Source organism: Seriola dumerili, unplaced genomic scaffold (genome assembly GCF_002260705.1).
Source record: "Seriola dumerili isolate Sdu_G_001 unplaced genomic scaffold, Sdu_1.0 BDQW01000068.1, whole genome shotgun sequence".
NCBI classification, from domain to species: Eukaryota; Metazoa; Chordata; class Actinopteri; order Carangiformes; family Carangidae; genus Seriola; species Seriola dumerili.
This window is the reverse complement of record NW_019174323.1, coordinates 7,104,163-7,175,275: the sequence shown is the minus strand read 5'-3', so window position 1 is coordinate 7,175,275 and position 71,113 is coordinate 7,104,163. Positions and strand designations below refer to the sequence as shown.

The 71,113-nt window shown below is 41.6% G+C and overlaps 5 protein-coding genes across 6 annotated transcripts in view; 2 read left to right on the top strand and 3 right to left on the bottom strand.

Moving 5' to 3' along the window:
• Positions 1-10,609: 10,609 nt before the first annotated feature.
• On the bottom strand, positions 10,610-18,641 carry oat (ornithine aminotransferase). Its single transcript, XM_022743473.1, has 10 exons — positions 18,534-18,641; positions 16,565-16,796; positions 16,209-16,433; positions 16,021-16,116; positions 15,467-15,594; positions 14,559-14,681; positions 13,360-13,488; positions 13,076-13,189; positions 12,643-12,787; positions 10,610-11,950 (listed from the first exon to the last, which is right to left on the bottom strand). Exons 2-10 carry the CDS (start codon positions 16,776-16,778, stop codon positions 11,790-11,792), a joined length of 1,335 nt encoding a protein of 444 aa, XP_022599194.1. The 5' UTR covers positions 16,779-16,796; positions 18,534-18,641; the 3' UTR covers positions 10,610-11,789.
• A 914-nt stretch (positions 18,642-19,555) lies between these two features.
• Positions 19,556-41,473, top strand: lhpp (phospholysine phosphohistidine inorganic pyrophosphate phosphatase). Its single transcript, XM_022742959.1, has 7 exons — positions 19,556-19,693; positions 19,970-20,157; positions 20,853-21,006; positions 21,098-21,161; positions 21,275-21,367; positions 23,840-23,931; positions 39,746-41,473. Exons 1-7 carry the CDS (start codon positions 19,563-19,565, stop codon positions 39,840-39,842), a joined length of 819 nt encoding a protein of 272 aa, XP_022598680.1. The 5' UTR covers positions 19,556-19,562; the 3' UTR covers positions 39,843-41,473.
• Positions 41,474-46,062: 4,589 nt separating this feature from the next.
• Positions 46,063-62,206, bottom strand: LOC111220461 (protein FAM53B-like). The gene is made up of 5 exons (XM_022743558.1): positions 62,026-62,206; positions 55,020-55,251; positions 54,099-54,153; positions 51,361-52,124; positions 46,063-47,500 (listed from the first exon to the last, which is right to left on the bottom strand). Exons 2-5 carry the CDS (start codon positions 55,107-55,109, stop codon positions 47,138-47,140), a joined length of 1,272 nt encoding a protein of 423 aa, XP_022599279.1. The 5' UTR covers positions 55,110-55,251; positions 62,026-62,206; the 3' UTR covers positions 46,063-47,137.
• A 3,514-nt stretch (positions 62,207-65,720) lies between these two features.
• hpdl (4-hydroxyphenylpyruvate dioxygenase like) lies at positions 65,721-68,407 on the bottom strand. Its single transcript, XM_022743195.1, has 5 exons — positions 67,713-68,407; positions 67,457-67,623; positions 67,208-67,359; positions 66,640-66,767; positions 65,721-66,131 (listed from the first exon to the last, which is right to left on the bottom strand). Exons 1-5 carry the CDS (start codon positions 68,405-68,407, stop codon positions 65,921-65,923), a joined length of 1,353 nt encoding a protein of 450 aa, XP_022598916.1. The 3' UTR covers positions 65,721-65,920.
• Positions 68,408-69,284: 877 nt separating this feature from the next.
• Positions 69,285-71,113, top strand: part of zranb1 (zinc finger RANBP2-type containing 1) — a 14,659-nt gene continuing 12,830 nt past the window's right edge. The window contains exons 1-2 of one of the 2 annotated variants that reach the window (XM_022742421.1): positions 69,285-69,548; positions 70,047-70,902. In XM_022742421.1, coding sequence (XP_022598142.1) covers positions 70,071-70,902 — 832 coding nt within the window. In that variant the 5' untranslated portion in view covers positions 69,285-69,548; positions 70,047-70,070. The remainder of the gene's footprint in view (positions 69,549-70,046; positions 70,903-71,113) is intronic. The other variant, XM_022742422.1, reaches the window with a different exon arrangement.

The following is a 71,113-nucleotide window of genomic DNA, read 5'->3' as shown; positions in this document are numbered from 1 at the left end:
ATACAAAGCCATGTCAGCAGTTGGCAGTTGTCACTATCACTAATTGCAGCATCTGTCATGGTGGAGGGGAGAGACAGCTGTTCCAGGTACAGCTATCCAAATGCCAAACCTGATTTTATCACAGTCTGTCAGATTACAGCAAGGCTCCACACCGGCAGCCCACCTGCTTTTCCAAACTCGCTGTCAGGGAACTAGATTTAAAATCCAAACTGCGCATATTTTTATCGGAAAATCTCTGCCCATCTTTTGATCTCAACCTGTGCTCCAATTTTGTGTTGGGCTTCCCACAAATCAGATCGCATTTGCATCCGCAAACAAGCTGTCCGAACGAGTACTCCCCGGCTTTGACTGATGTGCGCTTTGACCATCAGTTATCTCAAAACAGTAAACGCTACAAAGCCAATCTAAGTTTGCTGGAGAGAACCAGCACATTTCATTCCACCCTCTGTCACATAAAATTCTCCATCCGACACCATGCAATGAGCGGAAGAGAGGCAGAGAGAGCGAGCTCCAGCTTCTGTCACCAAGCCACACCAGGGGCATACTAATATCAGCTCAGTCCAGCTGCTCTCCACGCTTGGATGGATAAGCTTGATTATGAAACATTACAGAGCCTCCCTGTCTGCCGGGACAAACCACTGAGCTGTGTGTCAGAAAGGTGACTGGCCACAATGCGGGGAGGTGACTGGCCAATATGCAACAGTGTAGGATTCTGTCTCGTAGGTGTCTGATTGCATATTACTCTGCCAAGGTCTGAAAGTTGGCTTAAAGTACCTTTTTAGAGTGAAATTGCGCCATGGTTTATTTGGGCAAATTTGACTGCCAGACACCACAAAGAGCCAAGTGAAGTTTGTGTAGAGTAGTGCATTTGTTTAGTGTGTTAGAGGATGTGTTCGTTTCTTGTCTCTGTACACTCTGAACTTGAGTAAAGTAGCGTCAGCATAACAACACTTTTTTTTCCCCCAAAATGAAACACTTTCAATTTGCATGGACGTCTGATTGCGTACACTTCCATCTTTCCACCAACTTTGCAAACCACCACTAGAATTCCCTTGTGTTCCAAGTCCTGATGCTTATCACTGTAAACAAAATGGGTCATTTTACAGTATCCTCCAAAACAGCCCATTTGATTTACATATATTTAAAAAAACAAAAACAAATTATATCTCCGTTTTCTGATCGGGTTCAGAAGGTTCAGGTCTTGGTCAAACTAAATCAATATTTGTAGGTGACAGAATGCAAACCATGGTCTCCTATGTAAAAGTCACATGCTTTGTTGACCCAACCAGAGTCGTCGAGCTAAAAGGCTCTGCTTAGGGCGACTGCAGAGTCCTTTGACATGAGATGTAGACATTCAATCAATTTTTAATATAGAAACCATTGATTTATGGAGGTGTCGTTCTCCTGGTGGGGGCAGTCGCCTAACACCATCGTTTCTGGCTATGTCTGCTTCAGGAATACTACTAAAAACATACAGGCACACATCTGCCCTTGTACTGACAAGGTTTTATGTTTTTGGAGTGACATTTTCATTGAAACTTATGTAAGGCTAACGCACATGGAAAGAACCAATCCGAGTCAATACCTCGGCGTGACATCACCTGCTGAAATAACTAGAACCTACTGTGTGTTTTCCTTTGGTCAGCAGGTCAAAGTGTTGCCAAGCAAACCTTTCACGACTCTCATTACGGGCACCGGACAGCCCAATCATAAATACACAGAATTTATGGATTTCATAAAGTGGGGTGCGAAAATGTCAAGGGTGTGCTTGTTTGGTGTTTCGCTGGTAAGCAAGCAGGCATTGTGAGGAGCCTGCTGAAAGGACGGGTTATTGCAATGTCAACACTTTTAGGAAGATGGATGTATACTTTGAAAACAGAGCAAAGTAGACCAAATCACCCCATTAAATTGCAGTTAACAAAAAGGTCAGTGATTTCAAGCTAGACGTGTTCTAACCAGTTCCAGAGGAGAAGTATTAAGTCCGAGAGAGAGAGAGAGAGAGAGAGAGAGAGAGAGGCTGAATTTGATAAAGTGGTGAATATTTTTTGAATCTCTGCAAATAACCAATTTTTAACAGCATTTCGACTGTATACCAGTTGTGGTTAGGATCTGCTTCACACTTCAAGTTATTTAAATGTTTATGTGACCCAGACGTCTAAAATGATTTCATTCTCTATTAATTTAGCTCAGTTTCGTCTTTTGAGTAAATCAGTTCTTTCTGGGACCCTGTGAATTCCAACACAGAGGCTAATTTCTAATGAAAATGGAAGGATTTTTGAGAAGCCAGAAGAGTCGGCACGCTGCATAGAGGGTAATCCCTCCCCGGGCTGCTGCAAAAACAAGGGGATATTGTGTTGTCGTCCTGCAGCATCACCAGGTCTGGTGCTGGGCTGTCAGAACCGGTGTGCTGATAGCCCCCGGGCATGGAGCTGTGGCACGGAGAAGTACGCAGCGAAGTGGCTGCTTTAAATTTTCCCAGTGGAGGACTAGAGTGCTGCTAACATACCATGAGGTCTGAATGTGCAGCATCAGCAGGATTGTGGAGGACACTTAAGGATCAAAGCTCTGCAGAACGTCTTTGAATTCTGGAGGTGCATGAGCCAGAAATGAAAGTTTAAAAGTCGGCAAAAGCTGTAATGACAGAATTTTGCAAGCGGCTGTGATTGTATTCATCAGCGTGTCACCCTGTGAGGGATTTGATTTGAGACCCACACATTCACTCACATGTATAAGGAATGTCGCACGTTTTGTCATGTTTTGACAAGCTGAGGAGGAGACTCAGCTGTCATTTGCATGTCAAACGCTCTTGTAATCATTTTTCGGTGTGTGTGTGTTCCTTCCTACCTACTATGTGTCAAAAGGGATTGCTTTTAAGAAAATAGCATTGAGATTTTAATTAGCAAGCATCACTGTGATTGTGCTTCTGCCTGCTGCAGATGTCACTGCTCATTTTATGTCCTGCACAGCTAGACAGCTCGGCTGGTGCGAACCTTACAACAGCATTGCACCTAATTATAACAGATATGTAGAATCATCAATAATTCTTTATTAAACTGGTGCAGGAATACATGGTGAAAATGATCCACTCCTGTAAGAAATGATGATACAGTACACTACAGAAAAACAAAAAATGCTGTACAGTAGATTCCCTGACTGAAATCCACTGAAAGTGTTGTGGTTGTGGAAAATAAACGACCAACCAGCCTCAGTTCATTTACTGTCTCTGACCCAAACACCAGACAATCCACAGTCATTAATTTAACCACAGTTAAATGACTGGGTTTATAAAAATGAAATTTGACATCCCTCATTAGTAATTAATTAGCTCAGACATCGAACAGGAACAACAATGCTGATTCATTACACCTCAGCCTGATGATGAGAGGAGAGCCCTTTCGCCCTTGAGCTAAGGGCTTTTTTTTTTTTTTTTACACGGTGTTGCACCATGCCAGTATTAACAACACAGGTGCTGAGCATTATTGCACCACTTAAATGCACCTTTGATGGCTTCCATCGTGAAAGACGCTGACAAAAACTGCTGAAGTTAAAAAGTGACATTTCATGTTTGCCAAGCTCCAGTGTTCGCAGAGAAGTCGTGCTGCATCAGACGGGGAGTGCCACGGCGATGCTTAGCGCCATGATTTATCCTTTATGACACTGAGAGCTTCTGTGGCAGCTTGCCCAACCCAACTGTGATACTTCAGGTTGCCAGTCTTCCTGGGAGGACTCCTCCTACCTCTGCTCTGCTACACACAGGCACAGTTTTCTTCTAATTCACCACCTTGAATCTGAGGTACACACAGCTCGGTACACCCCATCCCACTGTTGAAGAAACGAGCACCATATGTACAGGGCCAGTTTAGCCTTCACCTCTGCCCACCTCCCTTTTCTTTCTCTCCGTCCCCCAGGTGTCATACAGCTTCTCCTTTGTTACGTAAACTGTCTGAATCCTCTCCTAGGATGCGCAAGATGACCGCTCCACATTTTTAAGCCTGAGACTTGAATTCCTGTGGGCACCGTTATGGTCCCGTTTCCCCTGGTCATTTTTTTCCCTCTAGCAGTGGAAGCTGAGACCTACATCTCTCCCCAGTGCCCTCCTCCTCCTTCCTGCTGCCTCCTCCTCTTCCCTAGCCTCAGCCATGAACTCTGTAAACACTGAGGCTTTGTCTGCAGCTGTTGTGGCGAGTCTGCAGTGTAAAGCCAAGTCCTTACGGAGCATCAGTTTGTGTATGGCCTCGACAGAGTTAGCCGACTGCCACTTCGGTTGACCTGAAGAGAGAAGAGGGCGGCGAAAAGGCGAAGCCATGGTGACTGGTGCTGTCTGCGGCTTATGTAGCCTCCAACTACCCGGAGGCGTATTTTATAGCCACAAGTAGCGGCATGTGCTCATTTTATTGTGGTCTCAGTGTCGTGGCTGCCACATGTGAGACTTATACCTCCTACTGGAATAGTAGCTGCACCCGAAAATGACTGAAATCAGTGGAAATTTCAACCCCACGTCACTCCAGTTATAAGTTGCACCACTTGGTACTGATATACACAAAGATTAGGATAAATCATAGTTGACCTAAAATCAGATTAAAGTGATTACATCACATTTAAAGTTGCGATTACTGATGTTGTTTTCCTTTTTTTGGGCCACTTGGGGGCAGTAGAACTCCTTCACAAGCTGATACACACTGACAAACGGCCAGAGATAGGACGACCCACTCCAACAGTTACATTTGAATAAAGGAAGGACATAATGTGTGTTTAACTTGTATGTTGTACAACTGGCGCTGTAACTGGAAGACACACATAACAATGTTAAACGAGGATGGAAGAAACACATGGCTCCAACTAGCATTTTTTTTTAACTCCCACATTTAACAGCACTTCCAGATTTTCTCTTAAACTCTAAAACAGACTCTGCAGAACCTGCAGCGACGTAATTTTGAATCATGATAAAACTCAAATGGACCAAAACTTTACTTTCTCTTGTTTTCTGCAGGGAACTCAGACATTTTGCTGTATCCATCACAGAAACGCAGCCACATATAAGTCAAGTCATGAGACTTTTCATTTGAGTTTCAAACTTTGGTGAAACGGGACTCATTTAAAATCGAAGTTTGTGGGCTGAAGAGTATACAGCCATGATGCTAGCATCTCTGTGAGGCTGATCGCGGGTACAGCATGCTGATGTAAGCACTGCGCTAAAAGCTCACAGTGACAATGCTAACATGTTTCGAATAGCAGGTATAATGTTTATGATGTTCACCATCTTTGTTTAGTGTGTTACCATGCTAATATTTGATAATGAGCGCTAAAAAAAAAGCAACGGATCATTTAAAATGTTAACTTCACTTCACTGCTAGGTAAAAGGGATCACTAAAGGTTATCACAAATCATAGATATGAAAATTTGTACCAAATTTTGAGCCAATTCATCCAGGAGATGTTTAGATAGAGACCAACCAGCTATCACGAGAGCCACACAGCTAGCATGGCTAAAAATCCAGGTTAATCCAGGTTTCAAATTAATGCTGGTTGCTGAACATGAACATAGTCAAGATACTGATGCGCTGACATTGGGAGTGTATCTATGTTCCCAGGGTCCTAGGTTTCCCATCCAGTATTCTGTTAAAACACATTAACTATTGTCCAATTGTGTTCAGGTCAAATTTGGCAAGTTAAAATATTTCATAAATAATATCCAATTTATTTTTTTTTTAATTTAAATTGGAACAACAACCCAAATCGTAAACCCTGATAACTTGATAAGTTCCCTCTAATGTAGGCCTGTTATATTGAGAGCCATACGCCCATGCAGGGGAACAGAAAACCCCTTTGACGAGTTCCTACAATAGCCCATGTCATGTTAAGCAAATACAAAACTGAAATTAGGATTAGGGTTTTTTCAGGTTCCCATTATGTGCTATATAAATCTGGGAAAAATAGGACCATGGGAACATAGGACCCTAGGATAGCACATACATAGAAATGGAAAACATAAAACCCTTTATCATGTTCCCATTATGACCATATAAATCTGGTGAACATAAGACCGTGGGAACATGGGAGTGGCTCTGCTGAAATTCACTCATTTCAAGGATCTCTCTTGTTATAGTTAGTTAGATGCACATATTCATTCATTATTATTCATTCGTTTTTTGAAATGCTGATAGCGCTGGCTCACATGAATTTGAAAGTCAGTTGAATGAATCACACTCTCTGGCAACAGACTCTCACTGCCCAGGGTCTTGGTTTTTTAACCGTCGCTTACCTCTGCTGTGAACCTTTCCTCATTCATTACACTGAAGCGAAGCTCAACCGGTGGTAGTCCATTGAGTCTAATTATGACTTACCAGTCAAAAACACGAACGGCTATGTTCCCAGCTGCGGATAATACAATTAAACAAATTTGTAATTGAGTTTATTTTCTAATGGAAAGTGAGGCGAGGATGTTCAGAGACATGAACAGCAGATGGATGAGTCACCCCCCTCTTGCATGTAGTAGAGTTACAGCCAGACATTTTACATTCAGTGCTGCAGGGGCCAGAGATGCACACAGAGATGTAATGCGTCACTCTTTACTGTGATTTATACAATTTCCTGTATGATCAATGCAGTGTGATGGCATTAATTTATATCTGAAAAACTGATTTCCTATAATAAGGGGTTCTTATATATGCCAACATAACATTTGTGTGTTGTTTTGCATTGGTATTCTACATAAATACTTAATATGGACAAATTGTTGTAATTTATTTATTTTTTTGCATAATTTCCTGGTCATGTGACCCATGTTTTCGTGTGTGGCACCTGTGTTGTGTCGTTTGCGTGTGAAAACTTGTATGTCGTGTAAAGATCGTGAAAATGTGGTGAGACTTCTGCAACCGTGACCGTGTCATATTTGCCTTTGTAAAGATTCGTAAGGACTGCGCACGTGTCTGCAACCCAGAAATAAATCAGGTGAGGGCGTGACAACTTAAGCAATTGGTCTGAGAGTCACATTTGCCAAGTGTGCCTCAGATCTGCAGGGAGGAACACGTCCTTCTGAGGACCTTGCTGTACTTGATCAATATATATATCCCCTCTGGTGCGAACTGAAAGAGCCACGTGGAGGAAGAGAAAAACGGTCAGCGCACATTACTCTTTAAGGATTATGTGTCATTTGCCCTTTAAGATGCACATGTATTTTATCAGTGCACTCAGATGTCATAAACTTAATGCAAAAGGCCCGTTAATATGAGCACTGGCAGGCGAGCCCAACGTTTCTCTGATTTATCTGTGGTGGTACAGGAAAAAATTAATAGCTTATCCCACTCCAGCACTGCATCAGTCATAATTCTCAAGCTGGCGCCTTATTCTCCTCACATTTAATGGCTACAGAGCTTTATAATTTATCCTCTTCTTAACTGCAACTTTACCTGAATTAAATTTCAGGCACAGTACTTTGATTACATCCATGCTAAGTACCACAATCTGATTTCTCTATTATGTAAGGGATGAATACAAATGGGCTGGCTGAGAGAGGGACAAAGGGGCAGGAAGAGAGGGAGGACACAGGGAGAGATAACAAATTAAAAAAAAAAAGAAAAAAGAGTGAGACTGAGAGACAGAGAAAAGAGGAAAGACAAAGAGGAGGAGAGGAACAAAGAGCTGAAAGAGTGGGACGAGAGCAGCTATCCAGTCTGGATGAGCCCCTCTTGACCTTCTGGGTCCGAGGAATTGTGGTGGAACACACACCAGTCTTTGAAGCCAGCCTTGCACCACATGCTTGAATAGACCAGGCTCTGACTGTTGGCACCGAGTGTGTGGCGCTGAAAATCAAGTAGCTTTACAGGAGCGTCTTTAGGTTTGGCTGAGGCTGTCGAAGCCCTGCTGGAGCCTGGACCTCGGTGTTCCCAGATCCTCACAGAGCCTGTGGCCTGTCACTCCCCTGCCAAAACTGGAGCTCATTTGTGGAATACGGTGCGCTTTCCTGTCGTGGCAGAGTGGGATGCAGGTCTCTGCAGAGTGCAGGATCAAAGCCTGCACAGGACACAAGCACATTGCTCTGTGTCACCCATTGATAACCCTCATTTCTCCTGCCAGACTGGATTCCACTCATATTTCACAAGCAAACTCTGGGCCTCGCTCATCTCTCTGCTTCACTTCATATGAAATAATGACCTGTCCTACATTGTAGGCTGTGTGCACTTTCGCCCTGAACTACAAGCCCTGTTTTGACAGCACGAATGATAAAACAAAAATCTGATCATTAGGCCTGAATGGCCTGAAGGTTAGAGAAGGTTAGAGCTTGTGGAAAGTAACATGTTATGCTACTTTATTATAAAATCTTACTGTTTTGCTCCACTACGGATTTATTTGACAACAGTAATTACTAGTTAAACCTGCAATAACTGATTGTTTTGGGCAGTTTTATGCTGTGGAAACGGGTTGTGAACACATAACTCACCTTTGAAGTTGATACTTGCAAACTTGTCAGTTCATGGTTGTGTATTTACACATGCACCATCTCCGTAGCAAAATTATTATTCATTTGGAGTCGCATTTCTGGCCAGCTGGTGAAGATAAGTCCAATATTCATTTTTTATCTCTGCCAACTACTGAGGGAAACATCTGACCCTTTAGCTGCTAAATGCTCCACTGTGTTTATTGGCTAATCATTATATGTATCTCTGAGCAAGTAGATTAACGTAATAAGTATGAGCGACCTCTTTCACATTCACATTTTCATTTAATACATTTTTATTATTAAAATAAAATTCATTATTGCAGCTTTAAGGATTTACACACAAAACATGCAACAAAACATATGATTAGTTCAGGAGCTGTTATTGTATACTGCATCCACTGAACAAGACCATGATATGTGGCTGAAAGCTCAGGGAAAAGCTGGTAAGTGTACATTGAGTTAAGATTTTTTTTCTCAAACAAAGGTTTCATCCCTGGTTTGGCAACATAAATTGCAGTCTCTTCTCATCTGTGGTTCCCCGATGGTGGAACAAGTTACTGAATTCTATCAGAGCAGCAGAGCTCTTAAAAACTCATCTCTTCTGAAAGCGCCTCCTCTCCTAAACACCCTAACATGCCTGACTAGCACTTACCCTGCACTTTTGGTGCACTTCTTTATTTTGATCTCCTTGCACTTATTAAATAGATGTAGTACTTAGTACTTACACCAAGGTTTCCTACTGCACTGCAGCTTTAGTGATGTCCCTCACTTGTAAGTGGCTTCGGATAAAAACGTCTGCCAAATGAGTAAATGTAAATAAATCTGACACAGCTGTTCAGTGACCAGTAGATAAGATTGTGGGAGTGCTGGGTCAGTGTCCAGTCAAGAATGCGTGCGGCTGTACTGTATGTCAAGCAATGCATTCCTACAAAATACCATCCAAGCCTCCCCTGGATAAATCGTATGTGCCAAAAATGCACTCAATACAAAGTCTTTAAAGAGCAGTTGGCCAGGCATATGCCATTAAAAGTGCAAAGCACTAAAATAATTAGAGTGGATTTTATTGATTCTTAACAGTATGCAATATGTCTTCTTGTGCACCTGCTTCAGAATGAAACCTGATGTCTGTTGCACAACTTTTGCTAAACAACTTTGCTGCTTTTAAATGAGCCGAGTGAGAAAATGGGAGACCATGTGGTTTGTTAATTACTGCTAACTAATGAGAACCTGTCAGGCTCTGTTGATCTCACAGTTTGAGTTTGTTCTCCCACAATGATTCAATGAGGGTTTGCCAGCGAGTCCTTATTTCACATCAAATTTCTACATGTAAAATGTGTTTCTTTGTTTATCTCCTTGTTTCTCTTAATTCACTTTACAGCAGTGGTGACACGTTAACTCATACCATGTTTCAGACCTGTATTTCAGTATTAATTCTGTTACTGCCGCTGTTTATATTGTTGCTGTGTGAGAAATTATATGTGGACACACTGTGTGGTTGTTTTTCCAAGATGCGGTTTGTCTCTTGGGTATGATGAGTGTCAAATATGTCAAATCTCTGTCAGTGTCCCAGTGTACTCTTGGCGTGAAGGATTGTGACACAGACTGATGGATGGATCATCCAGGTTGTGGCTCCTAACATATAATAAGCAGGGACTTTATACCATGATTTGTCTTGAAATGTATCTTCAGTGCAGCTTCAGTATCTGATCCACACATTTCTTCCTTTAAGCTTTAACGCCTCCCCGCTAAGTGTTTGTATGGGCTACTTCATTTAACTACCCCAGATGCTCAGTCGCAGTTCTGTGAGAGCACAGCGCCATCTAGTGTTACATCTACAATCATGGCAAAAATAATGGATGAGGTGCACAAACAGTATTTGACAATGTGGCACTGAAAATTGTCTGTACGCTTTTCCTTGGGGTATGTAATGATGTCAAAGCAGAACACAGGCATTTTTTTATCTCCTTCAAATATGGAGCATAGTCAGGTGTAGAGTGACCTGTTTTATATTTTACTCAGTAACTATAAAACCTGGTGTTTCAAGACACAGCAAAAGGTTGTTGGTTCCTAATCCAGAAAGTCTTTTACATCATCAAGCTCCAGATTTGAATCAGCAGTTACCTGCTTCCTGACATTTGTTTGGTTTGGACAAATAGCAAAGAGACAAGAGTGAAGACTGCAAAAAAATTTATTTGATGAACAATGGGTTATGTAACAACTTCAAGGTGATATAGCCCTTGAAATTACATTGTTTTACAACAGTTAAAACATTCACCAGAAAGTTCAACAACTTAACTTACTGTAGATACTGTAAATACTTGAAACTAAACCAGCCTTAGCTAGCAGCATAATCCTCACACAGCATGTCCCTTTTAGAAATAAAATAAACCAAATAATACAACAAAGAGGAAAAAAACGTATCTGTTCGGTTTCAGCATTTAAGTTCAAGGACTACAGTTCCCATAAAGCATTTCTTCCACAGTAACAGTCATTTATTTTAAATTAAAATGAAACAGGTTCATATAATATGTTTATAATTTGTACGGGACATTAATTCTACTTAAACTTCTAGCATTGTCAGAGTTTTAGTGCAATTATGAAGTTTTTTATGAAATCTGATGACCTGTAATCTGAGAACTTCCTATACATGTCAAGGGCTTTTTAAAGATGCACGTGAACCCCAGCAGACAGGGGCAGCTGAGTAGACTGTAACTGAGCTGTAACTGTAAACTCATCTATATTACTCTAGTAAACTATGGTACATTGAGTACTGTAGACACAATTTCACTTCAGCAAGCTGTCTTTCCCTCTTATGTTTTTCAGCTTGTAACTTGTCCCATACAAAAGTCTGTCAGATGTATCTGTGTGCCTCTGTTGAGAAAAAAAAAAAAAAAAGTGAAATAAAGTGATCTTTTTTTAAAATTAAAAAGGTTTCATTCAAGACACAATGGTCATTATTTACATCACCCATTACCAGCAAAACCCTGAATTAACCATTTCAAAATTCATCTATTTGTTGAATTCATTTTAAGATGGGGAACATTTAAAACAAACCACAGATGTTTTCCACCTGTGTAGCAGTCTTTCCTCAGGCAGTCTAATGGAACCCTTTTCTTTACAGCAGTTTTTCTGTACAAAAGTGTCAGTGTATCCTCATAGAAGCACACTCCATACACAGTCTATGTATACTGTATTTCTACAGTAATTGCCCTTCAAAGAGATCCTATCTTAAAAACACATAGAAATGAACACAAGTAATAAATGTTTCGGCGACTTTGACAGGCCATAGCTTCAGCTAATGCAGATTATCAATTTAAAGAATGTCTGTGTATTACTACAATAGCAGCTGCTTAGAAGGACATGATGGTTCTCTGGATGATATCGACACATTCGTGCAGCTCGTGCTCTTTAATGATGAGGGGAGGGGCCAGGCGGATGATGTCACCATGGGTGGGCTTGGCCAGCAGTCCATTGTCACGAAGACGTAAGCACACTTTCCAGGCATCGTAGTCTGGGGGGAGATCGTTTTATTTAATAAAGCAAGATGCAAATAAATTCTGACAAAGATCCAGTCCAATAAACTATTACTTTGCATTCTTCAATTTCCCTCTTAACTTAACTTAACTTGTCCTTAAGCTCTATAGCACAAACAAGGATATTTTTTTGTTCCAGTCAACTTAAAAACATAAACCAATTCTGTCTTGATGCTCTGACTTCCAGTACATAGACACATTTGTAGATACTGAATTAAACGTGTTTGATTTATTTAGTAGCCTGAGGAATGCGCTCAAAAAAATGTATATTAGCTTACATTTTTCCAGCCGCAACAGTGTGTTTTGTTTTCACCTTGTCCTGTAGACACTTACTGTAGCAGAAACTACCACAGAGGCGCCTTTGAATGCTTTGGTAGGTGTTTATATGCCTGCAATAGTGCCACAACCTTGCAAGAGACAGTCATGAAACTTTATAAGCGTGTAACTGAGATCAAAATAAAGGCTGAGGTTGAAGATGGGTGTGGTCCTACTCATGAGTACTAATTACTCGTGTGATAGTGCAGTAATAACTACCGACTACTCATGGGTCAGAGTGTCAACATGCTGTCGCGGCTGGTGTGATCCCGTAGCAAGATGGTCTCTAATTAGATTAATTACCTAATAATCTTTGCTATCAGGGGGCCGTTGCGGGAGTTTTACATTACAGTACCTCTGGTCTCTTTGATGACGACTGCATTGAGGAGGCCTTTTCCTCTGACTGCTGTCACAATGTCTTTGGGAAGCTTTCTCAACTCAGACCGCAGCAGCTCTCCCATCCTTTGAGCATTCTCTGCGAGCTTCTCTTCCTCCATCACCTGCAAATAAGAGCAATTAAAAGAGAGTAGAGTTAAGAGTTTTTAAAACAATTGACAAACGAGAGAACTTATTGCTGACATGCGTATTTTTCTTTTAATGTCATATTGTCTTTGATGGTGTAGAATGCTTTAAAATTATTTCAACTTTCTGGTTTGTTGCATACTACGCTACACTTTCTCTCCATTTTATCAGTTTAAAACAAAGGGGAAAAAAATTAGAATAAGTGATGATTTGTTAAAGGGAAAATAAACAAGAAAAAGATAGATAAAGTGCACCCAAACACTGACCTGAAGTGCAGCGATAGCAACCTGACAGGCCACAGGGTTACCTCCATACGTGGACCCGTGTTCCCCAGGCTTGATGGTCAGCATTATTTCATCATCACACAGAACAGCAGAAACCTGAAACAAAGATCAGTTAATGCAAAGGTCAGTTACATCACATTAAATGATCTATACTCCTGTCCAGCAAAACAGGACTCCAAAAGTCCCAAAGTTTAAGTCTGTGACTATAGCAAAAATAAATCTATAACATGATATGAAGTGCTACTGAACAACAACAAAATACTTACAGGGTAAACTCCTCCAGAAAGAGCTTTGCCCAGAATTACCACATCTGGACGGACTTCCTCGTGGTCCACAGCCAGCCGCCGGCCGGTACGTGCCAGGCCTGTCTGCACCTCATCAGCAATCCACAACACCTGAACAAAACACACAGGACTTCATGTGGGATTGCAATTGTACTGCTCTCTGTGAACATAACCTGGGAAAGTAAAAGGTTGAAAAAATGTAATGACCTGAACAAGACTTGGCCACATTTTAGATCAAATGACTTCCAGTTAAGATATACTGCTCCAAGTTCTCACATGCTCCTTTATAAGAACTGTTAGCCCTAGAGTGAATGATGTGCAAACGTTAGCTGAACAGACTGGACCCGTCTGTCCGCTATGGAGCAATTTAACATCACTGCTCTTCTTTTGACATAACTGACTGAAACCCTTTCTGTCCTTGTGAAGCAGAGGTCATCTGCAGTGCTTTTCTACTCCTCATACCAGATAGGAAAACGTATATATAAATTATTAAAAACATACTTTGCCCTCAATTAATTTGGCAGTCAGAAGGAGACAGTCTGTAAGAGCTGGCTGATGTGTGTTTGTGTGTAATGGTTTTTTTGCACTACTTCTACTATTAAGGCCAAAGAATCATGCATATGGGAAATATACAATGTGCACTTGTACTCCAAGCAGCATGATGAAAACTACAAAATGTTGTCTCTAGATTGGTGTAATGCACACCCATATACCAGAATGCACCTTGAGGATTTTTAAACTGTAGTAGTGTTACCAAAACACACATTGGTATTAAGAGGTGGCAGTTTTAAGTTGAGTACTAGAGTGTAGTCTCTCTCTCCACCCTCTACCCCTCTGCTAAAGAACCTATTATTTGTCGTGTGCTCAGCCTTCAGAATTAAACCTGGATGCCTGCTAGCTGTTTGACGTCAACATCACACTGTTAACACTCATAAAACACTATGGAACAAGCTTCAGGCATAATAAGTGGTCGGTTAGAGAAGAAAATGCCATCATGGTGTGTTTTTATTACTGAAAAAACAGACAGTAGTTCAGGCCAAAGCCACTAGAGACTCAATATCTGAACTGAGGGTCAAATAATAGAGGATGTTGTTTGTTGTAGATTGATAGATTGTAAAACCCCTGGAAGCAAAATTGTGAGCGTGATATTTGGTTTTATAAATTGAACCATTTTGACTTACGTTGTATTTGGTGCAAAGTTCTCTGACTTTGGTCAGGTAGCCCTGGTCGGGCACCACCACCCCAGCCTCGCCCTGGATGGGCTCCACCATGAAAGCTGCCACATTTGGGTCTTGAAAGGCTTTCTGGAGAAAAAAGTGTTTTAAAAAAAAAAAAAAAAAAAAAAAGAGACTAGTCATATTTTTTTATCTTTGTCCAAGATAACCATGTCAATAAATACATGCTGCATCAGTCAATCATTAGGTTCTTATGTTTACACAGAAAAGTAGCAGTTGCTAAGATAACCCTATCAGCATTGACACGAAACTTGAGTCAGTCATTTGGTCCTCATGTTTACATCGACAAAGAATGTTTCAAGTCAGCTAGTTTTAGAGGATCTTATGAAATAAACATGATTTTTGAACATAGGGACATGATAATGTTGTTAAAATAAGATACATCAACTACAAGGCAGGATAAAACAAACCCTTCCTTCATTGAACAAAGAAAAAAAAATATTTCCAAAACAGCAGCCTCCATAACAACTGTTTGTTCTCCAAGGAAAGAAAACCACTGAAATGGAATTTAGCAGCAGACTTTGAGGTCCTGCATGTTGGATTTATCTACCAAGCACATTACGACAGAAAGTATGATGAAACTTTTGCTGCCTTTGAATCATGCATAACTATGTATTTTGCAAATGAGATGGTGTTATATAAAAGATGTCTGGTGTGCAGTGACTGAGAAAACTTTACTCTTTAATTTTGGTATTTACGAGGCACTTTGGCGACTGGGTTGAAAGCGGTAGCGAAACTTTTCTATACAGCTCAGAAATGTCAGAACACTGTACCGCCTCTCTGTGATGCAAACAAATGTAAACATTCAGGGTAGCTATCTAGATTGTGTGTCTTGACAGGGTCAAAACCTGTACCTCCAGTGCAGGAATGTCATTGTATGGAACAAGCTCAAATCCTGGCATGAAGGGACCGAAACCTTCATAACTACTGGGGTCAGTGGAGCTGGAGATGGCTGCCATGGTGCGGCCCCAGAAGTTTCCATCTAATCAACAAGAGAAAATGAGATAGCATGTTTAACTTACTGTTCTCAGTTTACAGCTTTACATAATACAGATAATTAGAAACCTGTGCTTTTTTTAGTCTAAGATTAAAAAGACTTGTTTGGATTTGGCCCAATAGTCACCTTACCCTGTAGCAGCTGGAAGAAGTTCTGTAATACTTGAAATGTTAGCTCACAGTAGATTTAAGCAAATGTTAGTTCTCTTTTCCAGTTTCCAGTGTAAACAAAATCAGTTATTGAAATGTAGTGTTACAGAGAAGAAATTTTGAGCTTTGAGCTTTTGAACTGATCCAATTAAGATATACATGACATTGGTGCAAATTTTCTTATGATTCTCTGGGCAGGTGACAAGTGGGGCAAACTTCTAAACTGTGATGCAGTCTTCTAAAACTTAAGGTGGTTACGTACCTGCAAAGATGATTTTGGCCTTGTTTTTGGGAACCCCCTTCACACTGTAGGCCCACTTGCGGGCAAGCTTGCAGGCAGTCTCACCACCTTCAACACCTAATTTGTTGCAAAACAAATGTCAACAATTGCACTCATCAAAATGTCTGAAGATGTTCCCTCCTATGACTACTATCTGGTGCTTTGCTTACCTGTATTCATGGGTAAAACTTTGTCATAGCCAAACATGTTTGTGATGTATTCCTCATAGGCTCCCAGCACATTGTTGTAGAAAGCTCTGGAGGTCAGGGAGAGTTTGGAGGCCTGGGCGCTGAGCGCAGCTATGATCTTTGGGTGGCAGTGTCCCTGGTTTACTGCGCTGTAGGCACTCAGGAAGTCATAATACCGGTTGCCCTCCACATCCCACACATAGATGCCTTAAGTAGAGAAAAGAATAAAACAAAATAACCAGAGGTTACAGGAGAAAAAGCACTGTGCAATGCTCGTCTGTTAACCATGCATTAATTCGACCATTATTTTTTGTAGTCATATGATACTCTGAACTCACCTTCCCCTCTCTCTAAGGCCACAGGCAGGGGATGGTAGTTGTGCGCTCCGTACTTGTCCTCGCGGACATAGATTTCCTCTGAGGTAAGTGGGCGTTCAACCCTCAGTTTGGTGGCAGCAGTGGAGGCGGGACGTGTGCCAGAGTGGATGGTGCGATGGAGAACAGGGGCAGCACGGCTTAGACTGCGGCTGAACCGGAGAATCATTCCGTTCATGGTTGTATGCAGCTCTGACTATATGATTAGGCACAGAAAAAAGATAACTCAGTTGGTATTTATGATAGAAAGTAGCAAAGTGATGATTTACACAACTGTCACAAGTGGTTAATAAGTTCTAAAGACAGAATCTAACAAGGACCATAATGTTTGTAAGCTGTTAGCTTTATTGTGTTTTATCCTTGATAATATTAATTGTATGTCAATAAGTAATCAAAGTAATTTTAACACTGAATTAGGACAGTAATACAGTAACAAGAAAACAGGATTCACATGTGTTTAGAGCAACTGTCAAAAAACAGTTAAGTACATAGGAAATTAGTCTGGTCATTAATATGCAGTGATTAAATATCAAAAGATAAAACACATCAGACAAGTTAGAGCAAACAACAGATCAAAGACATGCTGCCACAACAACAGCAGTGACACTAACACACTAACTGGACAGTAAGTAATAGCTCAGGATTTCACCTAAACACTTGGTTTGAGTGGGTTTTAACTCTCTTCCTGGTTCTTTTCTCCAAAACCGAAGAAATTTGAAAACCATTCATCTGAAACCTGTTCCTATGTTTTGGCAGTGATGCTGTCACCAACATACAAAAGCATAAAACAAAGCTTCACAGTAGCTACAAAGATCAAGCCCAATAAGCTAATACACTGCTATGTGAGATTCCACAGAACACATAGGCTTTACAGGTCTGCTGAACAACGCTTCTCTTTCACATTCTACACAATACAGGAACAGACTTTTGCTTGGTGAGGGTTAACAATAGATAATCCCACAGCGGCGTAGCAAGTCAACTGTGATGTTCCAGACTTTTCTATTCGGTCGCAATCAAAGGAGACTTATTTCAAACCTGCCCTTCACTTTAATCATCTACTACTGTAAAACCTATTGCTTTTCTTATTTTTAATCAGTTAGATAATCCATGGCTGCTTTCCAAATGTTTAAATATTTAAGACTGAGGACGTGGCTTTCATAATGTCCTGGCACTGAATGGTTTTAGAGTGACCCACTTTATCTCACCAGTTTGGTACTTAAGTTACACATAAAGGTGTCTGGATGAGCATGTAACTATTGTTTCTCAACTGTCTGATTATAACGCAACGCTTCTGGGTTTGCAAAAAAACTTGAAGAGAAGTGCAGCAGTTTTGAAATATGCCAGGCTTACTGATTGGAAAAAAAACAAACATGGACATCAGATATCCACTACTTGGCTAGGGATAATCAATAACCGTGTACGGTGAATGAACACACACAGCAAACAGACAGCACCTGGAATTTCATCAAGGACAGTGAACCTTTTTTTCCACCTGATATGACACCCAGTCCCCATTTAACCTGCTCTTTAACAGGATAGGCTGGTGGGGAGCTGCCTCCACACACACCCACCAACATTACAGCGAGGGGCTAAATAAGAACCATAAGAGTTTCTGATTAGATGGTATTTGCAAGCTGAGCAGCTCTTCCAAAATCAATTCGTATGTAAAATTACACCATGGCACATAGCTTTAAGCTCGTTCTAGATGTCATTGAAAGATTGAATTAAACATGACATAAAAAAAGCCGGTTTCTTCTCGGCCAAAGAGTATTAACGCTCTTAAGATCAATGCTAACCACACACGAGAGCTTCGCTTCCTTCAGGCAGCACCAGCTAACGAGCTAACCGTCGCACATCCAGACTGTCACTAATCTAAACAGAAAGCGTTTTTAAAAACAGGACAAAGTAAACACGGAGAAAAGTCAAACAGTACCAAAAAGAAGTGAAGCGGAGTTCAAAGCCCTCTTGAAGCCCTCTTGAACGTTTCCTGTCCGGTCTGCTATTTGAAGCTGATTATATGACCGTGTGGCTCTCGCGCAGCGTGGCGGGATGATGCGTGGTTGCGTCAGAGGGCACGCCTCTGTATGATGCAAAACTAAACCATCTCCCCAGAGCCACGCATATCCCGAGAAACCATCTTCACTTATAAATAACCACTGTTATCATTGATTTCACATCCGCCAGGTGTCACTCACTCTTTTTTTTTGTTCTGTAATAAGGGAAATGTGTGTATTTAAATATAGAATCAGAAAAATATACTTAAAAATATCACAAGCGGAAGTAGTCAATGCAGAGAAATGGTATGCAGTGTATCTAACAATATATTTTGTAATTAATAGTATATCATTAGATTATTATCACTCCTGTATTAACGTTTAAGCAGCATTTTTCTCTCTTGTGTGTTATTTTCATTATGGATTCATTTGTTGAATATTTTCTCGATTAATCCATTCATAGTTTGCATAGCTTGGAAAACGTAAGAAACGCTTGAGAAATTCCCATTACAGTGACCCAGAGGTCAAGGTGACACCTTCAATTCTCTTTTTTTTCCGACCAACAGTCCAAACCTCACAATGATTCTATTTACTGTAATTTAAGAGGATTAAAAGCAGCTAATTTCACATCTCAAAAGCTGAAACCATTAATGGGTTGTATTTTTGCATGAAAAATTACTTTTCATGATAATTAATCAGTTTAAAACAATCGCTGATTTTTTTTTTTACTTAATTGACTGAAAAACTAACTAGTGGCTTAGTCATATGTTTTGTATGTAAAATATTTATTTATAAAGTACAGCTGACAGATAAATGTGGTAAAGTTATAAGTATGAAATGTAATGAAATTGAAATACTCAAGTACAGATACCTATGTATGGTTAAAAAAAAAAAAAAAGTAAATGTGTTACGAGAGTTTGACTGCTGGCTCCCATTACGCGCATGCGCTCTGAGACTCCGACTTCGTCATGGCTGACACGGGCTGGCCAGGCTGTGCGAAGAGTTTGAAAGGCGTTGTATTGGACATGTGTGGCGTTTTGTATGACAGCGGCGAGGGCGACGGAGTTGCTATTCCTGGCTCCATTGAAGCTGTGGAAAAGTGAGTGAATAATTAGCGAGTCGTTTCAGACATAGTTACAGATTTCAGCTGCTTGCATGTTGAGCCTGTGGAGCAAAGTGCACGCACTCGGTTATTCCCCATGCGGATAACCAATGGGAAGCATGTAAGGCTCCTAAAAGGTCTGCGTGCACGTATGACTGAGGTAGTTGCCTTATATTTTCAACAATATCATAACAGTCAATATCTCAGTATCACTGTATTGACATAAGTTGTGTGCCCCATCCTTAACCTGACCTCCTGACTCCCTGTTTGAAGGCTCAAGGCGTCTGACCTGCAGCTGCGCTTCTGCACCAATGAGACCCAGGCCACCAGAGAGAAGTTCGTAGCCAAGCTGCAGAGGCTGGGCTTTGACATCTCTGTGTCTGAGGTCTTCTCTCCTGCTCCTGCAGCAGTAGCGGTCCTCAAGGAGAAGGGTTTACGGCCTCACCTGTTGGTGTATGATGGTAATGCTTTTCATTTGTCAATACTCATGAGACTATGACAATATAGTCATAGTGCAAAATACACCTAGAGTGATTGTCTATTAAGGGTAAATTTAAATGATTACGAATCTGTTCAGACATGTCTACAAATCTTTTTAAAATTTAGCATTTGAGTCACGTTTTAATCTCAATATAAATATAAAGGATAAAACTGGCAATATTTTTTTTTGTTATTGTCCACAAATCCCATGAAAAGACCAAAATAAGCAATATGTTGAAGCCTGTCTCTTCAAAAACATCACAAAATATACATCTTTTTTAATCCATATATTTTCTTAAAGCAGCAGGGCTCTGTAGCTTTTTTTTTTTTTTTTTGCTTTTGCTGAAAGACTATTTCTTTTGTGCACAAGTGAGTATTTGTTGCAGCAGGACCAAGTATGTGGGATTAACTCATAATAAACCAGAGTTCCCATGTTTGATGTAATAAAGTAATATGTCATTTTTAGACAATAATAGTTTATGAAACAGGGGGATCCGATAAATCAGGCTTTGGCTACACAGACAATACTTCTCATGGAATTTGTTGAGTAGTATGAAAAGTATGTAATATCACCAGACTCATCCTTAAAATGACCAAAACCCTAAAGAGTATTACATCTGATTTCTGTGACACTGCTAAGTGTTAAATTCTGAATTGTGTGTTTACTCTTCTACAGGAGTTCTCCCCGAATTTGACAGTGTTGACAAGACCGACCCAAACTGCGTGGTCATTGGAGATGCAGCCGAAAATTTCTCCTACCAGAACGTGAATGAGGCATTCAGGGTCCTTATAGGCTTGGAGAAGCCACTGCTGTTCTCTCTGGGTCAAGGGTAAATGTATATTCCTTAATATATGAGTCACTGATGAGAAATATACAATATCTTCACAGAACTAGACTAATTATTTTTGCTGTCTTCATAGGAGGTACTACAAGGAGACGGATGGTTTGAAACTGGATGTCGGGGTTTACATGAAGGCTCTGGAGGTACAGTACTGTAGGTGTATAATGGGCATTGATATATTCATTAAGATTGGATAACAACTTTTCTGTACATGCGAACAATGACTGATTGTTGTTGACTTTTTTCCTCCCTCCAGTACGCCTGTGATTTAGAGGCCGAAGTCATCGGAAAGCCATCCTCAATGTTCTTCCAGAGTGTTCTCAATGACATGGGGCTTCATCCACATGAGGTATGTAACGACAGGTGATACTGCATGCACAGGTTTGTTGTGTAGTAATGAAGATTCTTACCTCAGTTTTTTCAGTTTAGGCTAAAATTGGGTGAGTAAGTGATTGGGATTGTCAGCTCTCATAGGTCGGTTCATAAAGAGTGTATGCACATTATCACGCCATACTTGGAAGCTCCCCTCTGAGTGGCAAACATGCAGCTGTCGGCATCTGCAATTGCGTATTTACAAGGAAAAAAAACACTAAAACTGTAAAAGGGCTGTTGTGCGATTCCACTGCACAAATACATTCAGAAATAATTCTCTTGAAGACTGTTGGGTGTAAGAGAGAAGCAACATGACATCAGTACTTTCTACGGGGCTGTGTTGTGAAGTGTTCACTAACCGAGCGCACGGTTTTAGTGTTCTGAATGATGCTTTACAATTCTCCCTACAGACAAGCAGAAAAAAACTCTTTGAAGCTCTTGTGATTCGAATCAGTTTGACAAATCCTGCTCGGTGTCTCAATACCCTCATGTTTTGTTAAGTGCAATGTTACCTGCTTTGTGTAGATGTATAAATACAGTGTATACAAGCACATTTTATTTTGAATTCTCATACTCTTCGCTGCTTTGAGATGTCTCTTTGTTTTCCTCCTGGTTTTGCAGCTCTATGCAATCATAGCCAGCCAGATGTGGCTATGTTTTTGCCACATCAGATATGGGTTCTGTAACAACCTGTTGCACATGAAACTATTTACCTGTCGACACCTCCTAGATAATAGCTTACTATATTTTACCACTGGCAGCTGGAACAGAAAAACTCTTAACGGCACCATAGAGAAAAGGCAAGGCACCGTCTGTTTGGTTGCACACTCTCATGTTTTCATGTGTCTGAACATGTGTTTAATGTCTTTCCCTGTCGTTTGCTGATCTCAGTGGATCTAAGGAAACTGTGCCATCACAGTCATCTTTTTAACCTCATCCATTTTCAGACCTGGGTGTTGGCACTCATTCTGAACCTCACCCTGTTCTCTGGATTTCCTTTCTTTCACTGAGACATGGATGTATTTTTGTAGCTACATCTGCTGCCCTCTCCAAAATCTGCAGCCGCTCACCCTGGCTTTCCTGCAGAGAGGGTGGTGCAAGGGTGTATTTTCTGGATATTCTTTGTTTGTTGAGTCACTCACTTAAAATCAAAATCAAAACCCTTTCTGCACAAAGGTATCATTCCTTTCATGCTTCTACAAAACTCAAGAATCCATCTCAAATCAGAAGCCTGATTCCTATCACAGAGCAAACATCTGCACTCCAGTTAGAAGATTCAGTCAGACACACTCAATTGAGACGACACTCCCCCTGTGTTTGAGGAGCTCTTTATACCAACTCAGACTTTCTCCCTGACCCTGATCCTCTTCCTGCTTTCAGTTCCTTCTGAATTGATAAAATCAACCTTGTGATCTGGCACTTCTCTTACTACACTCCCGAGATAGGTTCTCTTTGTTCATAGCATGTCCTTTATGCTGGGTTCCCACAGTAGTCAGTCCATGGCCCCCCTCGTATTCTCACTGGACTCGCTCACACTGAGATAAAACCCGCTCCCGTTCTGCTCTGTAGCAGCGCTTAAAACTAGTTCATTTTTTTCTTATCGCGTTAATGATGAGTGTTAAAAGATGCACTTAATGCCTCTCTTTATTTTCCATTAGCATGTGGTCAACTCTCACCTCACTAACCTCCATGCATTCAGTCTTGCAGCTTATCCAGAATCATGCAATTTTCAACTACCAATCTATTGTAATTTTAGTATCTATTAAAATACCTCCCACAATGCTTTGTTCTTTACATTTCCATATTTTGAGTTATAGATCTTTTTTTTTGGCTCTTATCCGTGTCTGCCTGGCAGGTATACAGTAGGAGGAGATAACACTTTTGGCAAAAGAAAGATACCTTCAAAGCAGGAGAAAACTTTGCACATCTATTTAGTCAGGCACGTGCTTAGGAACAGGATGATAGGATCCAAAGTGGCAATCAAAAAAATCCCGCACACTGTCTAACTCGCAATCAACAATTTATCGCAACATTTCGGTCCTAGACCTTCATCAGGCATATTGGATTTTTCAATTGCCAAAATAAAGATACCTATCAGAGTTTCATCACATGCAAATGTGGCCAACTGATAAAGTTGTTAAACCAGTGTTATCAAGGGAAGGGTAAATTGATCGGTGCAGTCTGGTCCCAGTCTCCTTGCAGGCACCACAGAGGTGAAATGAACTTTGCATCCCATCTTTGACCTCATGTTATTTGTGTCACAGCTGCCCCAACCTCAACCCCTTCAGTAAACCTTATGCGCACACACGAGTGTACAGATGGGCAGATAAGTCAGTTCTCATTTTACATTTTTGTCACTCGATCTGCAGGTGAGCATCGACAAAGCTCCTAAACTAAAATTCTAATGATCTCTCTCTCTTTCTTTTTCTCCTCCCTCCATCACTGCCAGGCGCTGATGATCGGGGACGATCTGGTGAATGATGTGGGTGGGGCCCAGCGCTGTGGAATGAAAGGCGTACAAGTCAGGACAGGCAAATACAGGTCAGTGATGTCCTGAATCCACCAGTGTTAGAGTGAACTGTGCTTTGCTTGACACGATCCAAACCTGAACATGACTCCTCATTGCCCACTGCTGAGCAACAGGTGTCCCTATTGGTCAGTCAAACTATCCTTTAAACTAGTTATGTGACCTGCTGAGGTATCTCAACCCAGGATTAATCTGTGCTTTTAGGACTGGAGGTAAAATGATAAAGATAAATATATGATTTATGCTGTAACATAAAAAAAACACATAAATCATAAAATCATATATCCATATTTTGAATCTTTCTGCTTTAAGAAAAGGTTTAGCCAATTTGAAGAAAATGTTTCTATGTATTTTTTAAAATTTCCCCACATTTAGTATATACAGTGAAGTCAGTCTGACCACATTACAAATCAGAAGAAAAGTGTATTCATCTAGTTGTCAGCAGAGGGCACCCTCACACCACGATTGTGAATCAGAGTTTCCTCTGTCACCCACAGGCTTCCTGTGAGCCATCCACTTCATTCTTCACTCCTCCAGATTTGTTTATTTGATTGAGAATCCACCAAAAATAGCTTTATTCTCTCCACATGTTGAGTGCTCGTCAACCACAAGGTCGTAGTCACCGAAGGATTTATGGTCCCCGATCTGGAGATTACTGGGGCGCCTTTCTTATGGTGTAATTACAGAAACATATGGTTGATTATTTTAGAAGATATATGTGGTACTTATGGCATGAAGCGAAGAGAAAAGTGACTGGGACACCGTTATTATATCATATATATGCTGTACCTTATAATGTAGGTTCAAAGTCATGTGGTAATTGGTGTTTTTAATGGTTTTTCTGCATGTAATACTACTTTAGCTTTAAGTTTTATATGTGTGCTTAAGAAATATTTATAGAAATGATGAGGGAATCCTGAACATTTTTTATTTTACACTGTGCGGTGCTGGTCTTCCTCTTTTTTTTACAAACTTTTCACATTTCAAACACAGCCTCACTTGCTGTGAAGCAGAAGTGGAACAAGAATTTCAATTCTTTACTTAGTAAAAGTAGCAATAGTACAAAATAAAAAAGTCTTATCAGCAAAATGTACTCACCTAGAATCATCGGCCCTTTCAGAATTAATTATTCATAAAAACTTCTACAAGCGTTTTAATGCTGTATTTGTTCTCTGGGGTGTAGGCTAAACTGCACAAAAAATAAATATATGCAATTTTCCTTTCTTAGATTTAGTGGGATAGAAGTATGAAGATGCATAAAATGGAAGTGCATATTCCTTAAAATTGTTGCTATGAACACTGCTTAACACATCAAAATAAATGCACTTTGTTCCTTTCCTCTCATGCTGCAGAGGACATCAAACCTCTTTCCTAACATCACTACCATTTTGTTTGGCTATAACCCACCGATTAGTGTGAAGAGTATCATGCTTGCTGACCTGCTCCACTGCTGTGCACTGGCATGCGGGTCTTGGTCATGTGACCACAGAACGCTGAGTAATCTGCTTGAGCATCAGTCAGCTTTAATCCTATACTAAGGCCTCAGTCACTCAATGTACAACCTGTCCTCTGTCTGCACAGGGTTATTCTTGTGTGCATATGTGTGCGTGTTTCCACTTTCCTGTGCCTTTGTGCGTGTTATCACAGGTATAGGAAGCGGAACTGTTTCTCAGTGGACTGAGCTGAATCCATCTGGTTTATGTGACTTCACAGTCTTTTCCCAGCAGCTCAATTCAACCCCAGTGTGCTGACATCTATTATCTACTAGAAACACACTAGTATCTGAGAAAGTCAACTAAACACAGGATAAAGCAGATGAAATGATTTCACTGCTACACTTTTTTATTTTTTGTTTAGAGTAGAGAAGGTCAGACGCGTGGGATGTGTCCCACAGAAGAACATATGTGGGGAGAGTATTGTATTGCATGACGTGTTGTGTTTCAGCTGTGGTAGTCTAGATTTATGGACTGATTGGTGAATGGAGTTTATATGGAGAAACACATACATACTACAGCACAGTGGATTGATATTATTATATAACGGGCTCGATTTTTTTTTTTTTTTGAAATACAGTACAGTAAAATGACACTCAAATCCAAAGCGCCATATTTAGGTTTTGAAGTTATAGTTTCACTTACTGCAGCACAAGATGTTGCATCATGTTTGTGTGTGAGCAGTAACAGACATGTATCTTTGAATTTGTGGGTTTTTTTGCTGAACCAAGGAAGTGAAAACTGTTTATCAAATTAGAATGTGGCTCTAAAATGAGTTGTCATTCACTCATTAAACATAGCTACTTCATTACACCCCCACATCCGTCCCCAGACTTATCAGACTATGAATACATGCCCTGAGAACGGGAGAGAAACGGTGACATTAACAGTGTTTCTCTGGGACCGTGAGTGATGGGGAGACGTGAGATTTAACATTGTTTAGCCAAACAGGCCCAGTGAACCCAGGCTTGCTGGGAGCAGCTATAAACCCTCAGTCAATTCTATGAAAACACAGCTGTTTCCAAGTCAACCAGATGCTGCGCAGGCCTCCAGTTCCCATCACGCTTGGAGAAAGGACTGCTTCAAATACCTCAGGCCCGGTGACAAGACAGGAAGGGAAAAAGATACAAATCACAGACAAATCTAATCATATCAGCTTACTTTGAAAAGCTTTCAACTTGACGTACTCTTTTCTCAGCAAAGACTGCATGAGACCTGAAATTCTTTAAGCCTTATTGAGATCCGCAAGGCGAGGAAACTAAAACTAAACTGAATCACATGTTAATCATGTAATCATGTAAATGCTTTGAAGTGAATTCATTTATTATATAAGTTTACTTTGACTCCCTTTGACTGCCTAAAAATGTACCTTACATAATCTGACTTAATTCTATAAAACATTTTAGGATGTCAATTTTAATACGATGAACAACACATGACTGTGCTCATTATATCATTGTGATGGCTCCTGCCGATTAAATTCAAGAGCACAGGCCAAGCAAAGTGATATTACAGTGCCCACAAATAACAGCTGTTAAGACTATAGGTGTAATATAGGGGTAATTTTAATAGCAGTGTCAGGGGAGTGTTCTGCTAGCAGTCAACTTTCCCTTGTTCTTAAATAACGAGCGAAGGTTAGCGCACGTCCCTCAGGGGAGCCAGAGAACCCTTTGCTCTTTAATGTAGAACAGGTTTGCAGAAAGGGGCCTACCACCAAAAAAGTGGTTCGAAATTAGACTGGGAGTAGGGAAATTTGACTGCTGATGTTAATCGGCTGCATGGGAACAATCTACCGACACTGCGCTCTTGTCCAGCCCCCCCCCCCCCGCTCGGCCTTTCAGCTCTGTAGTTACGTGTTGAATATAATCACAACATTAGAGCTTCATGTATCAAATCTCAGTACCTGGATACCGAATTCTGTCCATACCACAGAGTATCTGCAACCACTGCATGTCGAAAATCAGCACCAAATGCTCAGGCCAGTTCTTACTCTTGTTTGCTTTATCTTCAATTTCCTGAATTATATTGTTGATCATTTTGATAAAGCCCTACTGTCTTTAGGAAAAGCTCTTGGACTGCTGTTGGTTTTAAAGTGGAATTTAACACTGATGCATATGAGAATTTAGGATCATTTTGTTATAAGTGAGAGGTTTTTGGTGAAAAGTGTTTATAAGTAGGAAAAATGTGATGTTAATTGATGTTTTGGCCTCTTGGGGGCGGAGCAATATTAGCGTTAATTTGGACTCATATTTCCAACCACCTAGCAAATGCAGGTCCAATATTCATATTCCTTTTTTCTCTGGTTAGGTTTTTCTGGAGTATATATATTTCCGCTGAAGTTGGAAAAGAGGTCGATTTGAGCGGTGAAAGTAAAATTTTGTGCATAAAACCAGAACAATGAGCTGAAAGACCCTAAAACGCCCAGTAGAGTGGAAAGGAAAATGTTGATTAGTGCAGCTTTAAAGAAGTGTTTCTGTTAGTTTGTTTGTTTTTTTTTTTGTTTGTTTTTTTTTGGTGTTTTTTTTGTAGTGGTAGAGAAAAACCTAGAAAAGGTATCACCTTGGCACTGGTATCTGACAATGTAGAATTATACCCAGCCCTAAAAAGTCCTGTAGTTCTCCATCTTCATGGTCAAATTGTTACCAGTGTACGATACTGTCAGAGCACTCACATTGTGAGTATGTTGTCCTTGTTCTCTCAGTCCTGTGCCTCACTCTTGGATGTTGTCTTTTTTTCTTTCTTTTTTTTTTACATAGTCATCTCTCGTTGTTTGTGGCCTCGACTAGTCCTCTGTTCTTTGTTTCTGTTCGCTTACTGTCAAGGAACTGCTTCAGCACAGAGGTGGGGGTCTTTGAGGCTCCATAAAAGCAGGTTCACATCATGCTGTTCTTTCATGCACTATTTGTAAACCAGTATAATTGCAACTCCTAGCTGACAGAATTAGTTTCTGAATCTTTTAGTCTTGACATACTGTCCGTTTCTCTGTGTATGTGTGATAATCAAAGAAGTTGAATTTCAGTCTTAGCATTTGCATTTGTAATTCTGCAGAGAAGACAAGAATATTTATGTGTCAGATACGAACACAGATAGATTGATATAGGTATTTTGAATGAGGGCCAGTGAGTTAGAGGAAGCTCTTACTGGATTCCCGTTGGAATCTGGCAGAGAGAGCACAGCAAACATTTTCACACAGCAGCAACCATCTTCAAAATGGTTTACATTGTAAACCTCTCCCTGTGGCCCACGCTTGACTGCTAATGTGAGTGTTGGGAAACTGTTTTCCAAGCAGGCCGAGCCAGATTAAACCTCTCCAGAGAAAACTAGTCCCTGGTGATACAAACTATGAACCACTTAGCAGAAACCGCACCCTGGTTCGTGCACTTTCTGTCTGCGGCTGTCATAGAGGGACGGAACAGGAAGCGAGCATTGCAGGAGTTCAGTGGCCATGTGATGACCATGCAGATGAGTTTTCCCCTCAGTGTTTTTTTCTGCGCTATGAGTAGGTTACACTTGCATTGCTACTCCAAGCTCACACTTAGCAAAAACAAACATGCTGACATTCGCATGTTTGTGAAAGAACATGCTAAGGAAAAAAAAACAAAACAACATTTTATTCTTTTAATGTGGCGGAAAAGCTTACATTATTCATAATACAAAACATATCCCAGTTGCTAGCCTTGTAGTCACACCAGATAAATGTAGCCTAAGGCTAAATTAGATATTTTATATCATGTTACATATTTACAGCTCTTCATTCACAGGTGAAACTAGAGACAAACAAACAGCAGCTCCTATTTAATTTGCTTAATCAATTGTATTTGTGGCAATAATGGATTTTCCTCAGATGTACAGTAACTGCCAGTGATTTAAGTATTTGCCGCCGTTTTGTCGCTGTTCTTCTGCATAGTTCATTTTGCTAACAGGAAGATATCACAGCTGTCAGAAATCCTTGATATCTTTGACTTCACCGAGGCAATTAACATGAAAGTTTTATCCCCACTCTGATTCCTGTAATTATGGCCTGAACGATGTGACAGAACTGTTGCTTTCACATGTTACGATGCTAATTCTTCTCCCTAAGAGTGGCAAGGATCTAAGAATATATATAAGAACACACACATTATTGATTATGATTATTACATTACCACCTCATGGTGTCACTATAGCTATACATTTATACATATCTACATTTTTTTTTTTTTTTCCACTCCATGACTGCTGTGAACATGCAGTGTAAAGTACAGGGTTGATGCACTGCTTATCAATGAAGCTGTTATTCTCATGCAAAAGGAGAAACCACGCACACACGCCGTTTTGTGCACTTTGGTGAATAACATCAGTTAGAACACCCAGTTCTCACCAGATGGTCGGTATGCAAATACCCCTATCACTGTAACTGCTTCTCCTATAATCAGAGTCAACAGAACCAGCAGGTCTGAGACGGATGTAGACTGAGTGTGAAAAGTGTGTGGCTTGATGCCATAGTGGAGTCCTCTAATGTGACCTTATTAAGTCGTTTTCATAGACACCAGGCAGTGGTATTGAGTGTTACAGTTCACCTCTGAGAAAGAGGGCACTGAAAGCTTTTGACAACTTAAGACGGTCTTCGTTCTTTATACCTCCTGGCACCAATAAAACTGTAAAATTGTCCCAATCATCAGATTCACATCAGGTCAGTTCCAGAGGAATCAGTCATCAGAGCCCAGCATTGGCTGAGTCCCTGTCTCTCTCCCAGCAGCCCAGACTGAACTGACCGGGCATGAACCTGTAATAAGTGGGGATATCTAATGCAGATTTCCACTGATACCCAGTACGAAGTCATGCGAATAAAGCCGTTTTCAGTGCAGCAAATAGAAGGAAGAACTCCTCACTTGGAAAGCAAATGGCCCATCAACCTGAGCAAACAGATTATAAAAGTGAGGTACAGCTCCCACAGTCCAAAGACCTTCGCTATCAGCTTAATATAATATAGTGGTTGCACAATATGTCATTCTAGCAAGATGCACTGTACATTTTTGCTGTGACATAACTTCCACAGTGTAGGAAATCAAATTACTTCACATGATCTTGTTTAAAAAAAAAAAAAAAGCCTTTAAAAGTCTTGCTCTGTTACATGATCCATGCTGGTGATACAGCTGGACTATGTTACAGATATTCTTCCTTTGAATCTTTTAACACATGCCCCTGAAATTGATTATTTATCGCTAGTTTGTCTGTTTTACTGTTTAATCGTGTATTCCAGTTTCTGCTTTGTATGTTTTAATGTAAGTTTTCTTGTTTGCACTAACACCATGTGCAACATATAATCGGTCTTGTAATGTTTCGTTTAGACAGGGCGCTTATGAAAAATCGAGTTAACGGCTACCCACCGTAAATAAACATACAGATTGGGTGACTGACATAATGAAAGGCTTCGTGGTAAAGCGTGAACATTTCGCTGTATTATGTGTGTCCACAGAAAGGTGATGCCCCCCCCCCCCGACATAAACAACCTATCGGATCTCCATTCTTGTGAACCAAACAGACATTTAGACTGAACACAGCACAGCAGTGTTAGGTTTATGGACGGGGCTTTGTCCCTTCTGCAGATCTGTGACACTGAACCTTGACAGGGCAGCCATGTATTCTGTGCACGGCTGTGGTTGCAGCTTAATCACCCTCATAAGCTGAGCTCTGCCCCTGGGATGGCTCTCAGGTACATACTGTATTTCGGCCAAGCTTATCTTTCAGTCCTCCTCCGGTGTCCTGTAGCCTCAGTCGCAATGATAATGTACGTGGTTTCAGGTGTGTGCCCGTCAGACTGGGAGTGATCGTCTGGAATGTATGTGACTTACTATATTTCAAGGCATTGTGTTTATGTATCACCCAGACGGTTATGAAATCTCTTTCACTCCTGAGAATGCCTTTAATTTCCATTTCTGGAGAACTGGATTTAATGTGCCAGAGAAGGTTATGTTTGAGCTGCGAGTTTGTCTGCACTTCTGCTCTGTGACCTCTGCAACCTGTTTTTCTCAGTAGACAAGAGTCATTTTATATTGTCTATTACAACAGCACCGTCCCACACCCTGTCCTGTTAACCACTATTAGCAATTTAGTTTTGTCAGTGTGGGAAGGAAGTGAAGTTATCTCTCATATCTCTTCTCTGCTGAGGCTGTGAACTTAAAGAAAAGCTTCTCAACTCGACAGCTATGCCATTTCTGAATGTGTCATTGAGGTTTGTTTGCCTCACAAAGACTGTTTACACCAATCATCTGAATCATACTATGTGCACCACATGGCCTTTGAACCGAAGCAGGATCCGCAGGGACCCTCTTTTGTGTCTAGATCCCCCCGGATCATCAGAGGAACTGAAATGAAGAGCAGTGTGACCCATTGGGTTTTGTTTGTTCTGTGGCACACAGCCAGATTTAGGAAACAGTGTTTAGTTTGTTACTGTCCCAAAGGTAAAACACTGGGGGCCTAGAGCAATAGAAACAATATACATACAGTACATCATCTAAAGTACATATATAAAGCCATGTACTGATTTTGCTTTACAAAACATGGTGTCAAAACAAGGTGTAATGGCAAGAAATTCAAGAATTCTGATGATATACATTATATAATAAATATGCACATAAGCAGCGTGAGTGTCTGAGCAGCATCTCCTTTGTCAGTGATCGGCAGGGCCTTGGCAGGATATTTGCATGGTAAAATAGGAAAATACATGTTGCGTAAGGTTTCCATTTCCACTGCTGGATTTCCCTCCTTTTTTAACCGATAACACATGAAAGCTGGGTTTTGTTGGTTGGCTCTCTTTCCTGGCTGCACTCTCCCACCTTATCCATTCGTGTCCAGAGGAAGGTGGGCTGTTCATTTCAGCGCCTTTTGTAGTGCTTTGGGATTTTACATTTTTGAAGTGCATACGAGTGTTAAAATGAAGAATTTGTGTTTTCTTAAAATTGTCTTTAAACACGTAGGCTGGATTACATCAGATTTATTGTCAAGGGCAGCATTTACCACAATGACATACAGTCCCGCTAATTAACTTAGTGCCTAATCTGTGTTTTCATCCCATTCCCATGGATTGGAATCGGCAGCTTTGTGGGGAATGTAAACACAATCAATTCTGGGAATGAGTTCCTCATCTAGCCAGAACTCTGCTGTTGGCATGAGACCCAAAGCTGCTTTGTCTTTTTGTTTTCTTTGGTGTTTCTGTTCCTAAAATTTATATTTCTAAGCATTTAATAGAATATTCCACTGAAAACATGAGTTTTGAGGCTTGCTTGTTTGCTCTCGCTCACAGAGGACAGCAGGTATAATCAACTTGGATTCATTCAGTTGCAGTAGATTCCAATGGTGACCAAGACTTATGGCAAAAAAAAAAAAAAAGTCTGAAATGTCCATAGAAACATAATCCAGTACTGCAGCATGCAAAAGTATGGCTATGCACACAGCCATATATACAGTACCACTCAAAAGTTTGCACACACTTTCCCATTCATGAATGGGAAAGTCACCTACAACATCTTGTTCTCTTTCATTCGAGCTGTGCGTTGAACCTTTCTGTTTGGATCAGATAGACGTGAGATAATGACATAAGAGGGCGCCACAGATTGAATCCACATCCTAGATGGATGTGGCAGTAGCTGCACAAAGAGGTTAAAGAGCTTGAAGAGACTCCACTGGGTGCCCGAGCCTGGCCTACCATCCCTCACCACCCTGGGGTGACAGCTTCCCCTGCCTGCAGGCTCCTCTAAAGCCTGCCGTGCGTTATAAGTCAATGAGATATTAATAATTAACCGAAGCTTTTTTTCACAGTGAGACTATACTCCCACAGCGGGACAAAGGAGCCGGTCGGGCCTCGGCCACTGAGCCCCTCGACGGTACTTTTCCACCCGTGAGAGAAAGAAAGAGAAAGAAAGAAAAGGAGTGAGAGTGGGAGAGAATCGGAGAGCTAAAGCCCACAGATGGCAGGCTGAAACATAGTACTGCCTCTTAAATACATGAACACAGGCCCTTAGCTGTTTCAATGGGGATCCAATCCCTCTCGCAATTACCAATAGACAGGCTGCTTGGCTGGGGGGACTTGGGCCATTGCCTGGTTTCTTCTGGTGCCATTTTTCTTCTCCAAATGGTTTGTGTGTGGTTGAACATGAGCGTTATCATTTTCTGTATTAGAAGCAGGTGACTCAGCAGTTCGTTATCGTTAACAAAACACTGATACACAGTGAGATACAGAGATACACGCTCGCAAATGAATGCTCAGCAAGTCATCAGTGGCACGGCTAATAATAACATGCTGAAGAAAAGAGTGTGGTTAGATCTAGGTCACATGAAGCTGTGCATATTGAGCACAGCACTGATAGGACAGCTGTGAAATGATGAAGGGAGTTTACTTTTATAAGGATTTGGTCAAATAAACAAGAGCCATTCTTCTTAACAAGTGAAACAGTTTAAAGCTCTCTGATGACTTTTTAATAGTGACTTTCAGAGGATGTTACAAAAACTGAACACATAAAAGGAGCACTCCTATAACATTGTGGGACTCATAATGCACTGTTTAAATAAAAAAATTAAAAAAATCAATCCAGCAAAAGCAGATTCATCACCTTTTTTTATTCCATGCGTTGTTCTTCCTCATCAATATCTGGCACCTACATTACCCTCAATGCAACAGCTCGCAGATCTTAAATTGTTCTGTAATCCATCTCCATGAATGTCAAATTTGCAGTTATTTTTCTCAAAATTACATTATGGTAACAAGATTATGCAGTACAGACTTTTCAAATAAGTCTTCGCACTGCATTAACACAACAAAAATGGAAATTTGACAAAAATAAATAAATAAATAAATAGTGACTCCCAGCCATGGGCGCCTCCACTGCAGGGGGTACTACTGCATTTTCCTGGGGGTACATGCAAAGTTCAACTAATTAACTCAACCAACGACAAACAGAAATTGTGATTTGGTGAAAAAATGTATCCAAATATTTTTTATAATAAACAATAAATAAACAGTCAAATATGATTACACATGTTGTGATGCAGATCATAAGTAAGTTTATAATAACCAGTAAGCTGCCCATCACCCTGAGTAGGGTGCAACACCATATGTTGCAATTGAGAATGCATTAAAAACTAGTTAGCAGAGAAGTAGAAATAGTACTGGATGAGCAGTTGAAACATCTACCTAAAACTAATGAATTAACAGTTGAAATAGTTAGCTAAAAGTTATGAATCAACTCTCCAAATAGTAGTAGCATGTAAACATTTGTCCAAAGCAACCTAGACATTGACAGTTCAATTGTATGAAAAAAAAAACAATATCCACCATTCAAAGCATGAAATAACGTCCAGTTTATGATCCACTCATGATGGGGCACTTGAGCTCATCTGATAAGGCTGCGGGGTTCAGTCTGTGGGAACCGCTGGTCTAGAGGATGTTTCAAGAGTCTTGTAACTAATTTGCATGAATAGAAATGAATGGAAATCAATGGTTTGCTCGAAAGGAAGACACAAATACAGAACAAATGCTTCGGCAAATCTAATACTACACAGTAGACACTTGAAACTGTAAGCTGTGCTGTATGCATGATCTAGATATAAAACCTGCAAAAACACTGGTGTAGTCCTTTTACTGTCGCTGAGAGACAGAAAGTGAAGGTTTATAATTTACGTCCTGTTCGTTGAGCCTCAGATGTGTTTGTGGTTGGGAAAGACAGAAAGTTTCCAGTAGGTGGTTTTGACAGTTCAGGATACTCTTTTTCTGTGTGTGTGTGTGTGTGTCTGTGTGTGTGTGTGTGTGTCTGTGTGTGTGTGTGTGTGTGTGTGTGTGTGTGTGTGTGTCTCTCTCTCTCTCACTCTCTCTTTCTCTCTCACACACACACACACACAAACACACACACACACACAGAGATATCACTCACAGGGGGCTTTCGGAGAGCAACAGGATGGAAAAAAAAAAAAAATCAAGTGGCTCTTCATTCTGCAACCAGGGAATCCCCTTTGTGTCCTGCTAGATGGAAAGAATCGTTGAATGTGTGAAATGTGAAAAGCCATACTGCAGCTGTTTGCTGATCGTGACTCAACATTATACAGCCCTTTGTACAGTAAAACTGATAACGGCTGCTACACGGCCACAAACTGAGCAGAGGATGTGAAGGCTCCAGCTTAGCATCTGTCAATTGTGTTGCCATAACACACAAGTAACACGGTGGTTTTCCCCAGTTCAGTTAGGCTGCAGCTGTATTACCTCAAGGGTGTTATGTGTGTCTTGTTGCAGCTCTGTAAACATCAGGTAGACGAGAAAAGAAAGAGCAAAAGTAAAGCTGAAGTGGATGATGATGATGATGATGATGATGATGATAAAACCAGGCTGGAGCATCTCAACTGGCCGGAGTCGTCTACTTTGTCTCATCTGATTCTCCCATCAATCTCTCCTACGACCTTTTATTTATAAATCTTTTTTTTTTATTTATAACAGAGCGAGTCAAACTGTGATCACATTCTCACCCTCAAGGCCAAGACTCCCGCAACATCACTGAGCGGCAGAAAACACGTGTAGCCGCACACCTTCTCCGAGCTTTGTCTTGTGTTAGTATCTCATGTCACCCACAAGGCTTGGCTGAACATAAAGGTTATAGTTATAGTCGGGGCTGTGTTTTCCTTCCTGGTTATGGTGATATAGTCTGCTTTCAGTGTGAGAAAAGGCAGTGTTTTGGCTGATGGTGCCTTCACTGGTCTGGTATGAAAAACACACTTCTACACAATGAGCTGGGCTGAGTGTTTTTCCGTCTCTCTCACTGGCAGGCTGACTCTTTTCCTCTCAGCGTTTTTGTAGCGCTCATAAATGTCATTCCGCACTGTAAAGCCAGGTGACGGCACACTTTACAAAATACTGAGGGTGTTACGGTTTTATTTATTTGGGGGAGCGGATTTTACACAGGAAATAACATCATCGTGCAATTTTTAATTTTAAGGTTGTTCAGTTACATGCATTGCATTGTGTATGTTCTGCATGTGCCATCATTTTGCTTGTGCATATGAAATACTTTTGATTTCACCAATGCACCTGCAGTTTAAGCACAAGTGATTTGTCCTCTTTGGAGCTATGACTTGTTGCTTATTACTTTAAAACGAATGCTGATTACCAGAGCTGTAATTTCCACGAGGAGTGCACAGCAGAAGATCTACACTGTCAACAACAGGAATTCAAAGTTTTTTCAAAGTTTCCTTAAAAAAAATAAAAATAAAAAAAAAAAACAAAAAAAACAAAAAAAACAAAAAACAAACAAGATATTTCTGTGTGTTGAAATCCAGCTGCTGGGAAACAGACTCTTTCCAGCCACGTTTCCCAAAAGCTGCTCTGCATGCTCGCTCTGTCGCTGCCTTCCGACCGAAATGTGTCATGTATTGTTGAGCTCTTCATCTCCGCCTTCGTGCGCGTCTTATCTGCTCTATCTGCACTGTGTCAGTCAAAAGGCACACTCAGCAAAGGTGAAGAGGTTAAGAGAGAAGTGTAAATCGAAAATCAGGTGTGTGTGTTTGTGACAGTTTTGCTTCCTTATGTGCACATGTGTGCGTGTGTGTGTGTGTGTGTGTGTGTGTGTGTGTGTGCCTTTTTGTGTATGTGCCAGTGTGTTAAGCATTAACATGATAGGAAGGTTGCCGTTGTCTTTCACCCTGCGGTCAGCTACCTCGACAATGAACTGAATATATCTGTGCAAAACAAAGAATCCCAACGTTTTTCCTGAATTTCTGTGTCATATCTAATCTATCTTTGTCTTTATTGCACAGCTGACTATCACACACAAGTGCACTGGCTGTATGAGTCATTCGTCTCCACTTTCATTTCACGGAGGCACAGCCTGTCCTTATAAAAACTTATCTCCATGCTTTATAGAGCCAAGTATCATGTTATATATCTATTCATATGACACTTTAAGCCACTATAATCTTATATTGCCTGAGCAGTTTATACATGATACCCATGTTCTCATGGCCATCTTAATCCACTGTCATGTCATAGCTGTTGTAGGGGATTAGAGGTGTGTGTACCTGTTTTTAAAGCACATGGGAATTCAGATTATATGTTGGCAGAAATACTCTTTGGAAAGAGACGGTTGTAGTCATATGCCAGTCATTGAAAAATACACATGCAGCATTCACTACTTTAAAAATGAAGATTCCCAAGGTGACATCTTCACCTCAGGGTCTTCATATTCATCCTTAACTCTATACTGCTTCCGTAGTTCTTTGCCCACTCGCAACACGAGCCTCGTTTACTAACTTTCTGGTTTCTGAGTTTTTTTAGTCTTTCAACATGGTAGCAGCTGTGTTGAACTAAATTCTTGGCTGCTTTTCACCTCCTACCTCATAGCTGACCTCATCCCCTGCGTGAAGGCTGTGCAGTGTCCATCAGGCTCGGGGACCGAACCTATCTCTTCACGTGTATTGATATTGCATTGACTTGAAGGGCACGCAGCGGGCTGCAGATTACCTCATCAGTAACAGTAGCTGCATTGTGCTGAATTTTGCATGGTCACATTGACCTGGTTAACTCCTAAATTATTCATGGCAACGGGAGGAAAGCAGCAAAATGAATATACACACACACACACACACACACACACACACGCACGCATGCATAGCTAACAGGCAGAGGCCAGGGGAGATTTAAAGGAGCATCAGGTTGGCGAAACAGTGTGGTCAATGCTGTTGGCCTCACCGTTTGAAACATAAGAGCCATGTGACTAAGTTGGTTGTGTGTTCGTGCTTGTGCGTGCGTGCGTGTGTGTGTGTGTGAACTCAATCAGTCCTCGGGCAGAAAAGGGTGCAGGAGTAATCCAGCACAGGAGACATAACACCTCGACCATTAGCAGACCATCTCACATAACCCAAGCGCTGGCGGCTGACAGACATGCGTAAACACATGGCACCGCTTTCCTCGTATTCACTGCGGCTTCAGTATTCAACACCTCTCTTCACCCCCACCACCCCGCTACCCCCGCAGGCCTCTTCTTTCTGTCTCTACACTTGGGCGGCTCACAAATATTTGCAAAGGTCCTCTGCAAGGCTCTCGGAGGGCAGGATTAATGGTGGTGTGTGCCGCACACCCTGGGCCAGACAAAGCCTCCCCATCTGGAGCTCCAAACCCGTGACTGGGGAACAGAGGCAGCACACAGAGCCTGGTCGAGGCAGCCCGCGGAGGGTGGATCTATAGGCACCACTTCATAAATGAGCAGGAGTCCTGGGCAGGTCCTGCAGATGAATGAAGTGGGCGTCTCCTCTCCTTTTGATGTGATGGGGAGGAAAAGGGGTCCTGCATGCCGGTCCTGGGCCTGGTGCCACGCCAAATGGATCACATTTCCCCTACCAGCTGATTAAACAGCCATATCTGCATCCATCACTGGGCGCTGAGCTAAACAATGGCAAAAGCCAGGGGGGAGATAGGCAAGGCCGCCCCATAACTCCTACAGACTTTCCACTACTTAGGAAGCCAGGCTGTAACAAGATTATCATCACAGCCTTGGTCAGTGGTTCCTGACATTTTTAGCCACATTTTCACGGCCTGTAGAGGTAAAACTACTCAATATAATATATCCAACTGTTGAGACTGATATTCCCACAGAGCCATGTTGCTAGCATGGCTAAAAAGCAAAGTTTGGAGAAAAAAAAATGTTTTTCTTCTCCTTCTTATTTAATATTGCATATCTTACAATTAGGTCCTACCCCCTCCTCCTTGTTGGAAACCACTGACCTAAGTCCCCAAATTATTCTCTTGCTTTTTATTTTAAGAATCGGGTATTTTTCGAATTAGCAGTTCTCATTAAAGTCCCCAGTTGGTCTATTTTAGTTGCCTACAGATGTAGTAGAAAGGTCTGGAACACTGTGTGACCGCTGGTGATAGAGACAGAAAACATGCAGCACCCTGCAGGGGCTTTTGGTAAGAAAACTGCACAGACACCTTGGAGAGAGGAGATAGCAACACAGCAAAAAAAAAAAAAAAAAGCCTAATTTTTATTTGGTTGCTGTTGAAGTCATAAGTGAGCTCTTATGATCATTCAGAGAAGACATAGACCCTATTTATTACCCAAACCTTCCCCTTAAGCCTAACAAGGCAGCCTGTAGAGTAATTCTGCTCAGGTCTGTGTGAGTGTTGCCTTTCCTGTATCTTCTTAGCTCATCATGTCCTGCTCTTTTCCAGTGTATACATCAAGTATTGTTAATGTGGCTGATAGCATCAAACTGCTGGTCCTTTTTGTTTACTGAGCCTTGTGAGTCGACTTGTTTGTTCCTGTTTCTTCCCGTGTTGCGTGTCCTTAAGCGTGTGCTTTTGCTTCCCCTCCCTCAGGCCCACTGATGAGAGGCACCCAACGGTGACGGCCGACGGCACTGTGGACAACCTGGCCCAGTCTGTGGACGTGATCCTCAATCAGAGGGGCCACTGAGTACAAGGCAGTGGACAACTGGAAAAACTCCTCCACTTACTGTGACCCTGAGTGATACAGGCTGGTTCGTGCTAGTGTCTTCATATAGCTCTAAGTGTTGTTTCTGACGGGAAGGGGTGTGTTGCATCAAGGTATTTCAACAAACATGTCAAAACAGCACTGCACTAAAGTACCATACAATACTGTATATCCTGTAACCGTCGCAACTCCTTGTTCTGTCAAAAAGGGGAAACACCCACCCATCTGGTGGTCTGCATAGTTTGAATTAGAATGAAATTTGCAGACGTATTACGCGGGTCTGCAGGAGATAGTCTTTAGAGCTGCACTGTGCATTTGCCAGTACATGACTGGAATAGATAAGATAGTTGAAGTTGACATGAATGTGCCTTTAACCAGCTGCTGACTGACAGTTAGAGGGGAAAGTAAAGCTGTGTGTTTAGACTCCCTGCTAATGTTACACAGTCAGATTCTTTCTGGAGCAGCCAACAGTTTGTAGCCAAACTGGAAACACACAATGGAAAGCTACCTGCAGTTCATTTTTAACATGCACTGATTAATGTACGTATCCTGTTATATGTAGGTAATATTTTTGTCTCCTTTGAAAAAAAACATGCACAGTCTTAGTGAAGAAGCCAGGAGGTGTCGGTAATATTATAGTATTTAATAGAGTATTTGGCTTTGACTGTTATAAATAAAGCTATTTTAGTAGTCTATGAGCTGTAGAAAACATTTCTCTGCCTGAATTTGCCAATTTGTCTCAGCCATTGTCACAGAACTTTTTTTGAGGAAAAAAAAAAAAAGGCTCAAGGTCTCAAAGCGCTGGGGAAAATTTAGCCTTGGCTCTGGTTTGAACTGGAATCTGTATCGGAGCAGCTTTTGTTCTACAAAAACAAATCGCTGAAAATGGGAAGTGAGCTGGTCTGAGAGTTGATAAATGCAGAACTCAGCCGAGTGTGATGAATTACGCCGGTGCTCGAGCTCGTGTTTCTCCCTCTGTAAACAAAAATGAAATGAGCTCTCCATCATCAGAGTGAAGCATCGCATATCTACAACTGCTTATCTTTATTTACTCGACTGTTAAAGCCTCCTCTGACGGGGACAGTCCTGCCATAGTTACATAGATAATTCCCACTCATTAGATGTAGAGCGTTCACAGTGAGGTTGAATAAAATGATGAGGGGGGTAAAAATTGGTTATTGGGCTCCTGTGTGCCAGCTGGATCATCGAGGCCTCTGGAAGTGGGGCGTAAAACAAACGATTCTCCATCGCTGCCCCCGAGGTTTCAGTGTACCAAATAGATTCATCAAGAACAAAAGCCCATTGCCAAGTGATTCATTGAGGTCTTTCTGGTTCACTTCACCATTAGCTGACACAAGCTTGAATGTTATTGGGCAATTAGAGGTAATGAAATGCTACGAAGTATTATGAAACAGTGTTAGAGCTGGGTGCACCACTCCTATTTCTGATCTGGAAATACGTATTAATGTACACGGCAAACTACTAGCAGCTGGTACCCAGTTTTCTAACAGCTTACACATTGTTTGACTCCATGTTTTTGTCCATTATGTTACTGGCCGTTGGCCTTGTACGGAGCTATTAAACATGTATTTGACTACTCTCGAATAAATTCACTTGGTTTTAACTAGGTTATTTATTTTTTTCCTCCAGTTCGTGGAAGTGGAGTAATTCTGAGGGATGTAGGCCACAGTTTTCACCACCTCCCCTTGGCAGGTTCATCATCACTAGGTGCTTAACACACACACACACACACACACACACACACTTACATGCAACAGACCTAGCTGGTTGTTAGGTACACCTCTCAGGCCGACCTGAGGTCATCCACCCATTTCACACAAGTTACAAATTAGCAGCAGTTTACCTCTGCTGGCTGCCACGACGGGTAAACGCTGATCTATTCCTCCTGGAGTGCAGTATATTGATTCCTTCGCTGTGACTTCAGACTGCGAGGCGAGATTACTTTTCAAATAATCGAGATGACCTCTTTTCAGGAGACATGTCTGGGCATGTATGACTTCACTGCCACAGGACAGTATGGACTGACTAAACACACACGTCAAATCCTTGACTGACTGAACCTGTTGTGGTGATTTTCCAGTTGGTACATAAATTTGTCACCTTTGTACTTTGTGTCCAAATTGCATTTAGTGTTTTGTCATAATGTATTACGTGACTGCAGTTAACCTCATTGTTGACATGCATTAAGTGTACTTACGCTCAAGTAAACACAGTTAGCCCTGAAGCGATTAGCCTCTTAATCACTTCAGTCAATCAACAGAAAAATGAACAGAGAACAGTTTTAATCATTGTTTTAAGTAATTTATCAAATATGAAGTACCTATTTATTTTTATTCAAGTAATCACATAAATAATGTGAGAGTCATTGCAAAAGCACAAAGTACTTTAAACTCTGGCCTCGTTTTACCATTTTATTCCTACGGCTGATGCGTATTGCCAAAGAAGTCTTCGTCAAGCCTTCATAACAGTTTTTCTCTGTCTCACATCATTATAAACTGCATCCCTTTGGGTTTTTCAGACAAAATACCCATTTGGAAGACGATACACTAACACTAAATTACAACCAATCCAGAAAAATCATAGTCGTCATTTTCCAAACATTTTTCTCGCAGACATTCCCATTACGTTGACTTGATTCACAGCACACATGAGCCAGATGTACATCTATTAGTATCGGCTTCCAGTCATACCAGAACACGGTTATGACTGTGTGCGAGAGTGTCCCTCACCCTTACCTCCCTCCTCTCCCTCTACACCTTCAGGTCATTAAGCTGATGATCTCATTTTCATCTTATGTTGACTGACACCTCAGGGACGCAAAGCCCTGCAGCATGTGTCTGTCAGGAGGAAGAGGAGAATGTGGCTCTCTGTTAAATGTGTCCTGCTTAATCTCCAGCATCCACTGGGTTTACTGTGCAAAAGTAGCGTTTGTAACTTAATCCAACTAAATTGTGATTCATTTTTAAAAAATAAATGTAATTTCATGCGTTCACATAAAAAACTAAAACACGGTTTTTATTCTATATGATTATAAAGTAAAATCTTGGCCCTCATTCTACGTCTGTACAGAGTCAACTCTGCACACACTGCTGGTGTGTGTCTCTGAGCAAACATTCATATAGGTTTTTATGTCATCTGTTTGGGTTAGGCTCCTTTTACATGGCACACACACTGCTGCTCTTGTAAAACACCTGCATTAACCCACCTTAACAACTGCCAGCTGTGTGTTACCTTGAACTTTCATCTCTTCTCATTTAGTTCTTCCTGTTTGACAGGAAATGGCGGGTCAGCTGACCAGACAACGCCGCACACCTGCAGCCTTAAATGCACCATTATCCGTGGAAACATGTGCTTGTTTTGACAGCAGCCAGTTATTTGTCCCCCTCCCTTCTGTGTGTGTGGAGCGCCGGTCCATGTGGAGGCCTCTTTGCTCGCACTCGCCAAGCCACATGGTTTCCCCACATTTCATCACTCTCCTTCCCTCGTGGGCAGCCGTGCCGACAGCACTTGGTGGCGTGGGAGGGCTCTGAAACTTCAGAACTCGTCGGCTTTTGGAAGCCGAGGCCTGAATTTCCTCCCCGACCCTACCCCATTCCTCCCTCAGAGTCTTTACAAGCTATCTGAGAAGTGTCTCAGTTCGTACACAGAGCAGTCTGTACTCTGCTGACATGGTCACAGCCGTCACACAGGCCCCTCCAGGGGCACGACCCCTGCTCAACTGTCCACTAAAGCCTCAGAGGCTTGTCTCCCCAGACACAAAGCATGACCCCATGATGTCATACCCAAGTGCGTGCGTATGTATAATCCGGTCGAAAGACTGGTCGTATGTCACCATGCAGTGTAAACGAACTGTCTTGGTCTGCAAAAGGTCTGACGGCTTACAGCTGACCTCAATTTTAAAGCTGTCTGTCCCTGCTGTGGATCTCTCCTGTGAAGGTGTCCAGTAGCCTTTTGTAAAAAGCAAACGATTCAGTTTGGGTGCTCACACCTTAGATCCTAGTCGCCTTGGTGAAGAGAAACCTCCTGGACTGAACTCTACGTCTATTAAAGACTATTTTATGTGAAAAAGCTTGCATGACCTCGATGCATCTCTTCTATGTGGGTGCAGGCTGTTGCTTGTCAGACATAACACTGACTGAACTTCAACAAGACAGTTGTACCTCACACAGATTGTGGTTTGGTCTTGCATAAGTCTTAACAAAAGGGTGTGGGCGAAATTCAACACAGCGACTACCTGCAAATACAGCGGTGTAGTGATTCAATGCATATGAACACACGCAAAAAAAAAAATGAGTAGTAACTTCACAACACTTGCTCGACTGGAAATGTTTTGTGGTTGGGTGGTACTGCTAAATTGCTTTTCACCCTGACCACATTTGAGCTGCCAAGCAGAGGTAGGCAGCAAACCCAGGAGCTCAATGCCAACATTTAGTTTCACGTCACTTTCTGTTTGATTTTGTTTATATGAGAAGTTCCACTCTTGAAAAAGAAAAAGAAAAAAAGAGTCATTTTCAAAAATTCTAGTTGCTGTGTTTCTGAGGGATGGAAAATCTCATATCAAATCTCAACATATAGATGTATATAAAATGAAAGCACTTTGCAAAGAATAAAAATAACAATATTACCCCAATAGATAAATTCGAAGAACTTCAGCTACAGCTATTATTAATATTAAATATAACTTTTTTAATTGTGAACACATGGTAACCAGAACAAATGTGTTCTGCACCAGTAATGCATCTGAAACTTCGGCATCCACTCTACTGTAGGACATCTGCTGCCTAAAAACTGAATGAAGTGTGTGATGTGAATGATCATTAGAGCAGATAAGACCGTGCATAACCTCCAGTGACAGTTCAAGAATGACCCACCACCCTGTTGTGTCAGTGCCGGTGGGGGTTGTGGACGAGTGTTGCGCAGAACATTGGTTCGCCCCTCCTGTTGTACCCCTATCTCCTCTCAGAACACAGCCTCCTTTCACTTCTGTCACTCCACTGATTAAAGGCCGGGGGCCTCTTGGTGTGTCAGTCTGCCACACAGCACGTTTACAAGGTTTCTGTTTAGCCATTTCCTTCTCGACTCATTACCCGAAAAGGACTTATCTGGTGAAAAGGAGCGGCGTGCGTGTACCACAGCCAGTTCTGTCACAGTGTAAATATGACCTCACTGTGCAAGCATACAGATTCTCATGCAGCAGCGTAATAATCCAATCTATTACAAGAATATGCTTTGGCCTTTAGGCAAGTTTAACCCCACAGTTATGCTTTGTGTGATGATATTTGAGCTTGTATAACATGTCAAGCAATCTTCACATTACTCAGCCACTCTTTAATGAGGTGACTTTAAACACCTCTGTTGCTACCTAACGCTTTCAAAGAATGACAAGCATCGTCGCAAGTCTGAACAGACACGCAGAAGGGGTTTGCGTTCTGGAGCAGTGAATCAAGAAGTTAATGACGGTTTGCACAGGCACCAAGATTGGGGCAGGCAGGGGAAGCAGACAAACAGAGCAGCAGCAGCAGCAGCAGCAACAGCAGCAGCAGCAACAGCAGCAGCAGCAGCAGCACTGACACATGGCCCACATTCACAGCCGCCTCCCACGTCACTGTGCTCCTCAGAGAAAAAGCCCCTTTTGTTTCCCAGTGCAGGGAGGGAGGGAGGTCTCTGGGGTGAACCGCCGCTCAGCTCCACCACTCCAACCCGCCATCAAAAAAAAAAAAAGAAAAAAGAAGGGACCGGACTTCCCACCCCTGCCTGGCGTCCTCCCTACTCACTCCCCGCTTCAGCACACAAACACAGGCTCATCAGTAGTACCATTACTACGGTTGTAATTGTCTTTTCCTGCTACTTAATTGGGTCAGTCTACATTGTTGCATTAAAGACGTCTCAAACAATGACCTTGCTGTTAATGCAAGTGCTCTGCAAGTAACATTAGTGGAAGAATTCCTTCTTTCAGATTCTTTACTTCAGGGAAAGTAGAAAAACAGTGTACAAACATGAAAATGTCCTGAAACTAAAGTAGTTTCATCAGCAAGATGTACTTCAAATGTGTCATGTGCCATGTATTTGATTATATTATATCTTTAAATTATTATTACAGATTTACATGTAAGAGTATGTTCGGTCGCTTGACCTACTTTAGTACACAATAAATTATAAGCAGTTCCCAAGTAGAAATACCCCAGACATAAAAGATTAAAGTAAATATTATACATATATATTCTGGTATAATTATATTACATTCAGTACGTCATTATATTTGGCCACGAGTTAATACAAACAATCATCCAAATCCCTACCCTGTACGTCTAAAAGCACTAATGTAAGAATTTGCATCTAGTCACACCCACTTGCATCTGTTGTTTGACTTCATATGCAGCTGTGCTGCATCCAACATTCACTTCATATTCTGTCTCAACTCATATTAAGATATAGTCCAGAGCTGGCATCTAAAATTTTGTGAGAAAAGGTGCTGAAATAATGGACTTACAAATGACACATTTAAAACTGTGTTTATTTGTATAGAAATATGCTCATGTTTTACATAACTTTGTAGTTACAAATCGTAAAAAGAAAGAATATTAACGCTATTAGCATCACAAAGTTTCTCTCAAACAAACGGGAGCATAGGTCTCACAGAGAAGCCTGATGTTACTGTGTGAAATGTTAAGCTCATCAATATACTTTTACAGGTGGTGTGTGCGTGCAGCTTGTTGCTCGGTAAGAGTGAAAGGGGCTTTACTAAGAGCAGCTCTCAAAGTAGTCTCCATCTCTGTCCATCATGTACCCGTGTACTACTGAAGAACGTCGGAGGGGCGGACACTCTTTCTAGTGCAGAGAATTTGTACAAACCTGTTGTGGCTTCTCTCCAAACAAAGTACAGTGAGGGTAATCAGGATTACAGAGAAATGTTAGAGACCCCAGTCTCTGAGCCAACATTAATACATCATTTTTATATTCATCAGTTCTATTTCTCCACCCAAACCCATCCTCCCGACTTTCTTGTTCTCCTGAGACACAGTTGAGATACCGCACAGTGGGGGAGTAGCGTCTGACTACAAATGTCCCCAAAAATGGGCTTTCAGCCCACGAAGCTCCTGCTCAACCTTTCCTTGAGAAAAAAAAGACAAGTGCTGGATCTGCATTAGCTCTCCACTTGCTTTGTCCTTAAGACTATCAGTACTGTTTACTGTACCACCTGGTGATAAACTTTCAGTCCCCTATATTAGCTTCCCCCAAGAGGAGGGCGGTCCAGCTCAGTTCCTCTCAATTTGCTCAATGTCGAGCTCGCCTCCAAGCTGATACACGTCCTTCCTCATGCTACAAAGCCCCGCCCACAGAGGCTCATTGTCCTTCCCATTCATCGTCCCCGGTGTCACATCACCGCAGCCTGTGGAGTTCCAGTCCACCTCCTCAATTGTGGGGTCCGAGGACACGTTCCCAGTGATCTCGCCCTCTTTGGTCTGAGGCTGGGTGTCCTCCAAGCCGTGTTCGTTTACGGATGAGTCGTCAGTGTTGCACTGAGCGTTGCTCGTCAGAGTGTGGAGGGCCTGGCTGGACTCGCAGCTGTCTTCGCCTGTGATTCCAGGGCAGCTAAGGCTGTGGAAATTCCTAAGTTTCTGTGGAAAGAAAGAAAGGTCATTTTTTTAGAAGCATAAAATTGATGTTTTCAAGGAAACAAAGATACACTTAAACAAATATGCCAAAACTTTGGTCTGGTAGGAGTCCATAGTCTCCATGGTGACGGCATATTTGGTTAGGAAATCAAAAACATTTCCTTCATCCCAGACTATGACCCATGTCCTAACTAGTACACAAACAAAACTAAACGCATACAGCCATCTTATGAAAACAATCCCTCTACTGTACTGATATAGTACGTGGGTGAGTCAGTGAGGTCAGAGCTGGACACTGGGCAACGACCACTATAATATAAAAAAGTCAAAAATTTGAAGGGTATAAATTTAGCCTGCATTACATACTGGAGCAACTGGTAGTTGGATGACTGAGGCTATGTGATCTGAGGTCCAACATGAACCAAGGCAGCAAGTGGCCAGATACCCAGAGGGCAGACATCACTAATGTCTGCCTTTTGACTCCGCTGGCCTTTGGTTGGCATCGCACAATGAACACATACATCTGGGAGACCCAGAAACTTCCATAGGCAAATCCACATGTGCCAACACTGCTGCAGGCATGTCCTGTGACAGCTGTGCGTGCTGGAGCAGGAGGCTTTATGACAGAGGCTTATCCAATTCTGTACAGCTAATGTGGAGAAGGCAGGACAGCTGCCTCATGCCTGACCACTACGGTGTTAGGCCAAAAGGACACAGGAGAATAGGGTCTCTGTGAAACCTCTTGTCACTTGTGTACTTATGTAATACTTGACAAGCATGGGACTGTTGGGGATGCAGCTTACAGCCAAGTGTACGAACTACGGCTGCCACTAACTGATAGTCTAAAGATGAATCTATACTTTTTTTTGTATGATTCAAGAAGTTGTTTCATTTATAAAATAAGTCAGAGTTTTCTTCTACCAGCTTATTTTGTCTGAACAAGAGCTTCAGTTTACAATGTTATGAGATACTGAAAGGGCAAATTAATTATGAGAATTAATTAGTTATGAAGGTTATTTTAAATAAATGTGCTGTTGCTCAACTAATCAAATGAAACCTGTTTAAATCTTCAAATTAAAGAAAACCCCTAATAACACAACAGAGAAATGTCCTACAAATACTAAAAGTTTCTGCTACTTATTAACGTACTGAAACATTTTTTCCCAGATATTTGTTAGCTGAGCTGTTTTTAATTGTTTACGTTACAAAACAAGTTTAACGACAGCTATGCTAGCAGCTCAGCAATGCTTTGATTTAAATGCTAACATGTTGACAATGCTGCCAATACTGGTGTTTCTCAGGTATAATGTTTACCATGTTAACCCCCTGAATGTTTAAAACTTAAAACTTGAAATGGTGAATTGATTACCTGTTGGTCCACTATTCATTTTAGCTTTATTATGACCACAATAATATTCACACAGTCTGGATTTATTACCTATCAGAAGCTCTGATCTTTTGAATATAGAGACCAAGGCAGTCAAGAGCTGTGAATACGTTTGGAGGAGAAGGGAGGTGAAAATATAAAGTTATGATCCACATTTCCAAGCGGACAGGCAGTGAGAAAGGTCTCTGCGCCGGGCAGCAGTAGATCAAAAGGGGCCCTGCTGTTTTTCTTGGCTCTGGTCAAACGGGTACATTTGTCAGCACCAGGCTGGTGTCACATTGCTGCCCTCTGCATTTGCACTTCACTCTCAACAGTCAGATTTCTGGCCCAGACCATGGGACCAGACTGATAAGGCTGTGAGTAGTCTGGGATAGAGCAAAATAGTGGCATCAACATTAAGCAAACCAAGCTCTAACTTAGAACGCAAGAGGAAGTGTTTCAGATGGAGGAAATCTTAGTCCTCAAACAACTTTCTGCACCACACTGTGCTGCTGGTGTCCACTTTGCCTGCTACTACAACCCCCCCCCCCCCCAAATCGAGAGAAGAGCAGAAAGTCCCCTCATCCATACTGACCTTGACTCTCCGTCAATATAAGCTGATCAATAGCTCATGAGGCCCGGTTGTGGCAGCGATCCACCCACTGAGCTGAATTTACAGAAATCAATATCTCTTTACCCAACACGCATCTCTCCTGTGCGACGATCTATAACCTCTGCCACAGCTGCTCTACTTCCTGACATTCACGGAGCCGCAGTGAGCTACGCAGAGGGTAGCAATTTCTCCCAGGGTAAACTACACCTCTGTGGATGTGTGGATGAGAGGACACTTTAGAGACACACTCAGCACTGTGACCAATCTTTGAATAGTAAGGTGACTTTGAATACTGATAGGGTGATGCGTGTGAAGCACGATAAAGCCCTTGAGCTGAGTGCCAAGCAAGCTTACTCTATCGTCACAAGTGAGCATCTTTTCCACAGAGATTTCCTGAACTTTCACAGCGCAGCTACACACTTCAGACTTCTAGTTGTTTTAAACAACTGGCTCATTTTTCAATTAATCAAATTATCGTTTTGTATATAAAATGTCAGAAAATAGTCTAAATTGCCCAGAGCCCAAGATGAAATCTTGCCATTTTGTTTGGCTTTTTTTCCCTCAATTTAGGGATTTTCAAATTTGTTGTCAGTTGATTATTCTTATTGACTTATTAGCACTGTTTACGGGTTTAGTTGCGTAACTTGGCCAAAATGTCTTGAGCTTGTTTTCTCCAGGGCTGGTCTCTAAACCAGAGTCACTCGGGAGAAATTTAAAAAGATCTTAAACCAGACAAACTAAATATTTAAGCTGATATCTAATGCTATTAACAGTTTCTTCGACCTGAGCTTAAAACCAGTATCGTAGCAGAACATGGAACACAATCCACAAACAGAAGGAAAAATCCAATGCTTACAATCTCAGCCCCCTGACGTCCGTCTGTAAAAACATTGTTGGTTGCCTCGCCTAAGGCTCTTTTCTCCACACTGACCTCGACCATGTTTGGAGCGTGGTGTGTGTGGTGTCTTCTTGTCGTGTCACAGCAGCGCTGTTGTTAAGACGCTGCTGAACTCTGAGTGACTTTCTCATTGGGGCCCAAGTCCAGCTCTGTGTTTATGATCCAGCCAGTGTACGTGTGAAACTTTACTATGTGTGTCTGTGTGCCTGTGGGGCAAAGAGACAAACGGCTGCCGGGACGCTCAGATAAAACAGACAGTCTGTTGAAACATGGTCAACATCAGAAGTGGATCAGCTCAAGCCGGTGGTTTCATCAGATCATTTTTTTTTTAATACAAACTCGTCCGATCCACTGATTGATCTCTTGTTTCCTACTTTAATCGTCTTCATCCAGTAACACATTAAAAAGCGCATACTTGGCTACATGCTCTGCAAGTGAAAATACAAACCCACATGATGGAATGTGACCCAGAACAGGCCTGCATGAATGAACGATCACCATCATTTCATGACAGTGCCTGCAGAAATGCTTTGAGGTGTGCTGAGGGAGAACAGACACAATGGCGTGACCTTCGTTGGAAGTGTTTGTTTATCCAACATGGCTGGAGCAAATTGCCCCAACAACAGAGTATAACCAGCTAATGTTAGTGAGACTGATGGACCTAGCAGAGCTTCCAGCTGGCATGACCATTTCCTGCTCCGGACACAGATCCTTTGGAGCACATAAGAAGGCTGTGGCAAGTTCAAACAATAGAAAAAATGCCACTAGCAATTGCTTCTGATGATGACATGCACAGGTGCACCATTAAATATACTGTTAAACAGACTGCATATTAGGGAACAAGTGACATTAAATAGGATATGTACTCCTTATATTTATATATAAAGCAAACTGGCAGAGATTGCAGTTTTTAATCAGTTGTCAGTCGTCAATTGTCCGTATTAAGTAAAGCGGTTTCTTGCTGTGTGACACTTTTAAGCACCAACCTGGGTCATCTTTGCCAGATCCAGTGAAGGCCTCTGTTTGTGTGTGTCAGCTGGTCTCCTGCGTTTCACGCCAATCTTCTTCTCGTTGAGGACGCACGGCTGTGAGCGACTGCGGGCGAGACCCCCCTGTCCACCGCGACGCTCCAGCTCTGGAGTGGAGTCAGGGGAGCTGGGTGGAGAGGGTCCACGGGGCTCAGGGAGGCAGATCTGTTCATGAGAGAGGTAGAGGGGCTGCGCTGAGGGCTCGGAGGACAGGGGCATGGAGGAGGAGGGTGTCAGACCAGTGAAAGCCGAGGGGCAGGGGAGACGTTGGGTGAAGCAGGGCAGCTCCAGGGTGTTGGAGCGGGCGGGCAGGCTGAAGCTGGAGCTGCGCTGCATGGCTGGAAAGCCGAGTTGTGCGTTTCCAACGCTACTGCGCTGGACGCTGCCTCCGCTGTGGCACCTCCTCTTCTCCACCGCCGTCCACACACGAGAGCCCTGAGGGCGCCAGGTGGAACGGCAACCACCGATCTCGTCTGAGCAAGACAGGGACCGGCATTGCCGCTTGCTGGGGGGTGCGGTCGAGTGCGAGGACGCAGCCTCAGTCAGGCTGAGGTCCTGCAACAAGCTGGTGATTGTGCTTGAAGTGGAGCCAACATCCCAATCCCAGTGGGCTGAACTCTTGCGCACCTCAGGCAGGACGTCCCACAGGCTCTCCAGGCTGGTCCCAACTGGCCTCTGCTGTATGGCACAGCTATGACCAACCTCATGCCACCGACTTGTCTCTGCAACAAAGGACCAGATTCATTTAACTAAATAACCTTTCAGAATTGATTAAGACCATCTTCGAAATACGAGAAACTGTTCATTTGGTTTTTGGTCAGAAGTCTTGATTTTGTTTTAGGTTTTTTTTTTTTTTTTTTTTTTTTTTTTTTATATCTGACAAAAAGTTCAAAAGAGGTGAACTTTATTTATTAATTTAACAAATTGGGCAACACTTTAATAAACTTTCTTCTGTTTCCCTGAGGCAACAAACAGTGTAACTGTGTGTGATCAAAATCAGTCTGGGTCTTTTTTTAATGTGTCAAGCGAGGCACCCGACATCAGCCAGCAGATCTTAAAGTAACTCTGCAGCTCCAGTAATAGCTTGTTAAACTCTCTCTTCTCCACTTTCTATTTTTCCATCAGCAGTGACATCACCATCACTTCTTGAGGGCTTAATTTTATTTCCAAGTGTCAAATTTACACCAGGAGTTTAAGAAACAAAGCAACAAACACATCAGACTCAATGCGCAGGGTGTGCAGACTCCCTCTGAAGAACAAAACACACTATCAGATTCATTTGAGGCATGAACGTCCATGACACTGCTCCAGTCTCGGTCAGTGTGTTGGTCCCAGCATGTGTACTTTGTATTGACACTATTCACTGCTTTGTATAATTGGCACTAAAAATAAATCCTGTCCTCCAGGCTCTGTCACAGTCAGTGAGCTGATTGGGAAAGGGAACGAAGCTCAATGTCTAACTGACTCGATATCAAACCTCGTCCCTGCTAGAGCAAGGCTTGATAAAAATGCCAATAACCCATCATAAACATTCTTGCTTAAGTTCATCATCGGGATTCTTATTCTATAAGAGTTCTGCATCAGACCAGCACCATGGTTACTCTGTCGGGAAAGCACCTGTTATTGCCACAACAGAAACTCACTTGAATTACTGAATGGGTCAGCCAACTGAACTGGTCAGTCAACTCTGACTTAGATACTAAACATCGAGGCCACTGCCCACTCCTGGTATGCAAAAAGTCTGTTCTTCTCCACTGGAGATAAAATCCTCAAAATACCATCTACAGCACACGGGCAGGACGGGGAACAAAGGGCAGTGTTAACAACACCTACTGGTGCTGCAGTGTTCTGTGCCAGGACTTTGCCAGTCTTACACTCTCAATGCCAAGGTACTGTGAGGACAGAATACATTTTAATCTTATAATACAATGACTGCAAAGGCTGTTCCTCCTACAGTGAGGTAAATGAAGCATATGAGCCTTTGTATCCATAACCCAATTTTCAACTCGTGGACATCACGTCTAGTTCCAAAGCATTCAGGAGTGGCAGAAGATCCCTGACGAAGATAAGCTGCTGACATATAATCATTAACGCACGTTGGCAGAAACGTCCGTCAGGCCTGCTTCACATAATGTTGTGTGACCATCAACCAGATTCGGCAAAGACTGACTTCTGACAATAATTTCTCTGAAATGTTGCAAGACAACTAGTCCCCCCAAACCATTGCTGTCACTAAACGCCTGACCATTTCTGGCCCCTCCAAGCTGCTACGGACAGGTACCAGCTTGTGATTGGCTATAAAGCACACTGACTGACAACAATGGCCCACACAAAGAAGAAATATGGTGACGGGCTTGGGAAAATGACAGAATATAATGTTAGATGAAATTTTTCAAGCCTCAGAGACATTGCTATACTGCATGATTTATACTAAAGCTGCAATTCCTTTAATATCTCCGGTGCTCTACACAGTTTTATAGGAATTTTAACTTAACAAGAACTGGCATCAATTGATGATCTACCTTGTTTTATAGGTATTTAAAGACGACAATTCCATATTTCAATAACAATTTCTTGACTAAATTTCCAGAATATTTACTCTTACTAAATGCCTACTTCAGTTATTTACTACTGAAATTAACTATATTATCTTTACATGTGTGAATGTGTAGGTGGATGAGAAAGATGACTCTTACCCATGAGTCCACAAGAGAAAAGTGCAGTCCCCTGGCTCATGGTCTGTGCCTGGAACTGCAGAAATGTAGAAAAAGACTCACCGTCAGCTCGCCAGAAAACCCACAAACTCACAGAAAAAGCTTTAAATATCAATAAATGAGAGTAAAAATCATAAGCGATTGGAAAGTCAAATATGAAACTGGTCCCGAGGGTGTATGTTGTAGCACATTTTTTGCTGCTGAGCGATGAAGACCACGCCATCAACAAAGAGGGAGTTCCACCATAAATGCCTCTGATTGACGCTCAGCCCCAGAGCATGATGATTTCATTTCACGTGGCTGAGAGGGCAAACTCGGCCCATATTAGTGGGGGAATTTTCTCACTCTGTGCTGGCAGAAAGAAGACTCTGCTGCATGGATGCTGATTAGAAAATGAGTCAGAGTTGCACAGCCTACTAGAACTAAAATACTCTATTGTTATTTTGATTGAAGTAAATGGAACACGTAGGATTCGAAACCAGATGACAAACACCCTGGTGACAACAGTTGGCCGCAATTATGATGCAATTATCAGTAATTGTAACAAAAACATCACTAATTCCCTTCAGCTTCAACATCCATATAGCTCTTTTGACATCACTTCCTGAGATTCAGTAAGGCAACACTTAGGAATTTTCCTACAAATTTGACTAAAGGGAAGTTAAAAGTCAAATTTAAGCTCCAATTAAAGTTGACAAAATAGGAAAATAAAATCTAGAGCCATAAAACTGCTGTGGAGCGATCAGTGGCCGGCAACAATTTCCTGATTTAGAGCAGGACCTTGTCGTCTTCCCCCTTGACAACCGCAGTTGAGGCCTGTTGGCAAGGCTACATATAAACATAAAATGACACATTTCACACAGAAAAAAAAAATGCTTGTACAAGTAGAAAATAACCTCTCACCGGGCCCAAATCTGTACTTTTGGATGTTACATCGTCGGCACCCTTCTTTTCCAGTGTTTTCTTGTAAATGATTACCATGGCAACACACATCCTTGTCCCAAGTCGTTCCAGTGAGGGCAAGAAAAGCTGGAGGCCATGTTGATGGGCATGGTGTGAGCAGGCTGGTTTCTCATAAGCTTAAGACAGCAGCCCTCAGCTCCTCCAGGAATGTGCTTCACTCCTCAGTCCAATCCTGATCGGACACACAAAGATGAGCACAGGATTAGAATTCAGTACATTTCTGACATTCTGTTGACCATATAAGCAGAGAACAGTCCAGCTTGATTGGGGAGAACAGATCCCCTTCGTGGAGGCTCTGAGATGTGTGATGATTTCAAAAATTATTCTAAATCTGTATTATAAGTTTGTAGCTTGCTCCTTTGTGGAAGCTGGAAGCTGGATTCACAGAAGAAACAACTACGTGTCTGTGACTTGGGGTCGCCATTAGAGTCCATTGTAACTGCTGTGAATCCAAGCTGATTACAGCTGCCGTCCCTCGCAAGCTCTGAACTTTTCTGCGCCTGCAGATGAGTATTTGATACTGGGGAAAAAAAAACCTTTGCTTACAAACACATGCAGCTCTCAATCTTTCTCAATCTCCTGTCACTCTCCACTTGAGCAGCCTGTGCAACATCTACAGAAGTGAAAACTCAAAGGAGGTCAGTGGTTTGACTAGCTCCTTCAATTCTCAAGTGAGTGAGCAAACACTTGCAAAGCGCAAGGTGCTGTCTATATGTCTGTAAATTGAAATTACACTGCATTTTCACTTCCACGTGGTTTCTCCAGCGCGCCACCAAAAGTGGAACTGTATACCTGGTTTTGTTCTTCCCTTTCCATGTGGAGGATTATCTGTCATCTGAGAGAATGAGTTTCCTCAAAGTGCTCCACACTGGAGCACACAGAGAGGAATAGAGCAAAGTCAAAGTTGTGTAATTGAATCCTCAGGGGCTGGCTGGGAATAGCTGACCTTGCGGTTATCAAAACAACCCTCTTCACATTAGTGCTGCACCACAATTACAGTAAAACAGCTGATTAATCACAGATGAAAATCTATATAATCATCACAGAAGATTTTTACTACCACCAGGTCATTTTGACTTAAGTAAGTAAATAAAGCTTTATTTATATGGCACTTTTTAAAACACACAGTTACAAAGTACTCCACATACACACAAAAAAATATAAATGAAAAGCAAGAAGTCATAAATTACAATATAAAACACAGCACAGTGAGAGACAGACCTAACTAAAACAAACCAAAACATAAAACAGGAATGGAGGTCTATAAAAAGGCTTGCCTATAAAGATGGGTTTTTAGAAGCCGTTTAAAACAGTCCAAAGATCCAGCAAAGATGCCGCCAGAGGGTTAGGTCTCAAACAGCAAAGGCGCGATCACCTTTAGTTTTGCAGTTGGAGCACGGGAGGGATAAAAGATTTGAGGCTGAGAGGTGGAATGAGGAGCGAGATCAAAAAATTTAACTGGGGGCAAGGTCATGCACTTGCACTTCATCCAAGATGATACCAAGATTTGTAGCAGTAGATTTGATATTTGAGTGAAATGGACCAATAAACTGATCAACTCCAGTGACAAAGTTACCAGGTCTAATTAAAGGAATTTCTGTTGGGTTTAGGCGGAGAAAATTAAGAGACATCCAATCTTTGGTGGTGGCTAAGCAATCATGGAGGGAGGACAGTTGATTCTGGTTATTTGGTTTAGCATAGAAACAGATATGTGTTTCGTCTTCATAACAGTGATGTGACACGTCTTGAAAGTGGCTGAACAAATGATGCAGAGGAAGCATGTACAATGAGGAGATGAGCGGTCCAAGATCCGACCCCTGAGGGAGTCCACGAATGAAGCTAGTTTAAAGCTGTACTACCAGAAAGTGCAGTGGACATAAGATGGTCATATGATGCCTGCAAAGTCAGAGAGTGTCTGTTTGAATGACAGAACAACTGCATGCAGAAAAAAAAAAGGGAAACAGAAAGAGACGGTGTATGTGAAACAAAAGAGCACTCTGTGCAGAAGATGAGACACCGTGGGAAACAAAAGAGGCGACATCAGAGGTTGCGGGTGGTGGGGTTGAGTGTGTGTGTCTGTTTGTGTGTGTAGGGAGGGGGGGCAGCATCACAAGACAAGAATGAGCTGACATACTGGAGGTGGCGTTTGCATTCAGCATATGATTTCCATTACTAACACTTATCACATCAGGAAAACAGCTTCAACACAAGGATGTTTTTAGTGGAGTTCTACAACGAGATCAACGCGGTTCAAGGACGTCTGGCGGCTTTAATTTATGGCCTCTGTGAATAGAAAAGAACAAATCAAAGCTTGGGACTGGACGAGGGCAGGCCATCTTACACTGTGCGTGACCATTAACCACACAGATCTGTGTTTCACAGCAGAGATAACTCGGGACGTGCTGGAGTAGAGGAAACAGTTGTTTATATATCACCCTTAATGGCTCGGTGATGGATGCAGATGGCATTGACACAGAAAGAAAAAACCTCGCCCATAGAAATTAAACTGGCAAAGACAAGAAAGCTCTTTAACATGTTGTTTACCCAAACAAAAAAGACAGTTAATGATGTTTTCCTTCCCAAGAAAAGTGGGAAAAAATCAAACTGTAGCCTGACATTTGAACTTTAAACTGTAAACATCATCCATTACTTTTAGTTACAGGGAACTTCAACAATTTATCATCTTTCTCATGCTCAGGCATTACGTTTATATCCCGTAAATCTGAGCTGAGCACTTTAAATGGGCGAGGATTATACCATAATTATAAACATTCCTTGGCTACATGACATAAGTTGTACACACAATTATAGAAGCCTAACCTTGCCCCACAGCCTTTGAAAAGCATTCAAACTTGTGACGGTCTGTGAATAGAAAACATGTTGAGAGGCGCTGGCAAAGGGCAGCTTGCTTTTTCTTGTACAGACAAACCTGTAAACCAAATGCAAAAGCCATTCCAAGGCATGGTTTCCAGTGCGTAATGGATACACCCAGTGCACTCAACTCCTACTGCATGAACTGCTGTGTGCAAAGATGCAGATGAAGCTATAATCTGCAAATGAGGTATCTAGAATTTCTGCCCAAGGGGCGCCGCTCCCCGCCTGACGTCAAAAACCGAATCACCTTCATAACGATGCTGCTATTATCTGGAATCAGTGGGAGTCTTTACGCTTCTGCAGCCTGATAGCTCTTTATCTGGGTTGAAGCAGCAACCACCGTGACAACTGAGAAGTCTAATCGTTGAGAAGGGGAAGAAGGTTGCAGGACGTTTCCATCACATGCAAAGAGGGGCTGCTAGCTGACTGCAACAAAGTGACGGTGGCAGTGCAGTGACAGAGGCCTTCCTGAAAGACAACAATAACGCTGCCTTGGACGAGCTGATGGGACACCACGCTTCCTTTGTGGTTACCAAAAGCCTTTCAATCATCGCTACTTTGGGGTGTCAGAAGTGGCTGAGCTATCATGCAGCCTAAATAAGTGCTAGATAGGACAAGAATAGGAAACCACAGCGACGACTGGGTCAACTATAAAGCAGAGGCCTGCTTCAGAGTCAGCTCAGTTTCCAAAAGCATGAACATTCCCTCCTGTACGAGTTCAGACACCAGAATGCTATTATCATAAATGACACTTTTCTAAGACTCTTAAATCGCAGTCCAGTCCAAGAAAGACTACAAACTGTCAGCTTAACCATTACAATAGGCGCCTAAACTGTGGTCATCCATGAAAACTCTGTTTCCCTATTAGAGCAGCTTTTCCATACATTGCTCAGACTGTAATCCCACGGGTTAGGCCAACATTACATAAGGATTTGGCAGCTTTGTGTCTGACTGACAATTAGAGCTAATGCTAATCTATTTTATAGCACTGGTGCGACAGCTGGTGTAAAACACTATTTAATATCATTGTTGCACCTTGTATAGACTTCTGAATAACACAATTCATTAACTACTTCTAAGACCCTTTTGGATCTATTTTTAGCCTTATCACACATGCTGAAAAGTTTTTATACAAGCTTTTAGCTGTGTACATTGATACAGAACTTAACATAAAAGCTTAAATGTTAAGTTGAATTCTCAGACATCCTCCTCTGACATTCCTGCATGCATGGCAGTTGGATCTGCATCCTGCTCTCAACAATCCCAGGATTGTGGCCATCTCAGTAATCCGAGCATCTGCTGAGCACCTGAGACAGCCCGATTTGAAACCTAACTAAGGGATTTGTGCTGCTCTTCATCACCATACTGCTTCTGAAAGGAATGCTGGGTAAAAGTTTAGCTGTCCCATTCCAAAGAAAGATTCCTTGGGAGAAAATGTGCATGTTCCTAAAAAGCTTGTTTCCCCAGGCTGTTGGCTCTGGTGGCCTACATCTGTGAGTTGCATGGCTTGTGCAGAATCCATATTTGGACTCAGGCACATTTGAGCAGTTTCCCATGTCATAATGGTGGTTGTGTTTACAGAACATGTCATAAAAGGTAGACAGACATGCAGGGAACATGAAGACCGGATAATTGAATGACGAACTGGCAAACCAGTTCTGCTTATTCTGCGGCACTATTGCATCACTTTCACTGTGAAAATTCAAGATGTTTGAATCCCAAAACTTTCATTGTTAGTGTTGTCAATAATTTGGTGCCACAAAGGGCAGGTGCCACCAAGTTTTGCTACGGCTGACAGACTGAAAAGAAATTTATGAAACTCAATGTAGGGCACAGGCTATCCCACAGCTGTCTGCATGCTCACAGAAATTAGGCAATGTCAAACAGGAGGCGCACTCTACATTTAAAGCAGTGAGTGAATAGTCAGAAATGAGCATGGCCGGGAGGCTTCAATAGTAGTTATCGGGCTCATTTGAGGGCCTGGGGTACAGCCAAGGTCTCACAAGCATGCAGCTGCCCACTTACCATAAACACAAAGGCTCAGCATGGCTATGCATGGCAGCCAAGGAGGCCTACGTTTTAAAGCAGGCCTGCTGTTTAATTATCTCATACATAATCAGTTGCACTGTATACATTTGTCCAGAACAAGAGCTTTGTTGAGCTCTGTAATCGAGGTTTTCAACAAACCTGTCCAAGTTGGAGAGAAATGTTGTCCACTTGAATGCTAAATCTAACAAAGTCTCTTAATTACAAAGGGTTGAAGACACAACATCCTTCTGCTTCCACGGCAGAATAACATTGCATGTTAATGGACCCAAATAAGAGTAAGTCACATCCACAGGACATAGCCCCATTAACTTTCAATCAAAATTAAGAGCGGAGAGGAAAGTGCACTCTTGAGTTTTTCATGCAGGAATTTATCCATCCCCCCACACTGTATTTTCACTGACCATATACAACCAGAAACCCGGAAACAAAACTTTTTGCACATAAGTGTGTGAATAATTTCATAGCAGTTGTATTACACTACACAGGATCTTAAATAACCTTAAAATGTGTCTAAATGTTTTCAGTGATATGAACAAGGAAAGAGGAATCATCTGCGAGCTCTGATAGGCAGCCTCTTTTGTACTTGAGTTAAAACCGCTCAACAGTTTTTCAGATGAGCTTGCCAGCCCTCCAGGTGGATGCCTCTTAGTTTCAGAAGAAAAGGCCCTGAAAACTGAGCTTGTCCAAGTAACCAGCACAAACAGTCCCTTAAACCCCTTTTCCAAAATCCCTCATGAAAGGGAAATGAGTTTGGCAAAGAAATTGGTGTGACGGGAGCTCACAGAATGTTACACGCAGGCTACAGAGCAAACAGGATTTTGAACTCGAGAGAAAGGCCACAAGCTACTGATGATAAAATATGAAATGTACATACTCAAAAAGTAAAGTGATACATTTGTTCTTTAACAGTAAGCCTCCCATTTTCTCTGTTGAACTTATAATTTATGCATGTTCAAGCCACTCATGAACTTTAGCAGTCATAATCATGAACATGGGACACTCTGAGGAGTTCAGGTTTAACAAGCTCTTGTGTTTATGATGCCGCTGAGCACTTAAATTGCAGAATCTGTTGGATTGTGTGTCAGCCAGCCCTGTCTTCATACCTGAGGGGAAGGTTGGCTAGATAAAGATAAGACAACAACATTCCACTGCATTGGCACAAACTGTGACATGCAAGAAAGAGGGTCTGAGAAATTATATTACAAATTACATGGCTACCAAATACTGTAATGTGGCATCAGGCATAAAGGCATGCAACCAGTGCCTGCTTATAAATGTATTAAAATGGTTTTCCACCAAACAAAACTGGCCCTGTTTTGTCATGTGTGCCATGCATGAGTGAAACCCCAGTTTGCACTTCAAAGCAAGCCAATTCAAATAAAATGTTTTTGATCCAGGGAAGGTAGGGATTCTTTGTGAATTTCAAAAAACACTTGGTTAGTTTTATCAACTAATCTGATTGAATTTACACTTTTTCGTCAGATATGAAACGAGGCAAGCACACTTTTTGTGGTTACATCGAAATGAATGGATGATGTAGTTAACCAGGGATCATTTTAAGACTCTGCATATGTGTGGACAAGTTTAAACTTATGGACACTTGTTTTATCAACCTTCCCTACAACATATCACCTCATTGTGTCTTTATTAATATATTGCGTGGCAATACAGACGTAATAAAAGTGGGGAGAAGCAGATAAAAATCAGTTTAAGCAGCATTTATGTAAGTAATAACCCTGACAAGACAAAAGGGACATAGCTTATCCAGTACTCATGAGGAAAGTTGCTAAGCTAACTAACTGGAGCTATGTTTAGTCTCCATAAAGAGCTCTACTTTGTTACTGGACATTTGTAATTACGTATGTCAGCATAAAAATCCCCATTCATGCGAATCACTCACTTTCTAAACACAAGGGAGCATCACACTTTATATGAACTAGCTACAGCCCCAAAGTTAGCCAGCACAGAAACTTATTATTTGACTTTAAAAAAAAAAAAAAAAAAAAAAAAAACTACCACTCACAAGCATCACGGTGAGCGCCTCGGGGTCTCCAACAGCACCGGGCAGCAGCTGCTTAGTTTCGCTGGACCATGTTGTAGTTTTGTTTTAGCAGAAAGACTGAACGAAAGGCGTCAGGCAGGAAGCAAAGCGAGCAGTTCACTTCACGTCCTGCTCCAGGCAGCTCCTGCAAACTACAACATTACCCCAGTGCACTACTGTCCAAGATTGCACGCTAATGAGCCTGTGACAACATACAGGAGCGATACCACTTCTGACAGGGGTGGAGATTTCCGATGAGTCATTTGTGCCACGAAATTTTTCAGTTTGATGTGAATTATTTGCATTATTTGACTCTTTGCCGCTTTATGTTTTAGTCAGATGAAGTCCCTGAGTTCCTGAAAGTTAAATATTAATCTGTATACGACTTTTTGTAGCACGCACTACCCCTGCTCTTGTAACTAGTGGTCTGAGCCACCCTGCAGTAATGAAAAGTAATCACAGTTTTGAGCTGTGCATATAGACAAGGCACTTTCACAATATACAGTGGTGTAACACGATAACCTGGCAACTGTGTGTGATTTAGAGAGCCACATAGAGGAGGAAAGAAAGAGATGTGTGTTATATGTATATTGCTAGCCCCCCACCCACCACCCCCCACAAAATGAACCCCAGTGTAATAAGGGTTAGTCCTAAATAAATTCAATACATTTATTACAAACAGATGTTCTCCTTCTAGGAAGTAAATTCTGCTTTTATCATAACATACAACAGCATACAATATACTATTATTTAACCATCTAGGTTTAGTTGTCTATATATACATATATTATGCAATGGGTGTATCTACAGTATAGTCAACACTTAAAATCTATCCACCAAAGAGAGATTTGTCCCAGTGATCCTGTGGAAAAATGTATTTGGATAAATTTTGCAAGCCTGAACAGGAAAAACCAGTATTTCACAAGAAAATAAACAGACATTAGAGACAGGTTTTTCTGTCGTCTTGTTAATCACCATGGGAGCTCTCTATTGTCTAAAGTTGGGCAGTGTGTTTTTTTCTTTAGCTTCCTGTATGTTTAGTTATTGTCTGCACATTGTAAGCCAATGACAACAGAGTCATAAACCTTGTTATTTACATGGTTGACTCAGTTATAATGCTGAATCATAAGCCAATTACAGATTTAATTTTTTTTCTGTATATTTCAGAAAGATGAAAAACATCCCATATCATCAAGTAGAGTAAGCTGATTTATTTTGTGGGAGCTGAAGTTAACACAGTGGGGCTCAGAAGGGTGGGGAGCTGAGGCTCACCCCTGGCAGACACTATTGTTAATCAAGGAGTAACATCTGTTGTGTGCCACTAATCTCCCCCAGACTGTCAGACTGTCGTACTGTCCTCCTCGGTTTTAGACTGTCTGCCTTTTGTGTTAAAGAGCACCAAGGATTTGTCTCCTCCACTATGTAGGCTACAGTGTGGGGTGTGTGGGGTGGGGTGTGTGTGTGTGTGTGTGTGGGTGTGGGTGTGTGTGTGTGTGTGTGTGTGTGTGGGGGGGGCAAGTTGTTTTTACCAAAACCCCTTCAGCAATCAGAGTATATGTCATAGCAAACTTTGCATGTTGTGTTTTGTTGTCCTAAAAGGCCACAGATGACTCTTTGGGAAGAAGATGATCAAAACAGCTTATTATACAGGATTAGGAGTCTTGCAGTTCAACAACTTTGGCAGTGTGTGTTATGACTGTAAAAAACCATAGGGGGCAGTATCCACCAATCACAGTGCCACAAAGAGGCCAAAAGATCGAACTGAAGGGTAATGGCTTATATAGTTATTTTGTCTTGACTTTGTCTTTTGACTTTCTTAATGTAACTGTAGTTACCATATGGTAAACAGTAAATAGGAGGTGATCTTCCAACTCCCAGTACTGAGACCCCATGCAGAATGCTGAATGCCATCTGTGTTTCACACTGGCTGCAGACAGATGGCTAAAGCACTCCTGTTACAGGAGCCATCCCTCCTCAACTTTAATGAACAGTTAATCTTTCCCCTCCCTGACAAAACTCCTCATTTATGATTTAAGATTTACCAATTTGTGTTAATTTATAATTTTAAACGAATGCAGTCAGTCCACAAATTACTTCCAAAGCTGAATGAAGAGTACAGCTACAGTGTTCTGTATGTAGTATTTCTGTTTGTAGTCACTCTTAGAATCAGAAATGTTCTATTAGTAGGCACAAATCCAAGATACAGTCAATTCTAAAAGTTTACATTTGCCAAGAGGGCGACACTTAAGTAAAAGAAGAACACTGACACCACTTGTCAAAATGCAGAAGTACATGCATTTACAAACTGACTTTTTGAAGCTTGTGGTTGAAATTATTCTCCGGCGTTACTCAATGGGATACTGTAACTACAGTCAGGACATAAAAAGAGCATATGGCTTTCATGGAACGCCATCTAAATTTTCACTGCTTCTCATCTATCCCACTAATCCTTGCCTATAATGTTTATAGTCAAGTTAATTGAACTGGCACATCTCTGTGGGTTTGAAGATCCCTTCTAAGAGGCTCTAAAGCCATGTTTTTGCCAAAGCATGCATATCGCTAAAACCTCCGCAGCATCTGAAAGAGGTGCAGCTGTTCCTCTAGTAACGGTTCATGAGTGACTGTATGAGTGAGTTATTGAGGAAAAAAAGGGGTGCCTTAGCTTTTAATGTTTATATGATAAAGTCAACTAATAAAAATATCTAATAATCCTAGATAAGGCTACATTTTCAATCTAAATACTGTAGGGGTGAAAATCTAGGATATTTAGTGAGGTGAAATGGCCTTAAGTCTTTGCCTGAGTTAATGATAAAGTGGTCACTATTCCTCTGTTGTGTATATAGACAATGGTGGAAGATGTATATATAGTTTTTTAAGGATAGTAAAGCAGGAATACTGCAGTGTAAAAACAAGCATTAGTAGTAAAGGTTGAGAGAATGTAATCAAGTATTTAAAGTAACCAATATGCAGAATATTATATTATGCTATATATCATTATTGATATTGGTGCATCAACATGTAAGCAGCCTTTTAGTCTTTTAGTAGCTTGAGCTGGAGTTAAGTGTACCTACTTTATGTAATTTAATCTGTAACAAGGCATCAATAATGAGAGAAGTGTTCAGCTCCTTTAATTACTGCATTCAAAATCCAAAAAAGGTAAAAGTTTGTAATTATTATTATCAAAATCTACTTCACATATCAAAAGTTAAAGGACTCATTATGAATAAAAATTACATCTGTGAGTTGTATATTACTTTATATGATTATATATTATTGTCTGATCTATAGCAGTAATATAGTTCTACTAGTACGTCAAGTATATAAAAGGTTTGTAAAATCAGAATCTGTAAAGTAAATATTAGTAACTATAAATGTAGTGGAGTAAAGAGAACATTTCCTTCTCAAATGTTGTAGGGAAAAAGTACAAGGAAAATTGAATGAAATAGAAATTGTCCAGGAAAGTACCAAAACCCCTGGCTAAGATGACCTGAGAGATTTCAAAAACTCTTATTGTGAAGTTTGGCCCACAAACATTCGAAGAAACACTGAGCACATTATTTTGTAGTAATTGGTTTTCACGGTCCGCTGTGAGTTACAAATTTATCGAGGAGCTCTGGAGTCATCAGTTGCTTTGCAGTGAAACAAAAAAAAAAACCAAAGACATTCTTTTACAGCAAGTGTATTTATTTTGTCACGTTTCAAGTATAGTATGTAACATCTGTTTTTGAACCACTTTGTTCACGATGCAGTTTTGATCTGTTATTTTACATCTTTTTTATATCTCACATACTTTTTTCCCTAACATGTGCTCTCACATTGATATATATATATAAAACACATTAAATAAAATAACCTCAGTTAATAATGTCTGGAGTGACTAATACTGAGCAGTGTGAGCAGTGTGAACAGTTTTTGGGGATCCCTCTCCTTGAGAATCCTCCCTCTCATTCTCCATGTAGGCCTGCACAGACCTCCACAGCGCTCTGATGTTTCCCTCGCCAAAACCCGTCGCCCCTCTTCGCTCTATCAGCTCAAGGAAGAATGTGTCCTCTGCAAAGATGGGCTTGGTGAACACCTGGAGAAGGTATCTGGAAATAGACGATAACAAGTTGAGGACACTTGGCTGGTCTTACATGAGGCATTTCACATCTGGGTTAGCCTCTGTTCTCATTGCTTTCACTGCTAGATGGAATTTCTCATGGACATTGGTCATTTTTTCTAAAAATAAATAAATAAATAAAACATTTCCTGAGGTTTTCTGTCCATATTCCATGGTCAGCGGAAATCTGCTACTGTACTGGACGGTAAAATTTGAACATCTTGTCATTTTGACAAGGATAAAAAACCATTTAACTATTAAGGCTCTCATGAGGCTCTGACTGTGATTATGTGCCTATGACTCATGGAATATATTGTTTTTTAATACTTACCAAAATAATGTGCTTTGAGCTGCTCAAATTGTATTATCCAGAACAGTGAGAAAACGGCTAGAAACCATCATTAATATGCTTGACACCTGCAAGAACCTCTATAAGAAAAAAAAACAAAAAAACACTGACGTGTGAGACAAGTTTATGGCTCTTTATTGCCTCTCACCTTCTGTTTTCACTGGATGCTTTCTCTGATGAGAGATCCTGGTGCAGGTCTGTGTCCAGGAGAATGCCATGCTGCGCCAGCATCTGGGGGTTGTGTCCTGCAGCCTCTATTTCCTGCTGTTTTCCCACCTGTCACAGTACAACACAGCATAGGTAAAAGTGTTAATAAACAAGGAAGAAGATGATATGCTTGCAAATACAACCTGCATATGTGAAATTCTATTATTTAATGTAATAATCAGCCATGGAAACTGACTTGTTAAAAGACCATACATGTATAGTGAGAGACTCATACAGAAATCACACACAAAATAATAGAAAAGTAATGTTGATTTACTATTATACCAAGTCAGTGGTTGTAAAGTTTCCTTTTGGACTTAGAGGAAGTGATTCAGTTTCACAAGCACAGTGCAGCCCTGCAATGTCGATGTCTAAAGACAACCCTGATCTGTTTCCTGTGTCCGTTTATTCACACATACTATATAATACCCTTTTTGACTTGTTGGATAAAATGTGGGTTAAGTCTTGCAGTAATCGAGTCATTACTGGTCTGAAAGAGTCGGTCGAACCTTGGTGTAGTAGGCAGGAGGAGGGGAGAAAAACTGTACACCAGCTTCGGCCATTGTATGTGCAGTAGAAACAATGTTTTTTGTGTACAGCCCAATGTGCTGGATCCCCGGGGCCCTGTGCTCCTCCAGGAAGGTATCGACCTGGTTCCTGCCTGAAATTAGAGCGAGCAGACGGTGACACAGGACTTGTGAGATCAGAAATTATGGCAGACTTTAAATACGTTGAAGGATGGGAGTGGCTGCTGTTACCTTGTTCAGGCAGTGATTCTGCAATGACAAACTTGCAATCGGGCTCTTTTTTGTCCACAGAGGGAAGAATGATGCCTGCTTTGCTGCATTTCCAGTACTCCATGGCGGTAAGACGCAGTCCAATGCCCTCCTGGTTTATGACAAAACCTTCGTCCAAATCTTCCTCACTACTCAGAAGAAGAAACAGTCGTCTTTATTGCTGACATCACGTTAAACAAAATAAAGAGTATGACTGTAAATACCCATAGATCCTCACCTATCAATGAAAAACCTCTGGAAACCAAAAAGCTGCTCATACCACCTCATGACCTGGTGGGTAGTTTTCCTGGGACAGGCATAAGTTATGTGGTCAAAATGTGTGACTGGACAAGACCTGTCCTCTTCTTCTGAGCTGCTGTTCTTTTCAACAACATCAAACCCAGGCAAGAAGTTTCCCTCATATTTGGTCCTGTCGATTAGTGTGTGGCACACATTCCCCACAATGGATTTAACCACCAAGTAGGTGACAAGACCGCCCTCGTCCTGAACTGTGGTGGGAGGCACCAGGAAATTGCAGCCCAGATGGCGAAGAGCCTTGAATGACCTTTCCACATCCTCCACCTCGAAACACACGTTGCTTACAGTATCCACCGAATAATGTGGGCTGACATCGAACAGACATTTCGTGGAATTCTCCTGGTTGCATTTCCCCGACTTGACCCGGTGTGTATCAGGTGAATGTGTGTCTGTGAAGCCCAGCAGCTCTCCATTCATTCTCACACTGCTCTGGTTTGGTCTCTCATTCACGACGAAAACTGCCGCTCCTTTTCTGAAAGCCAGCTGTCTGGACCTTTCGGTTAGTCTGGTAGCAAACAAATTAAATTTGAACTTAGAGACGAGGTCGTTGGTTATTTTCTCCACGTTAGAAACGTGGAGCGAAATGTGGTGTAACCGACTCAAGTAAGCTGCCATGTTTTAGATGCGACGTTCTGACAGGAGGCGTGTCCAAAAAAATATAGGAACCCTGTCACAATAAATCTATATTTAATTGTTCTTTTGGCATTTGTTTCAAACATAATGATACCCATAAGACATTAATTTAAAATTCATAATTATATATGTATGTATATTTGTGTACCTAGTAAAATACCAACATCTTAAAATAACCACTGATGTAACCTCGAGGTCAATAAAAGGGGATTCATAACCGACCGAAGTTTCTTTTGTAATGCAAGACAAGCATGTACTGTCTATTTCTGTCCATGAAATCTCGTAATAGTGTTTCACTTTGGTGTAAAATAAATTAAAAGTAATTAAGGGCTTGTGGACTATCCCCTTCTCTGTACATAAAAATTGTTCTTTAGACTTGTTAAGATTCATTTGCTGTCTACAACATCTAGATTCTCGTTTTATTTATAAAAATCAAGTGACACAATTTCACCCCGCAACCACCATGAGTAATGAAGCTTTTACTGGTTCTAAAAAGCTCGGATATTTTAGAATCGTGTGGTCAACCGCTCCAGAAGTTCATGTTTTTTTTAGCATAATATAAAAATGGCATGCTTCACAGTAGAGACTAAACATGACAGGCCCAAATCTCAGCAAATAGAGAAAGAATTGGAGTAACATAGTAAAGACTTTTTCTGCCCCTGAAAATCAGATGACCCCATTCTTTTGAACTTCTCATAAATTTTCGTTCATCAGAGGTTGTAATATTTCCGATGGGCTCTGAAGGCCCCACAGTACTGTCTTTCATCCAATCGCATTGAGCGCTGAGCCAGATGATTGGTGACGAAGGCAGGCTAGCGTTTATTTTGGCTCTGCTACTCATTTGTCTCACTGTCGCCGCCATTAAACAACACGGAGGCAATGTAAACCATGGAGTGTCGCGGATTTATACCATGATTCGAGGAGTACACAGGCTTTGCCAAGGTGTGGTTTATTCTGCGAGAGGTTAATGTGTCCATAAAGGTAAAAATGTGAGAGGCCAAAGGGGTCCAAATAACTCGGATTGGGAAAGGTTTGATAGAGCAGGAGGAGGAGGGGGGACTGGACAAGAAGGGTTTGTTGTGGTTTTCAGCAGCACTTGAGAAACGAGCGCAGCCGCAAAACGGTAAGAGTTTGGCATATTTTCTTCAAATGTTCCGGTTAATGAAATGGCCTAGGACTATACGTTTTATGAAATGTTCGGTAATTGTTAAAATTGACGGTGGCTATGAATGCTAGCTGTGTGGTTAGCCTACCAGCTAGCAAGCTAACACTAAAGACTGAAACATTACTACATGGTAATGCAGCAAAGCCACCCGTTCAAGTGAATTAAAGCCAGGCTCTTTACCACGCATACACTGTGATCGATAATAAATAGCTGACAGGCCATTTTAGTCTTTCAATAACAATATAGTCTCAGCCTGCCAGTGTCATTGAAGATGCCCGACCAGATGCAAGTTAGTTTACAAACTGCTGGAACACATACTTGGAATAACTCAGTGCAATCTCTTCACTTGATTTATGTATCTCAAGTACATAACTATTTTATCATATTTATTGACCTTCAAGATAATTTCCAAAACTTCTGTTTATGACTCACATCTGACTACATTTATCACCACAGTGTGACCAACCAAAGCGATCCACAATGACGGAACAGAAGATCAAGTGGGCCTGTGACTACTGCACCTATGAAAACTGGCCATCTGCGGTCAAGTGCACTATGTGCCGTGCACAGAGGTCGATGGGTCCCATCATCACAGAGGAACCTTACAAGAACAGCCCTGATCTGGCTCCCAGTGTAGAGTGGGACCCTCCCAGAACTGAGAGTGGCAGCAGCCTCCTCATCTGCCCTGACTCCAGTGCTAGGCCAAGGGTTAAGTCTGCTAGCATGGCTGAGATTGCCAGTAAGTGGTCCTGCCAGATGTGCACCTACTTGAACTGGCCTCGTGCAATCCGCTGCACGCAGTGCCTGTGTCAGCGTCCGAGGACCAGCAGCCCCACTGAGTCCCCACAGACTTCAGGCTCCAACGCAGGCTGCCGTCCTGCCCTCCACTCACCTGTGGACACCTGTGAGGAGTACAATGACAGAAACAGACTCAACACCCACCAGCAGCACTGGACATGCACAGCTTGTACTTACCAGAACTGGCCCAAAACTACAAAGTGTGTGGTGTGTGACCACCCGAAGCCCAACAACCAGGAAGCTATAGAGCTGGCAGAGTCTGCGGAGCCGTCACCCTTGATCAATGAGCAGGACAGGGCTCGGTGGAGGGGCAGTTGCAGTGGAGGCCAGGGCCAAAGGAGGTCACCTCCTATGCCCAAGAGGGAAGACAATGTTAAAATGGACTTCCAGAGGATAGAGCTTGCAGCTGCAGCCATGAGCAGCAACGAGGAGCAAGAGGTCGACTTCAAGAAGCTAAAGCAGATTAGAAACAGAATGAGGAAAACAGACTGGCTGTTCCTCAATGCATGTGCTGGTGAGTTCTTATGTCTTTGCATGTCACTCCTATGTGGGCTGAAGTGATTAAATGATTAGTTGATTTGTAGAAAATAAATCCACAGTAATTAAGATAATAGATTAATCCATTTTCACTATATCATATTATTGTAAGTGATATATTTTGGGGATGTGGACAGTTGGTTGGACAAAACAAGGAATTTAAAGACATAAGGATGATGTAATTTTTC

Coding starts and splice junctions, on each gene's coding strand:
- oat (XM_022743473.1), bottom strand. CDS start 16,778: ATGAACGGAATGATTCTCCGGTTCAGCCGCAGTCTAAGCCGTGCTGCC. Junction 16,117..16,208: donor AGTTTTACCCATGAATACAG/GTAAGCAAAGCA, acceptor GCAACAAATTAG/GTGTTGAAGGTGGTGAGACT. Junction 15,595..16,020: donor GGCCAAAATCATCTTTGCAG/GTACGTAACCAC, acceptor CTTGTTGATTAG/ATGGAAACTTCTGGGGCCGC.
- lhpp (XM_022742959.1), top strand. CDS start 19,563: ATGGCTGACACGGGCTGGCCAGGCTGTGCGAAGAGTTTGAAAGGCGTT. Junction 19,694..19,969: donor TCCATTGAAGCTGTGGAAAA/GTGAGTGAATAA, acceptor CCCTGTTTGAAG/GCTCAAGGCGTCTGACCTGC. Junction 20,158..20,852: donor TCACCTGTTGGTGTATGATG/GTAATGCTTTTC, acceptor ACTCTTCTACAG/GAGTTCTCCCCGAATTTGAC.
- LOC111220461 (XM_022743558.1), bottom strand. CDS start 55,109: ATGTGTGTTGCCATGGTAATCATTTACAAGAAAACACTGGAAAAGAAG. Junction 54,154..55,019: donor AAAGTACAGATTTGGGCCCG/GTGAGAGGTTAT, acceptor ACATTTCTGCAG/TTCCAGGCACAGACCATGAG. Junction 47,501..51,360: donor ATCTGGCAAAGATGACCCAG/GTTGGTGCTTAA, acceptor TTCTTTCCACAG/AAACTTAGGAATTTCCACAG.
- hpdl (XM_022743195.1), bottom strand. CDS start 68,407: ATGGCAGCTTACTTGAGTCGGTTACACCACATTTCGCTCCACGTTTCT. Junction 67,624..67,712: donor CAGAGGTTTTTCATTGATAG/GTGAGGATCTAT, acceptor TCTTCTGAGTAG/TGAGGAAGATTTGGACGAAG. Junction 66,768..67,207: donor CTCCTGCCTACTACACCAAG/GTTCGACCGACT, acceptor GTACTGTGACAG/GTGGGAAAACAGCAGGAAAT.